Source organism: Spinacia oleracea, chromosome 6 (assembly GCF_020520425.1).
Source record: "Spinacia oleracea cultivar Varoflay chromosome 6, BTI_SOV_V1, whole genome shotgun sequence".
Classification (NCBI taxonomy): Eukaryota; Viridiplantae; Streptophyta; class Magnoliopsida; order Caryophyllales; family Amaranthaceae; genus Spinacia; species Spinacia oleracea.
The window spans coordinates 46,387,126-46,459,214 of NC_079492.1; the positions used below are offsets into that span (position 1 = coordinate 46,387,126).

The 72,089-nt window shown below is 37.6% G+C and overlaps 1 protein-coding gene, 1 long non-coding RNA gene and 1 pseudogene across 2 annotated transcripts; all 3 read right to left on the reverse strand.

Annotated features, from left to right (window-relative positions):
• Window positions 1-3,120: 3,120 nt before the first annotated feature.
• On the reverse strand, window positions 3,121-3,477 carry LOC130463117 (uncharacterized). Its single transcript, XM_056832160.1, has one exon. It carries the CDS (start codon window positions 3,475-3,477, stop codon window positions 3,121-3,123), a length of 357 nt encoding a protein of 118 aa, XP_056688138.1.
• An 8,523-nt stretch (window positions 3,478-12,000) lies between these two features.
• LOC130463916 (uncharacterized) lies at window positions 12,001-13,892 on the reverse strand. Its single transcript, XR_008924129.1, has 2 exons — window positions 13,414-13,892; window positions 12,001-12,245 (listed from the first exon to the last, which is right to left on the reverse strand). It is a non-coding gene; the product is annotated as an uncharacterized lncRNA (long non-coding RNA).
• Window positions 13,893-32,708: 18,816 nt separating this feature from the next.
• On the reverse strand, window positions 32,709-42,903 carry LOC110786569 (probable CoA ligase CCL7; annotated as a pseudogene).
• Between the last annotated feature and the right edge of the window lie 29,186 nt (window positions 42,904-72,089).

Consider the following 72,089-nt stretch of genomic DNA (forward strand, 5'->3'; position numbering starts at 1 on the left):
TTGTGGTGTAGTTCATTCAAGTTCTAAAATCACATCCGAGTGGTTAGCTGAGAAATATTTGGAGGATTGGAGGTCAGAACCATATTGGAAGCTTGTGAAGTTTAGGGAAAGGGTTTACAAGGAAACGGGGTTGCATATTAGATACTACAAGTCATGGTTTGCTAGGGCTAGAGCCAAGTTGGTTCTGTATGGTGATGCTGCAGATGAGTATGCTGCTGTTTATGACTATGGTTATGCAATTCTTCAGTACAACCCCGGTTCTTCAACCTATGTTATATGCCAGATCAGGGACAACCCAACCCTTTTTTTTTCAAAGGATGTATGTTTGTTTAGAAGCTCTGAAAGTGGGGTTTAAGAATGGATGTAGGCCCCTAATTGGAGTTGATGGTTGTCACCTTAAAGGGGCTCATCCTGGGATGATTTTGGTGGCTGTGAGCAAGGACGGGAATAACAATATTTTCCCCGTAGCCTGGGCAGTGGTGGAAGTGGAAAATAGTGACAGTTGGGCATGGTTTCTTAATTTGATGATGAGTGACATAGGACACCGTGATGGAGAAGGCTTGACACTAATGTCTGATAGGCAAAAGGTAAACATGCTCCCATTTTGTTTCTGGTGCTTTATATTCTGTATTTTTACTAACCTGATGTATGTTTCTGTTTGATGTTTCAATACAGGGACTTCTTGATGCTATTTCTGCTGTGAGTTCAAAAGCTGAGGTCAGATTTTGTGCTAGACACATATGGGCTAACTTCAAGAATAAATTCAGTGGCACGGCTTATAAGGATCTGTTTTGGGCATCTGCTAGATCAACAACTAAGGTTTGATGTTTCTACTTGTCTTCGATTTGTTGCGGTTAGGGTTTCATGTTATGAATTGACTCGTATTATTCGATTTGTTGCATTTAAGGTTTCATGTTCAGAATTCACTGTGATGTTTATCATTTGTTGCACTTAGGGTGTCATGTTAGGAATTATTCACATTTTTGGCATTCATGTTGGTTGTAAAGAAAAGCATACTTGAACACGTACCCAAGTCGGGACTTGGACACATACCCGAGTCGGATTAACATAGGTTATTCCATTGCAATTATTTGTTATTGTTTGTTGATGTCATACTTGTTTTTGTTTGTTAAATGTGTATAGCATTGGCATGATTCTTACATGGCTGAAATCAAAGAGCTAAATGAGGATGCGTACAACTACTTGAATGGCATACCTTTTGTGCATTGGTGTAGGTATGCATTTGGATCACATTCTAGGTCTAATATGTTGCTTAACAACCTTTGTGAGACATTCAATGCTGTCATAAGGGAAGCTAGGGATAAGCCAATAATTACATGCCTAGATTGGATTAGGAGGTACGTAATGAGGAGGAATGCTGAGAAGTGGGAGGGTATTCAGAATTATGAGGGTAGGTTTATGCCGTTTGTGGAGAAGGTTTTAGCCTGGGTTTCTGATGCAACTTTGAATTGTATTGTGTACCCTTCTAGATTGGATGAATAGGAGGTAGAAACTGCTTTCGATAGGCATGTGGTAGATTTGAAGGCGTTGACATGCACATGCTTTAGGTGGGAGTTAACGGGAATACCATGTCCACATGCTTATGCATGTATTGTGAAGAAGAGGTGGAGGCCTGAAGATTTTGTTCATGAGTGTTACTCAAAGGCCAAATACTTAGCAACTTACTCGCCACATATCAAGCCAATGCCCGGGATGAAGCAGTGGAAGAAAACTGATCTGCCACGACCTTTCCCACCACTGTTAAGGAAAATGCCAGGAAGGCCTAAGTCACACAAGAGAAAGAAAGAAGCAGGTGAGGATGCTGAGGAGAGGTTTGTCAAGCGAGGGAAAAAACCGAATAATTGCTCAAACTGTAAGCAACCAGGGCATAACAAGAGAAAGTGCAAGGATGCAGCTGATGTTATTCAACCCAAGGAACCAGGGAAGGATTACTCCAAGAATCCATGGGTGGTTGCTGACAGAAACAAGAGGGCTGCAAGAGTTTTAAGGGTGAGTTTTTGTCTTCTTTTTACACTTTAATGTTTGATTCAGAGCTTCAATGTTTAAAATGTGTATTTGTTGTGTGTATGCAGAGGTATCAAGCTGAAGGTGTATCAGACAGAGGCAGTCAAGAACAGCAATACACATTTACTGCTCCACTTGAATCCAGTCGGACAGGAAGTTATCAACCTCCTCAATCCAGTCAGGCAGCAAGTCAGCAGCCACCTCAATCTAGTCAGACAAGAACCCATCAGCCAGCTCAATCCAGTCAGACAAGAAGCCAACAGCCTCAACCATCACTCCCTCCTACTTTCAGACCCAAAATGCAGACAACCAAGAAGCCAGTTTGGAAGATTTAAGTAGTTTGGTTGGTTGTACAGCCATGTAATTCCTTTGAACATTTAGTTGTAGTTGCAACAATTAGTTGTAAGGTTTATATGTTGTCAATGACACTTAAAATTAGTTGCAACAATGTGTATGGATTCATTTGCTTGTTAATTATATTTGAAGTTCAAGCTCGGCTCACGCATGATGTTAAGTGTAGGTTTTATAAGTTGTTGTTGTTGTCAGTTACTTGATTTGTTGTTAAGATTGTGTGTTTAAATAAGCTGGTGCATGTTCAGATGTTGTGTCTGTAAATAAGTTGGTGTTCAAGTGGTGTGTTTAAGTAAGTGGACCAAAGTTGACTCCCGTTGACTTCGTGGACTTTTAGAGTAGGCTAATGTTAACCAAAATTTTAGGATTTTCCTCTAATTTAAACGAGCAAACATTATAAGGAGCTAAAGTTAAACGAGCAAACATTATAAGGAGCTAATAACCGAACACAAATTAAACGAAGCTAATAATCCAACACAATTTAAACAGAGCTAATAACCGAACACAAATTAAACGGAGATAATAATTGAACACAAAATAATAAAAAGAGCTAGTGCTAGCATTACCATTACTAAATAATTAGAGTACAACTAATGTCAACAACATTACATTACATTCCATCCAATTTCCCGTTCCAATGTCGCGTTTACACTAGAGGAACTTCATTACAAACTTCAACACACAACAAACAACTAATCCTACAACAAACCAGAATACAGAATGGGCAATTTATTGGCCCTTATCCTATGTCCCCTTCATTCCAGCCACTCCACCATTGCATATCCTTTCAAGCCTCTCATTGGCAGCAACAAGAAGGGCTTTGTCATCCTCCAACTTCTGCAATTCTGTCATCATGATCCTCAACTCTGTTTTCAGCAATCTCTTCTCCACCACCAATTCATTCGTCACGACTCTTTGCCACTCCACAACATCAGGATCAACCCAATAAAACCAACCACATCCTTTCCTACCAGTGTGAACATCAGAGAACTTACAAGTCAGGAATTTTCTCCCCGGGTTATCAGTTGTCCACGATGTCAACATCTTGGATGGAATGCCACAATAACATTTTTTTGAAGCACAAGGAGACCCACTAGACATCCTGCAATAGTTAAAAAAACTAATTATTAGTATTTGATTTCTCAATCAAAAACCCCCAAATTGCAAATAACGATCACAATTGAAATTTCAAACCACGAATACCCACATTTTTAGTCAATTCAAGAACCCAATTTCGCAATCTAGTTTTTTTTACATGTCAATTCAAAGGTTTCAAACCCTTAATTTAGCAAAGTTGATTCGAATTTAATAAAATTCAACAAGAACAAAAACCCTAAATTGAAAAATTAAACCCATATATTGAAGAACAAGAACGAAATTAATGCACTCACCTTTTGGTTACTCGATTCCACCACCAAATTGCGAATCTTGCTTTGTCAAAAAATTTTACCTAGAATTCAGGATTTTTTTCGAAAAAATGGTTGAATGTGTTTGATAAGGGTTTTACAGGAAGTTTAAATAAGGGGGAAGAGGAGTTAAAGCAGTTGAATATAGCCGTTGGAGGTGGGGCCCACAAACGGAGGAAATTGACGGAAACTGTTACAAGGTAGTGTTACTCAAACTAAACAAACTTATAAGGTAGCAAAATTTAAAAACTTTTTTATAAGATGGTAATTCACAAAACGTCCAAACTTTAAGGTAGTTTTGCACAAAATTTTCTTAACATTATCCATCTGAAAAATTAACAAAGCAAAGGGATTTAAGAAACTGAACTTCAAAGATTTACGGAGAAGAAGAAGAAGAAGAAAATATGAAGTAGCACTGTAGCAGTGATGCACAATAAGTTTAATTAAATAAAGTTGGAAAAAAAACTTTCAAACCCATTCATTATTTATCCGTTGGGAACTTTGAATGAAATTGTTGGGACCATGCAAACATTAAGTGATAAATGGTTGAAGGTAGGAAAGTGTGTTGCACGCCCCAATCACATAGCTTTCTTCCGTTGTTGTATATCACGCAAGGACAAAATGGGTCCACTCATTTTTCCAGCTTTTTGTCAAGCAAATTAGCTTGTTTAAGCTGATTTGCTTGGCCAAGCTAATTTGTCATCTTAACTCCAATGGTTAAGCTAGTAGCTTGGAATTTTTGCAAATTGCAAGCAAGTCCCTAGCTACAACCATTGGAGACGCTCTTACTTGACTTGATGCAAGCTTAAATATGCAACTAATTCTGTCATGGAGCCACTCAATTTCTAGACTTTGAATTCGTCTGTACGATGTAAATACTACATACACTTTTTTTGGAATGCATTTGATTTACGTACACTCCCCAACTTTTTTATGCAGGTTTCACTTTTGTGGATGAAGAAGGTAAATAAGATTACTTTTCTCAGATATAATTGGGTATATATGAATATGTAAATGTGTTTTTCTTGTAATATATTTAGATTGCATCCTTTGTCAATATAAACATCAAAATTACCATATGGTTAGACTGTAGCTTTGTAAATTTCATCATCATCGATTATAAAATATATTCCCCCGTATTTTTTAGGAGTAACATTCTTACATATACATTTCCGACCGTATTTAATTAGTTACATTCTTGTTTTTGTTAAGTTTTCTACCCCACTCTCAAATTATTTAATACTCATATTTTACTTTCTTATAGGTACCGTTACTTCAAATAAACGCCCTCTTATTTGATTAAAATTATTTTCCCTCTATTTGTTTTCTATTTGTTTATTACTCCTTCCTCCACTTATTGGAGTAATATATTTCATTCAACTTTCTTTTCTTAATACTTGTATCGGTTAATATATAACTCCTTAAAATTCGAAGGAAGTACACATTAATTATGTATGATACGTGCAACGCACGTACCAATTGGCTAGTCATCTTAAAAAACTGGACACCCATAAAGACATAATCCTAACACACAATTTTTACCCATTGCGATAAGCTATGTGTTACTCATCTATCCTTTAATGTTTGTCTCATTACCTTTTTTTTGCATAACTCATAAATTCTAATTAAACAAAAAGAACTAATATACTTATATGGGGTCTTGTTAGATTCGATTAAATTTTATATTTTTAGAATATCAACTTTATAAAATTTACGCGTGTTGAGTTGAAAAAAATTATATTTTAAGTCGCGTCTTAAAAATCCATAAAAGAAAATGAGGCAAACAAAAGGGAACAGAGGAATTGAAGTATTTGTTTGCCTATTAGTGACAACAATTACTACCGGCCTCCGTCTTCCTAAGTTCTGCCAACTTTACTATTTAACGGTCAAACTTAAAAAATTTGACCACGTCATTTTACTTTTGTATGAGAAAAAAACATCATGAAATTTCTTATTGAATTTGTTTCATTATATATATTCAAAATACTAACTTTCTATAATTAGTACTAATATATATATTTAGAGAAATGAATGATCAAAGTAGTGCGTTGAATACCGAGCAAAATAAAGGGAGTAAAACTTAGAAAAACGGAGTATTACAAATTAAGAAAATCTAAAGTGCCTAGGAAAGTACTTCCTCCGTTTCACAATAGACTCATCATTTTGACTTTTCATCCTATTCATTTACTAACTTTGACCATATTTGTTACTAGGGAAGTGATAAATCCAATGAAGGATTTCACTCCTTCCAAGGAAATCAACTATAAAAAAAATGTGGATTTCCTTGGCAGAAGTAAAATTTTCCTTAGATTTATCAATTCCCTTGTTACTAATACGTTAAGACAAATTTGTGTTTTTTAATTTTTATTGGGTTAATCTCAATATAAATTTTCAAAATATCTAATTTTATAATTATTATATTAATATGTAATTATTATTATGTAATTATTATTATTTTGTAATTAAAGATATTGATGGTCCAAATTAATATATAAATAGTATAAAAAGTCAAAATTATGCATCTATTGTGAAACAGAGGATCGAAGTAGAAATAATCATTCATCTATCATGGAATAATTTACAAAGGAGACAAGTACCAAGCAAGAGTTGTATGTTTAGCCGCTAACAAAATTAAAATTACATTCTATAATCCCCCGTAAATTTAAAAATTTTATTAATATATTTTAGCGTATAGTTATTTATATTTAAATAAAATTTATGAATTCTATTTATATATATATTGTTGTGAAATAAAGAGAAGGAGAGGAGAAATTGAGAGAGAACGTCTGTGTATCTTATTCCATGAACAATGGGGTATATATACATACAATAGAATAAGGTTCGCTTGGGGAACAATAAACCCTAAGATCTAGAATATTCCGGAAATAGACTAGGGGTATAATGGACATCCACACAATATTTCATAACACTCCCCATTGGATGTCCATTATTGAAGACTATGCCTCGTTAAAACCTTACTAGGAAAACCCTGTGCGATAAAAATCTAGCTAGTGAAGGAAAAAGAGTACGTCATTCTTCATAACGCTTGAGATGTTGCCTCGTTAAAAATCTTACCAGGAAAACCCAGTGGGACAAAACCTTGGTTAAGGGAAAAAGAGTGCAACGCGTATTTCTCCCCCTGATGAATACAATATTTGAGATCTTTAAGTGCAATCAATCCAATATTGTTGAGTAGCTTTTCAAATGCAGCATCATGGAGTTCCTTGAAACTCGATTCTCCATAGTTTAACTTGAATTTTCAATTCTCTACTTGAACAGATGAAGTGAATATCTTTATCACCAAAGCTTTGAAAACAATACCTGCAAGATCTTGTGTTTTTCTCTATCTCATTTGATACGTTTGTTTTCGAGTTTCCCGATGCATAATATAATACTACTTTAGCTTCACCTGAGATAAATACATTTTCTTATACATGATATTGCAAAACTTATCCATACATATTGAACATATATACCTTCTTCTGGAGGTCATAAATGGTAGTTTTCGATCAATAATGATTAAACTTTATTTGATCATATACTTTTATGGCAATACATGATAAATAACAATATCATTGTTCAACTTGGAGGTGTAATATATCTAATAATCTTATTTATGATTCTTCAGAACCATAAAATAATATCAATTGGAAGGATATTACATACCTTTATCTTAAATTTTAAGATGATTCATAGTTGTACATTAATTCTTTCATGAATAAATTAATATGTATATTTCATAATTTTCAAGTACTCAAACTACTGGTTGAGACGACATTTCAAAACACTCTTTTAGAGTTTTGATAATATTTTATCAATGTTGTATATCATGTGCAAAACTAAAAGGGCTAGATGTTTAAGAATATCATGTATAGTTCTTCAGGAACTCTTCTTATTTGCATGATTCATAACATGCTATTAAATAAAAATTATAAATATACTTCTTTGCCAATGGAGGACGAGTCTCCACTTATAATTTTTTTTTCCATAAAGCTGCAAATCCGTCTTACCATTCTTTGGGTGCATATTCATATACGACATAATAATAGTTTTGAAACATGTAATATGAAATTATAACTGGATAAATAAAAATCATACCACGATAAAACTTAAAACAAACTAAATGTATGATAAATGATGCATTTACCTATTAAATACATATGTACATGAATGCAAGGCTCAAAATGCAAAACACTGTACATCGTGGATATTTCAAATCCATAACTTGTTGGACTTCGGGTCCATGAGCTCATTTGATCATTATAATGATGTCTACATCGAAATAGACATAGATTTAGGATCCCTTATTCAAAATTCATTATTTATCGCATATGCATTATATTTCGGTTCCATCATCTACCGGTATCATCAATATTGTTCAACATATACTTTGCATGCTATTCATCAATGATATCTGAATTCTTATTCAATAGGTAGCATTCATCTTTTCTCACAGGCCATCTATTATAGTTCAGATATCTATACCACTTCAAGGGTATTTCATACACTGTATATTAGTGTTTTCTTTCTTTTCAATAATATCATCAACTGCATTATCTTGCCCTTTTCATATACATAAATCTATATTTCATCACTACTTGGAACCGTATATATAATCTACACTTCAGGTGTAGATATTTAAATAAATATTATATTGGCAAGATATATATATTTCTCAACAGTTACTATATGTAACATCGAGCACTATGACTATCATACACCTTTATGCCTTTGAACATGTAACAATTTAACACAATCAAGTCATAGAATTTATGTCCAAACATACTTTGAGGACATAAAGTTGGCATTTACACTTACTCATATGGGGATCAATTTATTATCTTTCAATTTTGCCAACTTATTCTTGCTCGTCTCCCCCTAAGTTGGGAAAACATTTTCAATATGTTATGGGGCATAAAAAACTTCACCAACTAAATAATACACTTTTCAGCCTGTATTTTGATAAATATTACATACTTTTGTTCTCTTCTGGAGATCAACATTGATTATGGGGAGTAGATATAATATGCAGTTGTTTTCTTCATATTTTCTCTTTTCGTGCTGACGTATGATTGCCCTGTTCAAGAGATTTATGATGCTTATTTATGATACTTAAATCAATCACAAAATACTTGTAAACTTATTGGTGATCTTCAAGTCACCTACTATCATTCTGGTGAACTTCAGGTCACTTACTATCATGGTGAACTTCAAATCACCTATCATTATGCAATTTTTCAAAATCATTAATATCTCTTGTATTTATTTTCTCAATCGATTCATTATAACTATTCGATTGAAATATAACTCAACCTCATCATTTTGTCCTGCCTTTGAATATATACAACATATGAGGGAGTGTCAGCACATAAAATTTTATTTGATAAGAATTTTCAAATTCTCATGACGGATGTTCTTAAACCCGGATGGCCTGGATTATCACATCATGCGTATATAATATCGTTTAAAATATTTCATTCGATAACAGCTGGTTATCTTCTCAAAGTGATCATTGTAATTATAGAATACTATAATTTGAACATATTGGGATGTAATATAACGACACAAACAGGTGTCTCAATTATAACGGCAAGACAATCTAAACAAAACTTATGGAAGATAGCTTGTACTCTTCAAGAGTATCCATTACAACTTTGGTACATATCAAAAAAATATACATCTGCAGAATGTAGTATAGTACTCATGCTCATAGAGCGAGTCAATAAGACATGATCAAATATTTGTACCAAGTTTAACATATTGTATTATAATCCTGATCATATACACTACTAATTTTATTTTGTTGAGAGCTATCTCCTCCTAATCCTTGCATGTATTCATATATAAATTTGGTTCGGAGAGCGTGCTACAATCATTGTCTAATAGACAAATTCTTTCATGATCTTCATACATCATGTTTATCTATAATTTATTCACTTTTGATGAGTACTAATTAAACTCAATAAAATGTTCTGGTGTAATAGGCCTAACATTTTTTTTTCGCAACCAACCAAATAAAATTTGAGTTTTCTCATCATTAACTTTTACATGCTTTTCATCATTTACAATCTCACTTCTGGTGTGTATTTATGTATTTCGAAAAAAATTTACTCGTGACATTATCTTCACTATTTCTGGTCTTACAATTTCTTATTCACTTCTGGGAATGATTTACCTAGTTGAATGTGATCATAATATTTTTCTTCAGGATTTCATTATTTTGTCCATCGACCAAAAAGACAATACATGGACTTTAAAAATTTCTTAAATCTTTCTCAAACTTATCGTGTCTGCAAGACCAAATTAGTTTCATGAAAGATATATAGGGTATATACCTTGACAACAAGATTTAACAACTATTATAGTTTTATAGGTCATATTTTCTTGTACTTCTCCAAAAGGTATGCGGGCCTTTAATGGTCAAATGTCCAGACTTAAGTCGTGAACCTATTTCAACTTGTAAACAACAATCAAGGGTGTATATACATTTCAACCTATAACACCCTTGATAAATAATTTTCTTTAGGTAAGAGCAAGACCACATATTTAAGTTCTTCAATATTATCTAGTAAATTCTATTATAAATTCTACTTGTTTTAGTAGACCAATGGCATTTTTCTCCGTGGCGGTAATATACATTGGTCATATATCATTTTTATCTTTTTCTTGTTTGTTACCATCTTTGTCCCACTTCTGGTGGGGATATGAGTTATTAAAAGAACCACCTCGGCCTCGAACTCGACCATATTCGTATCCACGCCCACATCCATGACCACGTCTTCGACCACTTTTTTTGTGTGGTATTTTCTTTCCCATTATGGGATGTCACATCGCTTCAGGAAATGGAGCAAGACCAATTGGACGTGATTATTAATTTTTCATCAATAGCTCGTAAATTTTTTCAGCCACAAGAAGACAAGATATAAGTTCAAAATATTTCTTAAATTCCTTTTCACGGTATTGTGTCTGCAGGACAACATTATTTGAGTGAAAGGTAGGATAGGTTTTCTCCATCATTTTTGCATCAATGATTTTCTCGCCACATAAATTCAACTGTGAAGTAATTCTGAACATAACTAGTTATATTCAGTTACAGACTTAAAATCTTGTAGTCTTAAATTTAATTAGTCATATCGAACTATAGGTAATGTTACAGTTTTCTGGTGGTCATACCTCTCCTTTAGATTGTTACAAAGGACTTGTGGATATTTTACAATCAAATACTCAATTTTAAGACCCTCGTGTCTTTTGCATCTAGGTGAATTTTATCATCTAACACTCAAGATAAATATCAAGGGCCGCAAATACAAGTTTTCTAAGATTCGACATAATTCATTGTACAAAATATTGCAAATTAGTACTTAGAAATTAAAGGTAAAAAGTATATGCATGGACAAACTCAAGCATATTATATACTTAAGCTCGATATTCATGCCATATTTGATAAAACACTCAAGTAATACTCCGTATGAAACTAAACCAAACGAATCTTGCTGCAAGATTATTACTTCTATTTGCTTTCTTTGTCTATTATAAGTGGCTATGACGTAATTATGAAAATTTGGTTTTGCGCAACTTTCAATGAGTAAATCTGTACTCTTATACACTGTGGTAGCCATTAGGAAGCAAATCAAGCAATTAACCACTCTCCATATGTCATTATAAATTCATGAATGAAAACTTAACAATTAAATACTCATGCACGCACTACCTGAACCATCTATAGCAATAAATTAATTGGGGAAAAGCTTGTATTTAACCAAGGAATGCAATACTCCATACAATACTTCACCGGTTAAACAAAACAATTGCGTATAATGCAAACACAATACTTGCGGCACAAAACAATTTCGGCAATAAGATCCCAGATTAAATGGAATTATCGAATAATAAACAGATGCGGCACATAATTTAACCGATTAATCTCAAGCTTCACAAACAATAAAGCATGTGTCGATCCATTATATGATTCAGTCCATAACATAAGTATATCATGAAGATCAAATTTAAATAATATGATGGGTAAAATATACTTACCTCAATGACGGTAATTTTTTTTTTCTTCTCGTTTGTTCAGTCGGCTAGGGTTTGGTGCTGATAACGTGTTGTGAAATAAAGAGAAGGAGAGGAGAAATTGAGAGAGAACGTCTGTGTATCTTATTCCATGAACAATGGGGTATATATATGTAACACCCCCGATTTACTAACTAGAAAGAAATAAGAATATAAAAGACTTTATAATAAATTTGCGGAAACTTACACCTAAATCGGAGGTATCACCGCCACACTTGATCACATTGTCAAGTGCTAAGGCTTACAATACTCAAACTATTACAACTCGATTACTAGGTGGTCTATTTAAACTAGAAGTATTAAACGGTCATACACGACAAAACGATAATATTGAGCTCTTTCAACTTGTAATTGCATCTTTCACGATCCATCTGCTCCAGTCAATCTTGACTGCTCACCATAGTGGACAAATTCCAAAAGGATCGTCGCAGGGCCACCATAAGAAAAAGACATGGCCGCAAACACACATAACAAATAAACACACACGTCAGCAAAAGCTGAGTAATCAACGCTTATTGAATAAGCAGACATATAATAATAATAATAATAATAATAATAATAATAATAAATAATAATAATAATAATAATAATAATAATAATAATAATAATAATAATAATTTAACAAACACATAAGTACAAATTGATAAACAATTCTTATAAAACTAGTACATATAACCATAAGTAACAAGGGTTTATTTTTAATTTCTTATAAGTTCACCATTTGAGTATTGTGGATCGAGTCCACCACCCAATAGTATATATTGAACTATTGGATGTAACCACCAGAGAGATGTGGATCGCGTCCACCACCCATTAGTATATATTAAACTATTGGATGTAACCACCAGAAAAATGTGAATCTAGTCCACCACCCAATAGTATTGGACTATTGGATGTAACCACCAGAAAAATGTGAATCTAGTCCACCACCCAATAGTATTGGACTATTGGATGTAACCACCAAACAGGTCTTAGTCTTTAAGTGTGCACACCCCCCAGTGAGTGTTTTTAACTCAAAGGAGTAGAATAAGCCTAGGTCGTGCTAGTTAGCTCCGACTAAAATATTAAGACACGATGTGTCATACCACCAATATGTTCATCACCTTAGGGGATCCTGCCTAAGATGTCTTACCGACCAAGTGTATTACATTTTAAGTACTTATATTTTAATAGAGAGTGTGTATGATTGTACATGCATAACCAGTTATTATTTTGCACTTTTACGCAAGGTCATTTCGAAAATCAAGGCAACTTACTACCACCTACATCAAATTGTTAACATATAAAAATATTAAAGGGGTTTTCTAACACTTCTAATCTCACTGCATACCCATATATATATATATATAAGTTACATTAATAAGCTAGGCACATATCTGACTATCGTATGTCACGGTTCAACCATTCCGACTAATAAAATATGTATAGTATAATTCGATAAGTCACATGCCGTAATAATCTTTAACATAAAATACCAAGCAAACAACATATCACACGTATTCACGTAAAAACCATATTTCTTTATAGGGTTTACAAAGTGGTGAACATAGTAGCTTACCTTAACTGCTTATATAGTTTCAAAGATCGCGTACACGCACACTAATAGGGATCTTCCCGCTCTACGGATTCTACAACCAAGTATAACATAACCAGTGTCAAATACCATAGTGGTCGTAACCTATGTAATATATATAGTAGACATATTTTACGATACATATATATGTGTGTGTGTACGATGCGGGTGTGAAAGGCCTTGTTATAATCTCTGTTAGATTAGTGGGTGGATAAAATATTTAAATCCAAAATATGATAACCTTATTACTATAATAAGTCAAAATTATAAGGAAAGCTAAATCAACCTAGCATCTAAATACGTAGCAGTGTTAGAATCGATTTCATAAAAAAAAGAATTTGTTTATTTATAAATATAGTACCAAAGTTTAATGAAAACAGAGGTTAATAATGAAATCCTTTCTCTTATGTGACTCAAGAGAAAAGGATGAACCCTCAAGAAAAGAGTTAACTTTACGTAACCAAGACACCTAAAAAAAATGCAAAAGAATAGTCGAGCAACCAAGCCAATTTCGGAAAGGAACACTACCTTCGTTACCGGTCGGATTTCTAAAATGTAAAGCCAAGTGTGTAGGGGATGATGCAGACTACAAGGTAGTGTTTTTCACGGTAGTATTCGGTGTAATTTAGTGGTGTTTCGGTGCAGCCGAAAGTAGGTAGAAACCAACTTCCGCGATCGAGGTTTATCTTTAGTTTTCTTGAGTGGTTCTTCTGGAGAGGATGTGAGGGAGTAATATGTTTTTGCAAAACCCTAGGAATGATGACAAAGTCAGTATTTATAGGAAATCCTAAAAGTGTGAAGTTAAGGGTTAAAATACTAATTAACCGGGATAAGATGATGATAAGCATTGCTAAAACATAAGTAGCTAGTTTGTTAGTTTCGGGAAGTTTGTTAGAGATGGATGGAATAAGATCACGGTGGATTGGGTTATGATCCTAAGTTTGTTGGACAATTCAAATCATAATAAGATTGAGATGAGTTAAATCTTGAGGCCTGATCACGTATGCGAGATACTAGGGGTTACTTGGTGATGGAGGTTAATGAGTCATACGGTTTCTTTGGTGTAGGTGCCTCCCACTAATTGTCTAGGTAAAACAAAAACAATTTATAATAAGTCAATTTTATAATAAGTAGATCATGATAATTATTAGAATAATAAAGTACTACTTTTAGATTTAAGATAATAGCTAATATTTATAAAATTTAATAAAACAATTATGTTTATTGATAAAATAGTATTTTATTTTACTACAATAATTAGCATTGTTAGAGATAAAATAAGGGTTATTACAATCTATCCCCCTTAAAAGAAGTTTCGTCCCGAAACTTAAAGTTAGAAAAATATAGGTATTAAAATCTACCCTCCTTAAAAGAAGATTTGTTCGGAAACTTTTAGTTATAAAAATATAGGGTATTAAAATCTACCCTCTTTAAAAGAAGTTTCGTCCTGAAACTTAAAGTTTGGAAAATTTAATACTTTGAAACTCTTTCTAAAATAAAATCAATAAAATTTTGCAACATTTTGAACCATAAAATATTAAGGATATTACATTCTATCCCCCTTAAAAAAAAGGAGTTCGTCCCCGAACTCTAATTACACTAGTCACATAATCATGTAAGGAGAATCACATACTAACAAGTAAAAAGAGATAGTCTCTTCAATTAAACGGCTTGTCCTATAACTTTTAACTTCACTCTTAATTAGTCATTTTAATCCTAGACAACTCAAACGCTGAGATGTGAAGATCTCTGCGTCAATCCCAACGAGCGATTAGGCTCTGATACCATTTTGTAACACCCCCGATTTACTAACTAGAAAGAAATAAGAATATAAAAGACTTTATAATAAATTTGCGGAAACTTACACCTAAATCGGAGGTATCACCGCCACACTTGATCACATTGTCAAGTGCTAAGGCTTACAATACTCAAACTATTACAACTCGATTACTAGGTGGTCTATTTAAACTAGAAGTATTAAACGGTCATACACGACAAAACGATAATATTGAGCTCTTTCAACTTGTAATTGCATCTTTCACGATCCATCTGCTTCAGTCAATCTTGACTGCTCACCATAGTGGACAAATTCCAAAAGGATCGTCGCAGGGCCACCATAAGAAAAAGACATGGCCGCAAACACACATAACAAATAAACACACACGTCAGCAAAAGCTGAGTAATCAACGCTTATTGAATAAGCAGACATATAATAATAATAATAATAATAATAAATAATAATAATAATAATAATAATAATAATAATAATTTAACAAACACATAAGTACAAATTGATAAACAATTCTTATAAAACTAGTACATATAACCATAAGTAACAAGGGTTTATTTTTAATTTCTTATAAGTTCACCATTTGAGTATTGTGGATCGAGTCCACCACCCAATAGTATATATTGAACTATTGGATGTAACCACCAGAGAGATGTGGATCGCGTCCACCACCCATTAGTATATATTAAACTATTGGATGTAACCACCAGAAAAATGTGAATCTAGTCCACCACCCAATAGTATTGGACTATTGGATGTAACCACCAGAAAAATGTGAATCTAGTCCACCACCCAATAGTATTGGACTATTGGATGTAACCACCAAACAGGTCTTAGTCTTTAAGTGTGCACACCCCCCAGTGAGTGTTTTTAACTCAAAGGAGTAGAATAAGCCTAGGTCGTGCTAGTTAGCTCCGACTAAAATATTAAGACACGATGTGTCATACCACCAATATGTTCATCACCTTAGGGGATCCTGCCTAAGATGTCTTACCGACCAAGTGTATTACATTTTAAGTACTTATATTTTAATAGAGAGTGTGTATGATTGTACATGCATAACCAGTTATCAACAAGCAATTATTTTGCACTTTTACGCAAGGTCATTTCGAAAATCAAGGCAACTTACTACCACCTACATCAAATTGTTAACATATAAAAATATTAAAGGGGTTTTCTAACACTTCTAATCTCACTGCATACCCATATATATATATATATATAAGTTACATTAATAAGCTAGGCACATATCTGACTATCGTATGTCACGGTTCAACCATTCCGACTAATAAAATATGTATAGTATAATTCGATAAGTCACATGCCGTAATAATCTTTAACATAAAATACCAAGCAAACAACATATCACACGTATTCACGTAAAAACCATATTTCTTTATAGGGTTTACAAAGTGGTGAACATAGTAGCTTACCTTAACTGCTTATATAGTTTCAAAGATCGCGTACACGCACACTAATAGGGATCTTCCCGCTCTACGGATTCTACAACCAAGTATAACATAACCAGTGTCAAATACCATAGTGGTCGTAACCTATGTAATATATATAGTAGACATATTTTACGATACATATATATGTGTGTGTGTACGATGCGGGTGTGAAAGGCCTTGTTATAATCTCTGTTAGAATAGTGGGTGGATAAAATATTTAAATCCAAAATATGATAACCTTATTACTATAATAAGTCAAAATTATAAGGAAAGCTAAATCAACCTAGCATCTAAATACGTAGCAGTGTTAGAATCGATTTCATAAAAAAAAGAATTTGTTTATTTATAAATATAGTACCAAAGTTTAATGAAAACAGAGGTTAATAATGAAATCCTTTCTCTTATGTGACTCAAGAGAAAAGGATGAACCCTCAAGAAAAGAGTTAACTTTACGTAACCAAGACACCTAAAAAAAATGCAAAAGAATAGTCGAGCAACCAAGCCAATTTCGGAAAGGAACACTACCTTCGTTACCGGTCGGGTTTCTAAAATGTAAAGCCAAGTGTGTAGGGGATGATGCAGACTACAAGGTAGTGTTTTTCACGGTAGTATTCGGTGTAATTTAGTGGTGTTTCGGTGCAGCCGAAAGTAGGTAGAAACAAACTTCCGCGATCGAGGTTTATCTTTAGTTTTCTTGAGTGGTTCTTCTGGAGAGGATGTGAGGGAGTAATATGTTTTTGCAAAACCCTAGGAATGATGACAAAGTCAGTATTTATAGGAAATCCTAAAAGTGTGAAGTTAAGGGTTAAAATACTAATTAACCGGGATAAGATGATGATAAGCATTGCTAAAACATAAGTAGCTAGTTTGTTAGTTTCGGGAAGTTTGTTAGAGATGGATGGAATAAGATCACGGTGGATTGGGTTATGATCCTAAGTTTGTTGGACAATTCAAATCATAATAAGATTGAGATGAGTTAAATCTTGAGGCCTGATCACGTATGCGAGATACTAGGGGTTACTTGGTGATGGAGGTTAATGAGTCATACGGTTTCTTTGGTGTAGGTGCCTCCCACTAATTGTCTAGGTAAAACAAAAACAATTTATAATAAGTCAATTTTATAATAAGTAGATCATGATAATTATTAGAATAATAAAGTACTACTTTTAGATTTAAGATAATAGCTAATATTTATAAAATTTAATAAAACAATTATGTTTATTGATAAAATAGTATTTTATTTTACTACAATAATTAGCATTGTTAGAGATAAAATAAGGGTTATTACAATATACATACAATAGAATAGAGTTCGCTTGGGGAACAATAAACCCTAAGATCTAGAATATTCCGGAAATAGACTAGGGGTATAATGGGCATCCACACAATATTTCATAACATATATATATATATATATATATATATATATATATATATATATATATATATATATATATATATAATATGTATATTATTTTAAATCTCCAAGGCAATCCATGTAATGTCGCCATGTGTTGCAATGACTTGGCACGTCGCGCCATGTCATATGCGCACATAATTGTTTATTATGTCCTCGCCAAAAAATGTTGCTACCCATCCTTGATCCCATGACCTCTCATATGTCAATGCAAAGTTTTATCCATCACTCCAACAATACAACTTATAAATCTAAAACAATTAAAAAAAAGAAAAGTCTATCATTTGAATGTAGAAAAATTTAATGCGCAAATTTATCTGTTTGAGTAACAATTCATGATAACAAATTTTTTCTTAGTTTATATTCATTTAGTAATCAAATCATATATCTTTTTTAGAAATTTATTTAGATCAAACATAAAACCATGAAATTGACAGAGAAAATAATAGGAATTTTTTTTATTGCGCTTTCTTTTAGATAATCAAATTTGTTTTTTTCCCTCTAAAATGTATGTTAACTTTGTAGCTCAATATACAATTGTAACTTAACAAATTTCTAAACTAGTACAAAAAATAAAGTTTTTCACAAATAAAGAAAATTACTAAAATATTTAATACACCAATTGTTGGTCAACCAACTTTATTTTTGAATTGCATATGAAATTCATATTATTTTCAAGCTACATATATAAAGAAATTTAAAAGTAAATTTAAAAGAAAAGAAAATAAAACTATATGCAACACTCCGGGGCATCGCCTGTGCCACTAACTCGTTGGTAATAATAACCCAACCTATTTATAAAATCAGACAAAATATATTTATAGAAATTCACATCTTAGATATATTATATGAAAAGTACTACAATTTCAAGAAAATATTTATTTCATAAAAATCAACTAACATCCATAAAATTATACAACATTGCTATTGTAATCATTCTTATAAGGGTACTTCAAACTAGCTAAATACAGTAAATCAAATATAAATATATATATATATATATATATATATATATATATATATATATATATATATATATAAAATATTTCAGCGTGTATTAAATTTTATTTAAATATATTCTAAGTATTTTAATGATTTTTGCAAATCAAATAATTATTAGAATTATGCTTTGAAAAGGATTTGAAAAATAGAAATCCTGTTGGATTTGAAAAATACTTCTAAATGGGTTTGAACTCAAACACTCTCAAATTGGAAAATGAATTATAATCCTAGCCCAATTATATTCCCTAAGCCCATAAAATACAAAAACCCCCTAAACCCCAAAATTTACCACAAAATGATTTTCTCTCTCCTCTCTCACTCAAAACTCACGATAGTTTTTTCTTCTCTTTTTCTCCTTCACGTTTTTCTCCTTCTCTTTTCTTTCTTCTTTTCTTTTCCTCTTTCTTTTTCCTTTCTCTCTCTCGCAGCCACCGCTGCCCGCCGCCCTCCACCACCGTGACCGGCCACCGGCATGCTGCACCCTCTGTGCGCAACCACCGCCGACTGTCCAGCCAGCGCCCCTCTTCCCTCCTCTTTTAGTTATTTATTCAACCTTAAAATATTTAATGTTTTAATTATGTTTTAGTAATTTAATTTATGTTTTCTTGATTTAAATTTATACTTTTTATGATTTAAATATAGAATTCAGATTTTATAGTTGCATAATAAATTTATTAATTTCCAGATTAATTGATTTTATTAAATAAGGGGTTTAAATTATTAAAGCATGAATTTTTAGGGTTTTAATAGTTATAAAATCATAGTAGGATGATTACATATTATGAAAGTTATTGTTTTTATGATTTTAAGCATGTTGATTATGTCTTGAGGAAGTTTGAAATTATTATATTGCTGAAAATTTTAAAAGGAGTGTTTTATTGGAGTTTATGATGATTTTTTTTATCATTAGGGTAGTAAGTATTATGCTAGGAACTCTAGTAATTAATTTTTAATGTTGGGGAAGGTTCTAAACATGGTTAGGAAGGGTCTCAAGTACTCAAATGTTGCTGCAAATTCATGGAGGATTGATATGAATTTATATTGGTTGTTTTTAGGTGGAGAATTCTCTGTAGGCGACTTTTGAAATTGTTAAAGTGGCCTCTCAATTTGTTTACACAAGGTACGTACATATCTATGTGTTGATGGATGTGGTACTGTGAATATAAACCATGTTGAATTTGTGTATGAGCTTGATTATGTTGGAATTTGCATGTTTGACGTCGTTGTATAAACATGTTGAGCATGAGAATTATATTATGAGATTTATGTTATGTTGGCATGATTGATTAATGCAAGCATGTTGGTTAGAACTTTATATTATTTATATTATTGGCATGGATCATGATTGATTGTTGTTCCCTTTTTAGTATTTCACTACTTTATGAGGACAATGGACCTTGTTTAGTAAGTTGATATTTTACACCTATGAAAGGTAGTTGATCATTGGTTAAGGAAGGATTGAATTAAAGATGGATTTAATCCTGGATTGTAAGTTGTGTGATCACTTATTAAATTCCAAGATAAAAAGAAGTTGTAATTAATTGTTGGTTGTGGTATGTATGTTGTTGATGAGTCATAACAGTATTAATTGATAAATCATGTAAAGTGAAACCGGATAGCAATAGATTTAGACTGTGCACGTCTGAAGTGACGGACAATTAGGAGTTGGAGTTCATGGTGGTAGCCCATGGCTTTTTTCTGGGACCGGATTGATCACCGTGTTCTATTTTAATTAAAAGGTTCCTCGATATCGTAGGTCATAGGAATACGGAGTCGCGCCCGTATTCTATCTTCCAAAAGGAAGGCTATTTCAGTTACACAACTTAGTCCATTGACTAATCCAATAAAATGAATTGTTATTCAAAGTTAGTCTAGTAAGAGTTATCTGTGAGTCTTTATGTTGTTACTTATTATTGTTTATTATTTATTAGTATCATGTTAGAATTGTTCATTTATTAGTATCTGTGAGGGGGTCGAAAAAGCACGAGGCTAATGCGTGACCTCGTCCCTCGTGGGTGTGACGATTCTTTTTATTCAATCAAGTGTAATTGGATTTCCTGTGAGTTTACACCCAATTGACTAGTAATATAGGAGTCGCCATTCAGTTTTTAACGACAATGAGAAAAACTGACAAAACCCGGTTATCGTGACATAAAGGGAGTGCAATTATGTTTGACCACGACGGCCGTAGGTTCCCTTGTGATCCCTGGTGTGGGGATCTCTCAACATACACCCGCAAGGTAGAGATTGAGGATTCGGGGGACTGTAACTACCGAGAGGAGTACTTCGCTCGTCGATAACTCCAGAGGCAGGATATCCTTACTAGCTCAGCATAAATAATTGAAGGGACATGCGTTAACTATTAAACTAATCTGAGTTGATTTTAGCAATATGCAACATATAATACTAATTCGATCGTGATTATCTGATTTAAATAGCATTAAGGGACATAGCATGATAATCCGATTTCCAAAAAATATTATATTTGTTAGGCGTGATAGAACAATCAGATTTAGTTAGTTTAACAGTTCATAAAAAGGGCGAGGAAAGCAGTTAAATCATCGAAAAGGGACACATTACGACGCACCCTTGAGAGGTGCGTCACGGTTCTCAGAAAACTAACCACTTTGACTTTGCTATTTCTCCTTTTTATTTAATGAATCTCAATTATGCGACAGGATACGTTCTGTTCGATTTATGGATCGATTGCGACAGAACGCGTGAACAATTTCGCAGCGTGAGGCTTAGGCTAAGGGTTGGAGTCAATACTCAGAATATGAATTGTGTGTGTGTTCTTTTCACGTCGAATTTAGGGGTCTATTTATAGGGAAGAGTTCGTGGAAAGATAGAATTGCAGAGTTCTAATCCACAAAGAATTAGGAAAAAACACGCACCCAGGTATTTTCAGCGCCCAGGCCTGGGCGCCGAAGATTTCGGCGCCCAGAGCCAGGCGTTGAAAATAGGGTCTGGGCTGTTTTCTTTAGTCAGATTCGGATTCCTGAAATCCGTAGAGTTTGAGACTTAATCGAGTCTTTTAGCGCGTATCAATTTTATGACGGAATGCGTCTGGGCCCGTTACGAACTCTAGGCTCGTTAGGATTTTAATTAATACGTAACTCTTATTTCCGAATCATATTAGGAACAGGATTCTCGCAGTTTTCTATCTCATTTAGGATTTATGTTGGAATGCAACACCTAATTCTGACAGGTTTCTATCCTTTATGATTTGCCACTTTTAGAAGCTACCTTTTACGGCAGTTACTATTTTTAGCAGGTTTCCATAAATAGCAGGTTTCGGGTGAAATGAAAAGGGGAATTGAGATTCGTTTATTTTATAGGAGATGCGTTGTCAAGTGGAGATTTATGCTTTCATCATCGAACATTTCCCTTTCGGGAATGGGGACAAAAGTAGGTGTCTACAGTTAGCCCCCACTTTGACTGAGTCTTGGAGTAAGACGATAGTCAAAGTATTAGACAGAGTGCGTCACACAAGCCGTGGTGTATGTGACCTGTTTTGCGAGGGTCTCACGAGCCCCCGAGTGATAACATTTGACTTAAGGGTCATCACTTGAAGTGTCGACATATCCCTCACGTGTCGTTGGGATTTGTCAACTGATAGTATATAAACTTCCTCACTTTGTCATTGGAAGGATCTAAAGGTGCGTAGAAACTCCCTCACTTTGTCATTGGGAGTAGCTACAGATGTTTTCGAAATCAAAGCTATAAAGTGCAATTGGGCCTGGCCAAGCCCAATCACGAGGTAAAAGTGTTTTTAAAGATTCTCATTTTCAGGGCTAGCTAAACGAGAAAACCCCCTTTTTTTTATGGGACGTAAAACGAAGGAAAATCCAGCACATCGCTTTTTTTTTTGGAAAAAACGGAAAACCAATCCTTTTAATTTTTGGAAAAGGGAAAACCAGAAAAAGTTATCGCTGCAGCGACTAAGGACCTGCACGGTTAGTGATGCAGACCCCGCCGGCTAAAGATGGCGAGCCTGTCCGCTAAGGGTGGACACCCAGTCCGATAGAAGTGGACGAATCTGTTTTTTGAATTTTGAAAATAAGGACCTACGCGGTTTGTGACGTAGATCCCGCCGGCTGAAGATGGCGAACCTGTCCGCTAAGGGTGGACACCCCGTCCGATAAAAGTGGACGAATCTATTTTGAAATTTGTTTTGATTTTTTGAAAATAAGGACCTACGTGGTTTGTGACGTAGACCCCGCCGGCTGAAGATGGCGAGCCTGTCTTAATTTTGAAGACTTTATTTTTTCGAAAACTGAGGACCTGCGCGGCTAGTGACGCAGACCCCGCCCGCTGAGGGTGGGTGAGCCCTGTCTGCTGAGGGTGGACGTCCCTGAATTCGTTTTTTTTTATTTGGGAACTCGCGCGGTTTGTGACGCGATCTTGCCGACTAAAGATGGGCAAGTTCCTATTTCTTTGGTTCTTTGTGATTTCTTTCGAGAATTTCTTTTTATTCATTCTTGCAAGAGCGAATTCTTTCGAGGGATGCTCGAATTTAGTTGTAACCTGAACGTGGGCTGACAACGTGTTTAGACGGACCTTTGTCTTGCCATCGTCTACTTTCGTGTCAATGACGACCTTTCGATGAGGTCGAACGTGTTGTTTTTTTTTGAGATATCCAAACATGATATGGTGTATGGCGCAGTTCGGGAATATGATTTTGATCGTGCGCTCCTTGTTGGAGTCTATTTTTCGCGACCCCCCAAGCACTGGGGCTCGTCGGTCGTTTTTCGCATCTTGTAATCATGTTTGGGGTCATGCTCGTATGTGCGAGTGACCTTTTATAGTAGTGTGCTACTTTAGCGAAGCCGTGGAGTGCGACTTTAGTTTTCAGGCGACATCCGGTTTTAGCTTGGCCCGGATTAATCCTTTGACTGACAAACATTTTTTATTTGGAAAACCAACGACTTAACGATACACATTTTTGGTGTTTCGAAGAATGACCACGATATTTTTCTTGTTTTTTGAAAAGTGTACATAAGCATTTTATGAGACGAGTCTAGGTTTCGACCAAGTTTTTAATGTTTATTTTTTTTGCTTATTTGTGAGCTAAAGGTGCTTTGGGCTTCATCCTACTTGCAATAGGGCCTCGTGTTTAGCAACACGGTCTTAAGTCCTTTCCTGTTCCGTGTTTTGTGAAATCTGGGCCTTGGGCTGCATTTTCAGCGCCCAAGGCCAGGCGTTAAACATTTCGGCGCCCAGCCGTGGGCGCTGAAAGTCTTTTCCTGGTGATATTTGACTTTCGGATTTCCTAACACGTTTCCGAATGGGATCAGGATGTCATTGGGTGCGTTCAGCTATATATAGGGGCTAGAAACGTCCCTATTTTCCACCACTCTCAAATTCTTTCTCTCCTTTTTGCTGTGCTTTAATTATTCATTGCTTTTGCCATGTCGATCCCTACTTTCTCACTCCAACGGACTGTTAGGCGTTGGCTACGGGCTCTTACTCCCACAGAAAAAGCTTTGTTAAAAGAATACCACTTAGAGACACTTTTAGGCTTACAACAAATTAATATTGATTATAACTTTCTGCATGCTGCCCTAAGCTTTTGGGACTCCGATCATCATGTTTTTGCCTTTCGGGGCAACGAAATATGTCCTTTGCCCGATGAATTTGCTGCGATCCTTGGTTATCCTACTAATGCTACTCCTGTTACCCCTGGCACTATTGAAGAGGGTAAAACAACAATAAAGGCTTTCCTAGGACTAGATGATAACATGTTTGCTGAAATTGTTGTAGATGATAAGTTTAACTTGGCAAAACTCGTAAAACATCACTTTAGGCCTAGTAAGAATATGACCGAACAGAAATTGAATATTCGAGCCCTTGTATTTTGCTTGTTGAATCATTATTTGCTATCGAATAACAATGGTGAGTTCGGTGACATAAGGTTGATCCCCTTGATTAGCCAGATGGAAAGTTGCTATTCTATCATGCCGTTGGTTGTTGCCGAGACTTTGCTGAGTGCGGATGAGCTGAAGAAGGATGCCAAATCCGAACATTCTAAGAGAAGCCCCCTATTACTGCAGGTGATCGATTTTTCCTGGCGCACGTATACGTCCCTTTTGCATATATATTTTTTGCCTGGGGCTGAGTTTCAGCGCCCAGGGCTGGGCGCTGGAGTTTTCGGCGCCTGGTCCTGGGCGTTGAAACTGCGCCCCAGGGACCATTTTTTTTTCATTCTTTTGATTCGATCGTACCTGTTTTTGCAGATTTGGCTTGCGGAACGGCTTAGACTTTTGGAAGCTCCTTCCGATCCTAAACATTATCGCCCTATAGCCTTGGGTAACCGAAAATACTTGCACCAAGGCCAGGACGAGGCCGAATGGACCTCCTTTTTTAGTTATGGCATTTGTTCTATTAAGTGGGTGGTACCATGGTGGGGTTTGACTACTATGACAGGTGGTTCTGATGTATCGGTTTATGTTTCTTTGTTGGGGCTATCTCGTCCCATTTATATTTTCCCTTACCGAGTCATGCGTCCATATGGTTTAAGGCAAACTATCCCCTTTTCTGATACGGTACCACCTAAGGTAGCGGCCTTTTCACAAACACGGGTCCTAGCGTGGGCCAAGTATTATGATGGTCTCCCGCGTTGGGCCGTAGCTACAAATGGCTTTGTGGGTCTTTCTGAAAACTATAAGTTGTGGATGAGCTCCGATGATAAAGATGTGAGGACTGAGGCTCGTAATGGGGAGCCGGCTGAGCTTTTGATACCCCGTATTCGTGTTAAGTATGAGGGTCCTGATTCTGCCAGACCTCGTACCTATAGTATTAAGACTGTGAAAGCTCGTCCTGATCGAAAGCAAAAGGAAGTTCCTCCCTGTTCCAGTTTTAGGCCTAAAAATATGCCTAACATGAAGGGGCCTGCTGTTGTTAAAAGAAATGCAAGCTTTCGCGGAGATCGTCGCCGTAACAATGTATGGGTTAGGAAGGCTCAGCCGCCTGTAGAAACAGTGGCTAGTCTAGTTGATGATAATAATCCTTCTCCCACCATTGCCTGTGCCCTCGAGGTTGAGCGGGCTATAATTGAGAATGTTTCTGAAGCCTTGGCATCTTTGGAAGTTAGTGTCCAGGAGCCGGTTCTTATGGAGATTGACATTGGGGCAGCGCAGAAGACTGTGGGGGTGGATCCTGCGAATATTGCCCTCTACAAGACTTTATTTGATGATCCAGAAGAACTAGAGTAGTGTAGTTCTTGCTAGGGTGTAGGTGCCCTCCATTTATTTCAGTTGTGTTTGTTTTTATTTTTAGCACTATGTTTTCCTTCTTATTATTTTTTAATAAAGGCGTATTTTTATTTTTCATTTTCATTTATTTTTGTTTCTCCTCTTTTTTATGTATTTTATATGTCTAACACTTTTTGCACAAAGAATGTTTGTTTTTTTTATTGGACCGAATCCTTGGTAAGGATTGCCTACGTATCTTGTCAGAATCAGGTCGCGCGTAGTTCTAGCTTTATAATAAGTTCTAGTATGCCGGATTTCGGTAGATATGCCCTGAGGTGGAAACATATTACTTAATCGGTCAAATGAGTGAAGTATTATCATTATTTTCATCTGCCGTTTTTTTTTTGCCATAAGTTGCGTAAAATATGAAACTCGAAATTCGACTAATTTGTATGGCTATATTCTTGGTTGGTAAGCCTATTTGGATACGTACTGTACCCCCCAAGTGTTCGTTATTTTTCCGTTGTGTGCGGATAAAATGACGAGCACTTCTGAAAAGAAATTTTTTTTTGTCAGGCTGAGAGTTTCAACGCCCAGGCTGGGGCGTCAGAAATTTCGGCGCCCAGCCCTGGGCGCTGAAAATGACTTGGGCGGTCAATTTTTGACGCTTTGCTTCACATGTTCTTGCATTTCTTTTTTTTGTGCCTTGATATTTTGCTCGTATTTAAAGGCCAATTTTGAGGCTACTTTGGAGGCTTTTTTTACTGTTAGCGTGAAATGCATTTTTGTCCGAATCAATTTTTTCTATTCGTGACTCGAAACAGTTTTGAAAATGGGGGTAGGGTTCGGAAGTTATGAAGATCTTTGTGTAGGTTTTTGAGGTGTCGTTAGTGAAGGGTATGATGGAATCTATGTTTTATGAATCTGTTTTTTTTTTTGGTAACATTTGCATTGTTTTGGATTTTGATTTCCTTTGATTCTGGGTTGCATGGATTGACTCTTATGATGACACTGGTTTGGCTTTTTAGGTTTTGGGGATATGAATGGGATAGTGTGGTTTATTTTGTGGGTTTCGGGAATTGGTTCCATGGCACTATTTCAAAACCGAGTGGGCTTTGTTTGTTGGGTCTGGAGTGGGCCGCCTCTTTTTTTTTTGTATTTTGCAAGTACATTTGGTGTTTATTTAGTGTTAGAATAAAATTTTAGGAGAAATATTACGCCTTTATTGATTCGGAAAGTAAGGAAAACACACTGAAATAAAACTGACCCATATTCTAAGGGGCCTTAGGACCATCTAAAGTCTCTATTATTTTTTTTTCTATCAATCTAAAGAACTACTAGGCGCTTTTTACTAATGGTGCTCTATGTGGCTCAAGCCTGGGGTTTAGTCTCATAAAACTTCGGTCCTTCACCGGTACTCATCTTGAATTCCATTCCTTTTGCATTGATCCACTGATATGTCTTCACCCATCCGTTCTCGACCTCTTCTAGTGTTGATGCAGGAGAGATTAACCGGGTTGGATCGAAACCTTCATCTTGTAAAGCTAGGGTAGTCATCACAGTCTCGTTCTCCATAGGCCTCGATTCATTAAACAATGTCCATAGAGCCTGGTTGTCCAATATTTCAGTTGTTTTAGTCTTGGTGAGGTGGGGTGCCTCATCCAAGGTGTGGCAGTCATGGAAAATTTCAAATCCGGGTTTTAGCAAGCCATCCTGAACGAAGGGTTCAGGGAAATCACAGCATGGGTGTTCTTCTCCTTCCCGAACGAATATCCCGTTAAGGGTCCTTTGATGTGGGGGAAGGAGGGTGGTTTGTTTGGCTTTGTTAAGGCGTAGCCTAGACAGGTGGTCAGCAATATCCTCCTCCGTTGGTTCATAACCTAAGCCAAAGGGAGTAGATTTATGGGGAAAAGGATGGAATGTGCATTCCTTCTTCCTTATGCCCAATGGGGTTCCTGGGAAATAACCTTGAGCTAACAGCATTCTAGGGATGACTCGGGATGCATGCGGGTCTAGGAATGCTTGGTCATAATCTTTGATGAACTGGATTGTTTCTTCCATTTGAAACCCGTAAAGGTCGTCTGCAGTTTCGGCCGTCCCAACCATAGTGCAACTGACGTCGAGAGGAGGGGCGCGGATTTCTAGTATTACCCCGTTATGGTTAAGTTTAACCATTTGGTGCAAGGTAGAAGCCACACCTCCTAAGTCATGGAGCCAAGGTCGCCCCAAGAGGAGGTTGAAAGTGGGCTTGATATCGATTATTTGAAACTCCGTGGTGCGTGCCACAGGCCCGGTTTGTATGGTAAGGTTGATTTTTCCCAATACAGGCCTTCGGGAGTTATCATAAGCTCGTACCCCTTGCGTGGAGGTTTGGAAGTCATCGTTTCCTAGCCCCAAGCAATGGGCGGTTCGCAATGGGCAGACATTAACCACCGAGCCATTATCTATAAGCGCTATGGGGATGTTTTGTCCTTTGCATCCAACCACTAGGTAAAGGGCTTTATTGTGAGCACCCCCCTCTTTGGGTAAGTCTTTATCAGTGAAAACTATGGCCTTTTCTCCGGCATCTCTCGTGACATGGCTAACCAATGAGTCAGGTGTGATATCTGTAGGTACTGAGATGAGGTCAAGTGAGCGAATAAGCTTTTCGCGATGTTCCTTTGAAGTACACATAAGATCCCAGATGGTAATCTCGGCCTTGGTTCTTTTTAGTTGTTTCAGGAGAGGATTTTCAATGACTTCTGCGACGGTGGCGTGCCGTCCATTCTCAGGAGTTTGCCTAACCGGGATGTCGTCCATAGGAGGTGGGTGAATATCCGGTTGGTATATTCTTCCGGATCGGGTGAGGTTGTCGACCTCGGGCTCCTGAGGGGTGGTGTCAATGAGAGCATACCCGGGCCAAGTTTCAGTGAAGAGGTCCTGGCCCGACACTTGACATAGGTAAATATCTTCAGCATCATCATTCCACACACCGCACACTTCCCTCTCGATTCGATCCATAGGGACCACAGCGAGTGGTTCACCTTGAGGTGTAATATACACCGTGGGGTCGAAATTCTCTGGTTGGTCGAGAGAGATGTGACAAGAGCCGAGTGGGCTCTTGTTGTTGTTGGGTTTGCCAACGTTAGGGAGAGGTATCACTTCATCCTCTATCATGTCCTGGATCGTATGTTTTAGATTCCAGCAGTTTTCAGTGTCATGCCCATTTCCTTGATGGAATTTGCAGTAAGTACCTTCGACCCAATATTTTCTTTTGACAGGAGGGTCACGGGTGGGGCCTATAGGTCTCAACTTTCCTTGATTGATTAGTCTTTCAAAGGCTTGTACCAAAGTCGACCCGAGTGGGGAAAACTTTCGGTCTCGGACCCATCTTCCAGGGCTTCTTCGGGCGGGAGTCTCTTCTACAGCATGGACTTCCTAGGCTTGGGATGTGTTACCCCGATTATAGGTGTTGTTCTTATATGTGGGTTTGTTTTGTATGGTTTTGGCGAGGTCGTCCTCGATCTTTATTCCCACATCATAAACTCTTTTGAAAGTGTCAAGTCCCAGGTACCTAAGGTGTTGTCTGTAAGCCGGGTCCAGGTTGTCAATGAATTTTTGGACCAATTCTGTTTCGGGAGGCCTATTGATTAGCTGGGCCGCCTGGTCCCTCCATCTAGCAAAGTAGGTCGTGAAACCCTCATTTTTCTTTTGGAAGAGAACTTCCAGCTCGCGCATGGTGACTTGGAAATCCATGTTCGACGAGTATTGCTTGATGAAGACATTGACAAAGTCTTCCCAAGTGGGGAAGAGCTTAGGGTCCTGGTGATAGTACCATTTGAGCGGCACAGGTTCCAAGGACAAAGGAAAGGCAGGTAAGTACATGGACTTGTCCACGCCTTTCAAGTTCATGGCATTCACAAAGCTCAGTAGATGATTACGGGGGTTGTCCATGGCCTTGAACTTTGGTAAGTCAGATGAACTGAACTTTTCTGGTAGTTTGCCAGGAAAAGGTTCAGGATCGAGGGAGAAGTATTTGCTCCCCATGGTTTGCTGTAGGACCATTTTTTCAATCCTCTTCTCGTTATCGAGGTCATTTTTGGCTTGCGCAGCCGCACTAGTGGAAAAAATACCTGTTGAGGGGGGCATTTTGGGCTTATTGAGGCGAACAAGGCCCGCTTCGACAGACGTGGCTTCAACAGCTCACATAGCTGTTGAGGCGGGCTTTGTACGCCTCAACAGGTGGTCTGTTGAGGCGGGCTTTGTACGCCTCAAAAGCCCGCCTCAACATCCCAAAACCAAAGCGAAAAATAAGGACCTGTTGTGGGGGGCTTTACAAAAGCCCGCCTCAACAGCCACCTCTGTTGAGACTCACTTCTTAAATCCCCCCTCAACAGACCTGTATTTTTGCGCCAATACCTGTACATTGGCGCCATAAATTCATATGTTGTCGAGGCGTATATTAATAGCCCCCTTCAACAACAATATTTTTTTTTCCAAATTCTTTTAAAATACAAAATAGGTGGCAATAACAAAATCTATATATATACACCATTGAGTATTGAAACCTGTACACGCACCAATCAACACCAGAATAACAAAGGTATGAATCTGCTTATTTTTTATTAATAAATCATTAAATTAACTTCATTTATATTAACCCAATAGAGAAAAGCGTATAGTACGTACGTTTACAATTTTTAAACACCTAGCTAGCTAGTCTAACAAATTAAAACTAATATTAACAAATAAAGACAAAAGACTAGAGAGCTAGTCTAACAAATTTCTCTAATCCGGCCACTTAGCTCCCTTTAGATCATGCATTACAAACCTTAATTAAGGTCGTGTTGCAATCGACTCGATCCCTGCAAGATGGAAGGAAAATATATAAGCTATAGAGTACCAAAGTTCACACTCACGATATTATCTTTACATTCCATTGAAGCATAAAAAGATATAGTTGCAGACTATAGAGATAATTAAGTTGTTAAAAATATGACCTATAACGACTCAATGAGCCTTAAATATGCATAAATAGATTTGAATGAGTTTTAAAAAGTTAAAACTATGTATATTAGTCATGTAATAAGAATCAAATGAGTCCTTAGGTTCTTTAGTTCAAAGTTGGGAGCGGAAATGTTATTTTAGCTCTAAATATGACCTATAACGACCCAATGAGCCTTAAATGTGCATACGTAGATTGGAATGAGTTTTAGAAAGTTAAAACTATGCATATTAATCATGTAATAAGAATCAAATGAGTCCTTAGGTTCTTTAGTTCAAAGTTGGGAGCAGAAATGTCATTTTAGCTTTAAACATGACCTATAACGACCTAATGAGCCTTAAATGTGCATACGTAAATTGGAATGAGTTTTAGAACGTTAAAACTATGCAAATTAATCATGTAATAAGAATCAAATGAGTCCTTAGGTTCTTTAGTTCAAAGTTGGGAGCGGAAATGTCATTTTAGCTCTAAATATGACCTATAACGACCCAATGAGCCTTAAATGTGCATACGTAGATTGGAATGAGTTTTAGAAAGTTAAAACTATGCAAATTAATCATGTAATAAGAATCAAATGAGTCCTTAGGTTCTTTAGTTCAAAGTTGGGAGCGGAAATGTCATTTTAGCTCTAAATATGACCTATAACGACCCAATGAGCCTTAAATGTGCATACGTAGATTGGAATGAGTTTTAGAAAGTTAAAACTATGCATATTAATCATGTAATAAGAATCAAGTGACTCATTGGGTTCTTTAGTTCAACGTTGGGAGCGCAAATGTCATTTTAGCTCTAAACATGACCTATAACGACCTAATGAGCCTTAAATGTGCATACGTAGATTCGAATGAGTTTTAGAAAGTTAAAACTATGTATATTAGTCATGTAATAAGAATCAAATGAGTCCTTGGGTTCTTTAGTTCAAAGTTGGGAGTGGAAATGTCATTTTAGCTCTAAATATGACCTATAACGACCCAATGAGCCTTAAATGTACATACGTAGATTGGAATGAGTTTTAGAAAGTTAAAACTATGCATATTAATCATGTAATAAGAATCAAATGAGTCCTTAGGTTCTTTAGTTCAAAGTTGGGAGCGGAAATGTCATTTTATCTTTAAATATGACCTATAACGACTCAATGAGCCTTAAAATGTGCATACGTAGATTGGAATGAGTTTTAGAAAGATAAAACTATGCATATTAGTCATGTAATAAGAATCAAATGAGTCCTTAGGTTCTTTAGTTTAAAGTTGGAAGCGGAAATGTCATTTTAGCCTATATATGACCTAAAACGATCATATGAGCCTTAAATGTGCAGTTACAACTTATCACATAGGTTGAGTTCAAAATGCTTCCATTGAGTATCAATTTTCTAGAGTGAATGCTTCCATTACCAGTTTCTTTGAAGAACTAGAGGTAATTAGAGGATTGAATTCAAAATGTCTTTTTATAAGCTAATAATCAAACAATAGTTTTCTGAATCATCATACCATTGTTTGTTGAGCTTAAATGTGATCCTAGTTTCACCCATGCTGAATCCAAGACAATCATTCAAGTACTCACAGATTGTATAGGTGTAGAAACCAGATGAACCGCGCAACATTATAAACCTGAACACAATTTAATCATTTATCATGAATCAGTTGGGATTTGGGAAACATCAGACATCAGTGTTGCAGCAATGACCTATGACGACCTAATGAGCCTTAAATGTGCATAAATAGATTCCAATAAGTTTTAGGAAGTTAAAACTATGTATATTAGTCATGTAAAAAGAATCAAATGAGTCCTTAAGTTCTTTAGTTCAAAGTTGGGATCGGAAATGTTATTTTAGCTCTAAATATGACCTATAACGACTCAATGAGCCTTAGAATGTGCATACGTAGATTGGAATGAGTTTTATAAAGTTAAATATATGCATATTAGTCATGTAATAAGAATCAAATGAGTCCTTAGGTTCTTTAGTTCAAAGTTGGGAGCGGATATATCATTTTAGCTCTAAACATGACCTATAACGACCTAATGAGCCTTAAATGTGCATAAATAGAATGAGTTTTAGAAAGTTAAAACTATGTATATTAGTCATGTAATAAGAATCAAATGAGTCCTTAGGTTCTTTAGTTTAAAGTTGGGAGCGGAAATGTCATTTTAGCTCTAAATATGACTTATAACGACCCAATGAGCCTTAAATGTGCATACGTAGATTGGAATGAGTTTTAGAAAGTTAAAACTATGCATATTAGTCATGTAATAAGAATCAAATGAGTCCTTAGGTTCTTTAGTTCAAAGTTGGGAGCGGAAATGTCATTTTATCTCTAAATATGACCTATAACGACTCAATGAGCCTTAAAATGTGCATACGTAGATTGGAATGAGTTTTAGAAAGTTAAAAATATGCATATTAATCATGTAATAAGAGTCAAATGAGTCCTTAGGTTTTTTAGTTAAAAGTTGAGAGCGGAAATGTTATTTTTACTCTAAATATGACCTATAACGACTCAATGAGCCTTAGAATGTGCATGCGTAGATTGGAATGAGTTTTATAAAGTTAAAAATATGCATATTAATCATGTAATAAGAATCAAATGAGTCCTTAGGTTCTTTAGTTCAAAGTTGGGAGCGGAAATGTCATTTTAGCTCTAAACATGACCTATAACGACCTAATGAGCCTTAAATGTGCATAATAGATTCGAATGAGTTTTAGAAAGTTAGCTAATCCAGCAGACTTGTAATTATGGAAAAATTAAAGAACTTTACCAAATCCATGAAGATATAAACGCTTCCATCTTTGTGTCTAAACAACCTAAGTAAATAAATACTCGGTTGTAAAAAACTTAGTCCATTGCTCACGAACCACATCTATTTCCTCATCGGTATAAGGCGCATTTCTTGGAGTGTAAGCCTGAAATAAGTAACATGATAAGTAATGCTACTTGTAAAATAAGAATTCTACTACTTACAAGTACTAGTATTAGTAGTTCAACTAACATATGGTAAAAGAACGAACATTATCTAACCGCTCATCAGAGTTATGGTGTAACGTGACTATTTCATGCATGAACTTCATAATGTAATAGCCACACTCGCGGGCGAGACTTGTTGAGCACACTGATTTGGAAACAAGTCATAAATTATATATCCAAGTAGTTACCCAAAAAAAGTAAAGCATAGCATAGCAATGAAATAAATTGCATTGATTGTTAGTAAAGTATACAGGTAGCCTAAAGTATACAGGACAGCAGTTGCTTAGTTACAGACGCTTACGGGATAACAGCAGCATCTAGTATTTCAGGATGTGAATTAAGAACTGCTTCAAGTTCTGCTGGGGCAACCTAATTTAAACCCAACAACAAAAACATACGAGTAAGTTATTTCAGCGTCATTCTGCATAACAAGCTCAAACTTCTGATGCATCAAAAAAATTAAGTATAATTTGAAGCTTCTCGTTAGGCCAAAAATGTCCTTAAGATAATCAAATACATAAACAAACAACCTTGGGGGTAAATACGAGCAATGACCATCTCTGCTCTTTTATTTTAGTTTTTTTTGGCCTACAAACAGAATGTTTCATGACTAATATCCATTTTTTACATGCCAAAATTTGCTGGATGTTGTTGGAAAATCAATAGATCTTGCGTGCACCCGGTTTACAATAATATTAGCATGCTAAGGAAAATAAATTATCTACTCGTTCTGCATAGGTATATACTGGGACCTTCATATGATAATGTCAACTAAGTTAACAGGACTCTCCAGAGAAGAGATATGCTAAGTATAGAATGGAAATGAATGGATATAACTTTTAACATACACTGAAGCGTTGTCGAAATAATTAGGTGTTTTTCCATGGAATATCATACACAATACTTACATGGTAGGCAACCCAAATTCAGAATGTTATGAGGCTTCAGCTCAAACTTCCCCTTGTTATTCGAGGTCAAGAACAAAGGGATGTGTATCTTTGGGTAATATTAAAAAAATGAGGGAAGTGAAGCAGGTTGTGTTCTTTCCTAAACTTGAAACCCTTGACAAAATTTTGTAGTAGGTAATTAATTTCACCCAAGTAGGTTGTCAAACCACCAATTTTGGCCAGTCCAGGAAAAAGACACAACGCGTATGCGATGAAAGTAGCGACCATGACAATAATACAATTCTGGTAATGCATAGCATTCTATTTACCATTTCATGTTCTAGGAACCGAACCACAGAAATCAGAAATAAAAACAGGATGATAATTGTGCTATTATTCAAAATATGCTCATGCAAGAACAAACACCTGAAAACCCTTGTATTTGATGAGCTCTTTCAGCCTATCAACCACATAAAGCTGCCCTTCATCATCGAAGTACCCAAGATCTCTTGTATGTACCCAGCCTTGATTATCAATAGTCGACTTGGTGGCTTGTGGATTATTAAAGTAACCTGCAAATGACACAATAATGAGTACTACGTTGGGAAATTATAACCAAAACAGAAAACAGAACAACATTGTGCTTCACCTTATCTCATCGCAACAATTATCTAAGGCCATTAATATTAATGCATTTGGAAATAAATGCTATTAAACTTGTAAAACTATTATTTGTCCACAACTTTACTTTTTCTTCTGTGTAAACGCTGGTTCTATCCATCTCAAAGCTTCATTTTTTGACCTTAAGTATACACTACTGTATAACCAAATATTAGTTGCATGTACAGCTTTCCAAGAACAAGAGCAAGAATGTAAACATATTATTTTTCGGAAACTGCCCAGCTTCAGAAACATAGTTTTATTTATAGCTTCCCGGCATAAATCACACAATTCTGTAAACCTACCATTTAAGGTTTCAGATCATAAACATGATAGTAACTTTCCTAGGATCAAAGCAGCTCAGAGTAAAATGCTTACTGATAATCTTCAGTCTACGCAAAGGAATATGATAAGGAAAATGTGTATAAAGTCCTTTTTCAATGGGAAAAACAGTAAAACTAATCATTACCTTTCATCATATTACACGGACCCATATTTCACCCAGTTGCTTAGGATGTATCTACTTTAATTATCTGAGCTCAATACCTGCAACCAACATTCCAGTTGAGCCAGAATGTCGACCACCTAGTCTTGGGTGTTCTATAGAGATGACTCCACATGTTTATGTCATACCGTACCCCTGAAAGGCACAATGTAAGTCGTATCAGAGAACAGTTTACCAAATAAACCCGCAAGCGCTAACCAAGACGCGAAATTACATCCGTAAAGTAATACTAGTCAGTTCCATTAATAAGTAACAAGCTGCGGTAGATACTCTACTTCCAATTATCAAATCTTAAGAGTATTATCATCCACGAATTCATGATCATTCACCGTCATAAAAAGCCTGGACGTCTATACTTTCAATATTTCATCAACAGGACAACGTCAGGTGCTAAGTTGCTAACTGCGAAAGTTATACGGGGATTAAGTCAAATATCTATTCTAGAAGGGAACACTTGACCTGTTAAAAAAATAAAAAAACAAGGGAACACTTGACTACTTGAGATCCCTTGTGAAATTGAAAAAGATAATGTCTAAACAAAAATATTGAATCTTTTTATTTATCAAAGCAATCACATACTTCGTTGACCTTTGTTTTATAGAATTACACTATTCATGAAGAATATTGACGTGTGCAACTAGTATACATAGATTCAGAGTTGTTAATATTCTTGTAGGAAAAAGAATCATAAAATATGAACAAAATCAAGTGAAGTCAAAGAATAACAAGAATTACTCTACTAAATAAACAATAAATAATGTATCATGGGAATATTCAAAGGAAATATCCTCTTTTTCAGGCCATTAAAAGATAGAGAATTGTTAGAAACCATGTCATACTCATTAAGCATGTGACAGAAAACATCATAAACAATTCTTTAAACATGATGAAAGATAAATGTAGTTCAATATACCTGAACTATCATAGCCTGAGGCATAGTTTTAGAACACTTCTGCATCATCTCCTTCCCCAAAGGCGCAGCCCCAGAACCAATCTGCTTCAAAGATGAAATATCATATTTCTTGACAGCATCATGCTTAGCCAATGCAAGCATAACTGGAGGAACAACCCACAATCTAGTAATCTTATACTTCTCAATAGCTTTTAACATCAACTGAAAATCAAACTTAGCCATACTAACAACTGTATATCCTTTCTGCAATTGAGCATACAAAATCACAGCCAGTCCAAACACATGAAACATAGGAACCACACACAAGAACACATCATCGGTTTCGCCCTTGAATTCTTGATCACTTGTCATCATCAATGACGCATCAATGAAATTCTCATGAGTTAGTATAACACCTTTACTGACACCAGTTGTACCAGATGAATAGAACAATGCAGCAGTATCACTTTGTTTTATCAAAACCTTTTGAAATTCCACAGTAGACCCATTAACCAAATCATTGAAATATACAACTTTAGAACTCGAATTTAAAACCCCTTTTCCCTTAGACCCTAGAATCAAAGAAGACATATTAAGACCCTTAACTTGTCCCAAAGTTCAGGAACTGTGACAATTAATTTGAGCTTACAATCATCAACTTGTTTCTTAATCTCTGAAACTGTATAAATTGGATTCACAGTAGTTGCAATTGCACCAATTGCAATAACACCCAGAAAAATTACAGGGTATTGGATAGAATTTGGGGCAAATAATACTAATTATTCACTCAGTTAGAAAATACATAACTTCTAATCAAGTTGAACCCTACAAAAATTTAACTGAACTAGAAAAACCACAATAATTTAACCTAACTTCTATTTTGGAACTGTACTAGAAAAACCACAAATATCAAACACTAATTTGTAAATTCATCCAATATTGGAACATTAGCCTAAATTCTCTGCATAATCAACTCATTATGCTCAACTAATTGAAGAGAAACTGAATTTTAAGACCAAGCAAAACAAGAATCAATTATAAACTAACCTTGACAGATATATTGCGTCACTGTGTGAAACAGAGTCAACCGAGATAGCTAGAAAGACGACGGTCGGCGGCGACTGTTATGGAAGAGGAGGAGAGGAAGGTGGTGGTGGTGGTGGTGGTGGTGGAGCCGCGCGGTGAGGGGCCGGCAGAAGCGTTGGAAGGTTCTTGCAATTGATTTGTTCGAATAGAGATTTGAAGAGATTTGTATGTGTTATCGGTGAGAGTAACTTAATTGTTTTAAATTTTGTTTTGTGAATATCTATTGAAGTGAACAAAACGAAGCCCCCTTCAACAGGATGCTACCTATTGAGGCGGGCAACATAAAGCCCCCTTCAACAGGATCTATAGAAGCGAACATAACAAAAGCCCGCCCCAACCTGTTAATTAAACTTTTGACCCGCGTTGACTAAGTGGTTATTGAGGCTCACTTATATATGCCCCCCTCAACAAGGGGGCTACAACAGGGTTTTTTTCCACTAGTGCGATGAAGCTTCATTTTCCATTTTTAGTTGGCCCATGAGTCGGGTCATTTGAGCCATCTGCTCTTGCAAATCTTCGATGGACATGTTTGAAGGTGCGAATCGAGGTTGGGGAAGCGGAGATCCTTGAAATGAGGGATGATGGACGGAGCTTGGAGTCACTAAACCTGATGTTGGCGATGTATCTTCGAGACGCACTAACCGTTGATTCCCTGATCGGCACCAAGTGGCAGGACCGGTCCTAGGCATAAGATAAGCTAAAGTTTAGGTTCCCAAAGTTTCAAGCATTACTTAGTCTAGACTTCGACTCTCTAAATTGGTTTTTCACTCTTTCTTTTGTCGGTACACTTTTTGGTTTTTTTTATTTTGGTCATTCTTTGGATTTTCGAAACACTTGCCCGTGTGACATTCATAGTTATTAGCACGTTCGGTTTTGGTGCCGAGCATTGTCGTCGTAGGAGGCCTAACAACGACACAAAGAGTTATTAATTTTTTCACGAGTCGCTTTTGAAATCGAGTGCTGTAGCAATTCTTTTTACGAACATTTTTTGTGCTACGTATTTTCCTTTCGCGCGGGTACCGAGGCTGCTGCGCTTGACCAGAAGGCCAAGCAGCAACTTCAGCGCCCAGCGAGGGGCGTGAGAAATTCTGGCGCCTAGCCAGGGGCGTTGAAAATGCGTCCCTGGCTGGTTCTCGTTTTCTGTCTTCTGTTTATGCGACTTCGATTTGCGTGCTTGCCTAATAATGTCCTTTACGCGTAACAGCGTTTGTGGGATTCGTTACAGGTTATCCTGAGCGCCGCTTATTTTTGTGGCGATCATTCGGGTTTGCGGAACACGTGTTTCGGTATAACTCTTTGGCAAATTAGTCTATGAATATTTGGGCAATTTTTAAGGTCGTTGGTTTTCCGGGATAGTTTGTCACACACAATCACATATTTCTCTACACATAACTACATTACAAACATGGATTTGAAAGTTAAACATGTCACATAGTTTATGATAGGCTTCTATGGGTAGTTTATTTGCGCCTGGCTTGGTACCGCTTCTATCGTAGATCCAACACATGCCCCGGTCGAGGTAGTGTCTTCAACAGACGAATTTCGCCCAAGAGGCCAACCCGCAAGTGCAAGCTAAGGGGGCATGCAGGCGAGAGGGACCTAATGAGCGAGAGATTGGGTTCGGGATAGGTGTACTACCTGCACAAGTACCGAGTGGGCAACATGCGCGGCGTATGCACCCCCCTATTGGCGGAAAAAGGTATCCTTAGTCCCAACTCCCGAGGGAGCCGAGATTCATTATGCGGTTCTGCCCGTTCACATTAATATGCTGATTTTCAGGTCGTCCCAACTTGATGGGGAAATAAACGCGGGGTAGGATCGTTTCACCCTTCGGGTATTTTGATTACCTACAAGCACGAGTATTTCCTTCACTATCCCCAGTGGAGTCGCCACTGTGAGGGGGTCGAAAAAGCACGAGGCTAATGCGTGACCTCGTCCCTCGTGGGTGTGACGATTCTTTTTATTCAATCAAGTGAAATTGGATTTCCTGTGAGTTTACACCCAATTGACTAGTAATATAGGAGTCGCCATTCAGTTTTTAACGACAATGAGAAAAACTGACAAAACCCGGTTATCGTGACATAAAGGGAGTGCAATTATGTTTGACCACGACGGCCGTAGGTTCCCTTGTGATCCCTGGTGTGGAGATCTCTCAACATACACCGCAAGGTAGAGATTGAGGGTTCGGGGGACTGTAACTACCGAGAGGAGTACTTCGCTCGTCGATAACTCCATAGGCAGGATATCCTTACTAGCTCAGCATAAATAATTGAAGGGACATGCGTTAACTATTAAACTAATCTGAGTTGATTTTAGCAATATGCAACATATAATACTAATTCGATCGTGATTATCTGATTTAAATAGCATTAAGGGACTTAGCATGATAATCCGATTTCCCAAAAATATTATATTTGTTAGGCGTGATAGAACAATCAGATTTAGTTAGTTTAACAGTTTATAAAAAGGGTGAGGAAAGCAGTTAAATCATCGAAAAGGGACACATTACGACGCACCCTTGAGAGGTGCGTCACGGTTCTCAGAAAACTAACCACTTTGACTTTGCTATTTCTCCTTTTTATTTAACGAATCTCAATATTATGGGACAGGATATGTTCTGTTCGATTTATGGATCGATTGCGACAGAACGCGTGAACAATTTCGCAGCGTGAGGCTTAGGCTAAGGGTTGGAGTCAATACTCAGAATATGAATTGTGTGTGTGTTCTTTTCACGTCGAATTTAGGGGTCTATTTATAGGGAAGAGTTCGTGAAAAGATAGAATTGCAGAGTTCTAATCCACAAAGAATTAGGAAAAAACACGTACCCAGGTATTTTCAGCGCCCAGGCCTGGGCGCCGAAGATTTCGGCGCCCAGAGCCAGGCGTTGAAAATAGGGTCTGGGCTGTTTTCTTTAGTCAGATTCGGATTCCTGAAATCCATAGAGTTTGAGTCTTAATCGAGTCTTTTAGCGCGTATCAATTTTATGACGGAATGCGTCTGGGCCCGTTACGAACTCTAGGCTCGTTAGGATTTTAATTTATACGTAACTCTTATTTCCGAATCATATTAGGAATAGGATTCTCGCAGTTTTCTATCTCATTTAGGATTTATGTTGGAATGCAACACCTAATTCTGACAGGTTTCTATCCTTTATGATTTGCCACTTTTAGAAGCTACCTTTTACGGCAGTTACTATTTTTAGCAGGTTTCCATAAATAGCAGGTTTCGGGTGAAATGAAAAGGGGAATTGATATTCGTTTATTTTATAGGAGATGCGTTGTCAAGTGGAGATTTATGCTTTCATCATCGAACCTTTCCCTTTCGGGAATGGGGACAAAAGTAGGTGTCTACAGTATCATGTTAGGATTGTTTATTTATTTAGTACGTAGTACACAGCTTTGCTGATTACGTGCTTTTGTTTGTGTATATTGATCATGGATATTCCTTATTGATCATTTGATGACCCATTTTGCGGAGCAGTCTCTAGGGATCTATAAGCATTATCCATTTACAGGTTTGAAGATGATGCATCATTGGGTTCGAGAATGGAGAGCTTGTGTAGTTTATTTACTAAATATTAAGTTGGCTTTGGTTTTGATTTATTTAAGTTGACCTTGGTTTGTTTTAAGTTGACCTTGGTTTGTTTTAAGCTGACCTAATTGGTTTGTGTAATACCCTGAATTTTTAAAACACGATTTTACTATGGTTAATAATTCTATTTAATTTAATTTTTATTATTTGTTGAAAATCGTTTTAAATCTTAATTTCAGACTCTAATTTTATTTAGCAATAATCGTATTTAACTCGAAAATTTTAAATATTTCAGTCGTAAAAATAAAATAATATAATACTTCGAGTTTTTTTTTTAATTCAATTAGTTTTCTTGTTTTTCTTCGATTTAAATTATAATTATTTTCGAATTATCCTTTGAAGCTTAATTAGGGAGTAAAAATTCTGAAAATTTCTCTAACAATTCACAATTTCCAAGATATCCTTATTCTCCTAAATAAGCCAAAGTTAGTTTGTCTCCTTCCTTCCTTCTTCTTCTGCTTCACGCACCTTTTGCCCATTGAAGTCAAACTTCCCTTTACACTTGTCTCACACATTCTTACAATTGATCCACGTATCTTTTCCTAACTCCCTTAGTCACCAGAATTGCAGGTTTCTCTTCACATTTGTCATTCCAACCAATCTCAACTGAGTCAATGAACACCAATTCACACTAGAAATAGCTCTCACAATAGGCAGAAAAGGAGAAAATCAAACTCAAAATCGTGAGTAACAATCAATTTCAAACTCTCTGAATTCCAACAAAAACTAAACGCAATTCAATTTCAATTTCCTGGTTTCTTTCGGTAATTTAAACCACAAAGGACCACCATCTGCCTACCACCAACCACCCGGGTTCAACCACCCAGCACCACTGCAACCACCACATATTCCCCCTGCTGCCTCGCCCACCAACCACCACCGCATGCACCATCCACGCCTCCCCTGCCCTCCTCTCCTTCTTCGCCCACCGTGCCATCAACGCCACTCGGCACCACCGACGCAACGCCCCACCACCGTCCAGCATAACCCCCACTGGCGCAACCCTTACGCGCCGCCCAGCCAGCCACCAACGGCCCTTTCTCCTCCCCAAAACTCATCGAAAAACCCACTCCCAAACTCCCCTGTGTTCTTGTAGGGGAATACAGTTAAACATAATAACATGTGCGGAACAATCCCCAAAGCCAGGAAACATGTATAAAGCACAGATTAAGAAAACTTACATTCGAAGCGTGTTTTCCACAATAATATGTCAACGAACACGAACAAAGAACTCCACTTTTCGTTCCTCTACTTGGTTCACCGACACGATCAGATCCGTCTTGATAATCGTAGCTTAGACAATTGATCAAGATACTTTGCTTTTGGGAAGAACTCACTTTGGAGGCACAGAGAGAATTAGGGTTCTCTGTGTCTCTAGGGTTTTAGTGTATGAATTGTGTTGTGTGTTGGAAACTAGGTTGTAAGGTTATATCATTAACCTTACTAACCGACCAAGCAAGAAGCAAGGCCGGCTAGCAAGCCGTGCGAGCCAAGCAACGGACACACGCCCGCGCCCAGCGACACACTGCAGGCCGAAGCCCACAGCGCGCGCGCCGAGTAGCTGGGCCGTGGGCCTTGCTCGCTCGTCGCTGCTGCTGCGCTATTGCTTGCTGCTGCGTGCTCGCGCCCAATGGGCTTGCCTTTCGTATTCGCGATTTAATATATTTCCGATATATTATTTATCGTTTCGTATACGACGAATCACCGTCGTACGATACGATTTATTCGTGTCGCCCAGCTTACGAATATTCGCGATACGATATACGATTCCAACAAAGGTCGTATGGTATAATACGTTTCCAACTAATTCCCGAAAAGCTATTAAATGAATTTCCGATTCATTTAATCCGGTGATCTGTTACGTGTCATTGGTGTGACCTTGTAGGTTCAGTCAAGAGTAAGTTGTGAGTTCAATATCCATTAGAACTCACTGATCAGAAGCATTGCTCCAGCTAGCTGTTCCGATCACTTGATATCACTGAATTAATTGTTCGCAATTAATCTGAACCTTGGTATTAGACTTAATGCACCTTGGGTGAAGGACATATTTCCTTCAATCTCCCACTTGTCATTCAGACAAGTGTGCATCCACATTCCTTTGTCACTTAGTGTTACTTACTGAACATAGGGTAAGATCCAAGCCATCCTTATTAGGTCCAGAAGTGTTTCTCGGATTACAGAGTTCAACTGTCAAACTTTTGCAGAAGGTTAAGCCTAACCATTCTGAGCACGGCCATGCATTTTACAGTATCTAACTCTCCGAGAGGCCTTGTTACACAACAACACCATATCCTATCAAAGATAGGAGGATAATCCATTCTTGCAATCTATGAACACTCACTTTGATTCATAGTACGCCCAATAACAGCTTTTATAGCCTCCTTTTACGGTGCGACGTTTAGCTAGTATCAAAGCAAACTAATTCTCAAACGAGCAGACATAATCGCTCATGTTCTGAGGAACGGTTTCTAATCACCATTAATGAGAACTACCTATGACATGACTTTAGTCTCTTAAAGCGTTCTCATGGTCAATCCGATACAAGATCCAATAAGTATCTATGCAAAAGATTCTGACATCCAGTCACTCTAGTTCAAGAAACAGAACTAAGTAATCTACTTGCAATCTAATCTTCATTAGTCATTGGTCGTCCACCTTTCAATGACCTGGATTAGGGATCCTTTGTGACTTCAATATTCAAGTTCACTTATGGGTGTTTCTTTGTCGAAGAATCCATCTTGACATCCCATTTGAATGATTTGAATCACATGGACTTATCATTTAATTCTAAACCACAATAAATGAATATGAAATAAATAAATTTCATAAATATGAAATGGTTAAACCAATTGTTTTAAACATAGATCTAACAGATGTTCTAAAACAATACTTAGAAAATCAAAGCCATTCTCCAACATGCTTGATTCCCATGGTTGCTACATGTCGTTGTGTTTCACTTGTGGCAACGGTTTAGTCAATGGATCCACGACGTTGTCGTCAGTTCCAACCTTGCAAATCTTGATTTCCTTTCTTTCAACGATCTCTCGAAGTATATGAAATCGCCGCAGTACGTGCTTGGACTTCTGGTGGCTCCTAGGCTCCTTTGCCTGGGCAACGGCTCCCCTATTGTCGCAATACAAAGCCACTGGTCCTTTAATGGAGGGGACAACACCAAGTTCTTCGATGAACTTCCGAATCCAAACAGCTTCCTTTGCTGCTTCTGAGGCAGCAATGTACTCGGCTTCAGTTGTAGAATCCGCAATAGTGCTTTGCTTAGCACTTTTCCAGCTTACTGCTCCGCCGTTGAGGCAGAACACAAACCCAGACTGTGATCTGAAATCATCTCTGTCGGTTTGAAAGCTTGCGTCCGTATAGCCCTTAACAATCAACTCATCTGTACCACCATAAACCAGAAACTGATCCTTTGTCCTTTTCAGGTACTTTAGGATGTTCTTGGCAGCAGTCCAATGCGCCTCACCTGGTTCTGACTGGTACCTGCTCGTTGCACTGAGTGCGAACGAAACATCCGGCCTTGTACAAATCATAGCATATATGATAGATCCAATAGCCGAAGTGTATGGAATTCCACTCATCTTTCTTCGCTCATCAGATGTTTTGGGACACTGATTCTTGCTTAGATATATGCCATGTGACATGGGTAGATGGCCTCTCTTGGCTTCCATCATATTGAACCTAGCTAGCACTTTGTCAATGTAAGTGCTTTGGCTTAGTCCAATCATCCTCTTAGATCTATCCCTATAGTTCTTGGTGCCCAATATGTACTGTGCCTCTCCTAAGTCCTTCATTGAGAAACACTTCCCGAGCCAAGTCTTTACAGACTCCAACATAGGAATGTCGTTTCCAATAAGCAGTATGTCGTTAACATACAAGACTAGGAATGCAATTTTACTCCCACTTACCTTCTTGTATACACAAGATTCGTCCTGATTCTTGATGAAGCCAAACTTATTGACTGCTTCATCAAATCGTTTATTCCAACTCCTTGATGCCTGCTTTAGTCCGTAGATGGACTTCTTAAGCTTTCATACCTTTCCTTGGTTCTTTTGATCGACAAAACCCTTCGGCTGTGTCATGAACACAGTCTCTTCAAGAACACCATTCAAGAAGGCAGTTTTGACATGCATTTGCCATATTTCATAGTCATGAAAAGCGGCAATCGCAAGGATTATTCGAATAGACTTAAGCATCGCGACTGGAGAAAAGGTTTCATCGTAGTCAACGCCGTGAACTTGCCTGTAACCTTTTGCTACCAATCTAGCCTTGTATATGTATACAATTCCATCTTTGTCTTTCTTCAACTTGAAGACCCATTTGCATCCGATAGGTGTGAACCCATCCGGCAAATCAACCAAATCCCAGACTTGATTTTCAGACATGGAGTCTATTTCAGATTGCATGGCCTCTAACCATTTAATGGAGCTTGGGCTCGTCATTGTTAGGTTATGATTCATATGACAAAACATAAATCATGCGGAAAAACCATAAAGACAGGAAAGCATATTATTTACACATAATCATTTAGCATAGTTTAGACGCATACACTTTGTTGCGTGCCCTCCCTAGCTGCGCCCGAACCGAACGCAAAATTAGTTTTTCGAACGCAAAATTTCGTAAATTTAAGATGTTAAATTAAATATTTGCGATTCTTGTTGATAAATCTTGAATTTTTGATTGACCTACTGTATATGTTTAACAAGTTTGAATGCCTAGCCTTGTTAATTATGCAATCTAATTTGTAATTATGATTAATTTGTTGAAAATTGGAATAATTTAGAATTAATTTGATTTTCATAATTAGTTAATAATTTAATTAGATACCTATGATTAAAAATCACCATAAAAATTGTAAATTTGTGTTAAATTTTAAATTTTTATGACCTAGACTTGAATCCATGTTAATCGGAAATCAATTAATTAATAAATTTTCGATTTTTCGCCCTAAAATTATGAAATTAATATGATTTATTAATTTGTCATTAATTTTGAAAATAAAATTTTTAATTTTTATTCGATTCGCTCATATAACTTGCACGCACAAAGCAATGGACGCTACGTGTTACCCTTAAGGGGTGTTGTATAGTGCGGGCATGCGACGACGAGCAAGGGAGTTCGTCGCCCATGCGGTACGAATGCAATGACCAAGGCTATGGTGCACCAGCACCAGGCAGCAGCCCTGCCTTGTGTCGTGTGCTGTGTGCGACGAGCGAGTAGGCAAGGGCGAGAGCAAGGCAGCGACAGTCGCGTGTGGGCAGCAGGCGAGCTGCGCCACGACGCAACTGCCGCGCGTAACGTGCGAAGCCTCGCGCGCAGCGAGCGCTGGCTCGCGTGCGACGAGCGCTACGCCCAGAATTGAACGATAGCGCGCAGCGAGCGGTGGCTCGCGTGCATCGAGCGCTGGCGCGCGCAGCGAGCGATGGCTCGCGTGCATCGAGCGCTGGCGCGCGCAGCGAGCGATGGCTCGCGTGCATCGAGCGCTGGCGCGCGTAGCGAGCAGTTGCCTCGTGTGCTTCGATGGTACCTTGCGATGGTGTGCAGTGACGAATGCGACGCAGCACATAGGCTGCGCGCACATGGCCAGCGATGGCTGCGTGCGTGTGACCTATGGATGTGCCTTGCGTGATGATGTTGCGCACCTCATGTTACGATTAGATCGTTTTAAAATTTTAATTTGAAATTTTCAGTTTACGTAATTTTAATTAATTTTAAAATTAATAATTTAAATTATTTTCTTGGATTTTAATTTTGAATATTATAATTATAATAACTTTCATTTATTCTAATTATTTTACTAAAATTAAAATCATGAATTAATTTAAATACGACGGAAAATAAATTAAATTTGTGGATTCAATTATAAATTTATATTAAATTTTAATTAAATTTGTATGTTTCCGGTTAGAATAGAAATACATTTTTATGTTTAAAATTAGTAAAGCATATGAATTTATTGGTTTAAGTGGGAGCCCTTTTAGTCATAAACTCTTGACTAGGTCTACAAATCCTTAAGGTTAAAACAACTTGATTAGAATTAATAAGGACTGAATAATTGGTAGATTATTGGTGCCCTTGATTAATTGCTGCAAATATTTATGTGGTGCATAACATGTTTTACTAACCAGCTATGTGGGCCATTCATGATAATGAATGGGTGAATGGTATATATTGTATATGTACTTTTTTGCAGGTTATGAAGTGACTAGTATGACCCAAATAGGATAGAAAATATGGTCTGGGTACCATTAATTTGAATGTAATTGGTCTAAAGTACCAAAATTGTTTTTCAATTCAAATATGGTCTGCGTACCATCAAATAGTTGTAATTAGTTTAATTATAGCTTATCCTATTTGAAGAAAATGGTGCCTCCAGATGAAGTCGGGCCATACTAGATCACATTTATCTTATGCATGCTTTAAGTTATTTATTGCTTTAAATATGTCTTAATTATGCATGAGATTGTGGCTTGATTATGTTGCATGATTAAGGATTTTAGTTCACTTAAAATCTAACCAACATAGTAAGAGCCTTAAGTTCCAAACTTAAAAATTGAGTTAAAAGGTGCCATTCCAAAACATACACTTGCTTGGATATCCTTTACATCAATCTAGTAATAGTTTTCGCTCAGCGAGGTGTTACTTATTGGTCCTAAAGGGGCAAGGTACACAAATAATTGTGAGTACATGTTAGTTTTGGTGAAACTCAACGATATAAGTAAGGAGTCCTTTTATGTCGTGGCAAAATCGATAGGTTTACCTAATAAGTTCTTAGAAGTGCCTATCAACCAAGAATAGTTTCTAGACTATTAGCAAAAGGTTTTTACTTACCTAAGATGTTTTAGGATTGAGTCGACAAACTGTGCTTAATTCTTCAATGGATTTTAGGATCTTGGAATCATTTTATTCACACCTGCCGGAACACATAACTTGAATAAAATGCTTAATGAACATTGAATTATGCATGTATGCTAGAATTTAAGTTTATTAAGAGAAACTGTGAATGGTTATTTATTTGTTTATTCTTTTCAATTGTAGTTTTAATTATGGCAAACAACAATTCATTCAACATTCGATCAATTCTCGAAAAGGAGAAGTGGAGCGGGAAAAACTTCCTTGACTGGCAAAGGAACTTGCAAATAGTTCTTATGCAGGAAGAAAAGGAGTTTGTCCTGGAAGAGGCGATGCCCGAAGCCGCAGACGACGGGGTCACACAGGCAGCCCTCAATCGTTGGATTGATGCCAACAAGGATGTGAAATGTCTAATGCTCGCCACCATGAATGCAGATCTGCAGAAAACGTTCATCAACTCAGATGCTTTCACGATCATCAGTGAGTTAAAGAACATGTTCCAAGATCTGGCTCGAGTCGAAAGATTCGAGACTCATAGGCAAATTCTTGAGACCAAGCTTAAGAAAGGCGAGCCCGTAAGTCCACATGTTCTCAAAATGATTGGACTCATTGAGAATATGAGTCGGCTGGATCAGCAATTCTCTCAGGAAATGGTTGTAGACACCATCCTCCATTCTCTTCATAACGGGTATGATCAGTTCAAACTGAACTACAGTATGAATAGTCTGGACAAAACGCTCACTGAGCTTCACGGTATGCTGAAAACCGCTTAAAAGACGCTCAAAAGTGATAAGCAAGATGTGCTTATGGTGCGTGGGGGCAAGTTCAAGAAATCTGGAAAGAAGAGGAATGCTAAGAAAAGTGGAAACAAGGCCAGCCCAACTAAGCAAACTGGCGCCAAGTCTGAAAAGAGAAAGGTCAGTCAACCCACTTCTGAATCCGAATGCTTCTACTGCAAGAAGAAGGGGCATTGGAAGAGAGATTGCTTGAAGCTAAAGGAAGATCAGAAGAACGGAACAGTCGTTCCATCTTCAGGTATTTTCGTTATAGACTGTATACTTGCTAATTCAACTTCTTGGGTATTAGATACAGGTTGTGGCTCACACTTATGTTCCAATCCATAGGGACTAAGAAGAAGTAGAAAGTTAAGCAAGGGTGAAGTCGACCTACGAGTGGGAAATGGAGCACGGATTGCTGCATTAGCTGTAGGAACTTATTATTTGTCGTTGCCCTCTGGGCTAGTTTTGGAACTGGAAGAATGTTTCCATGTTCCAAGTCTTACTAAAAACATCATTTCAGTTTCTTGCTTAGATGCTAAGGGATTTTCCTTTTTAATAAAAGACAATAGTTGTTCGTTTTATTTTAAAGAGATGTTTTATGGATCTGCTAGATTAGTCAATGGACTTTATTTATTAGATCACGACAAACAAGTTTATAACATAAATACCAAAAAGGCCAAAAAGGATGATTCAGATCTCACCTATCTGTGGCATTGTCGATTAGGCCATATAAACTTGAAACGCTTAGAAAGACTTCAAAAGGAAGGAATTCTAGAACCATTTGACTTAGAGGATTATGGTAAATGCGAATCATGTTTACTTGGCAAAATGACAAAGCAACCTTTCTCTAAAGTTGGAGAAAGAGCAACTGAACTATTAGGTTTAATCCATACAGATGTATGTGGACCAATGAGTACAAATGCTAGAGGTGGTTTCAGCTACTTTATCACTTTCACTGATGACTTCAGTAGATATGGTTATGTCTACCTAATGAAGCATAAGTCTGAATCCTTTGACAAATTCAAGGAATTTCATAGTGAAGTAGAGAATCAATTAGGCAAGAAGATTAAGGCACTGCGGTCTGATAGAGGCGTTGAATATCTGAGCTATGAATTTGATGACCATCTGAAAGAATGTGGAATTCCGTCAGAATTGACTCCTCCTGGAACACCACAATGGAATGGTGTGTCGGAACGGAGGAACAGAACCTTGCTAGACATGGTCAGGTCAATGATGGGTCAGGCCGAACTTCCAATAGAATTTGGGGGATATGCACTAAATACAGCTGCACTCACTATAAATAGAGCTCCGTCTAAAGCTGTCGAAAAGACTCCATATGAGTTATGGTTTGGAAAGCCTCCAAATGTGTCTTTTCTTAAGATTTGGGGATGTGAAGTATACGTCAAACGATTAATTTCAGACAAACTTCATCCGAAATTTGACAAATGTATCCTTGTGGGCTATCCAAAGGAAACAAAGGGGTATTACTTCTACAATACATCTGAGAACAAGGTGTTTGTTGCTCGAGATGGTGTCTTTTTGGAGATAGATCACATTTCCAAAATGACAAGTGGGAGAAAAGTAGACCTCGAAGAAATTCGAGTCGAACAACAAACTCTAGAGAATACTCAAAATGACATTCAGGATGAAACTCAGAGATCTTTAGAAGAATCTGGTGAGAATCATGGTCAATCTAGAAATGTTACCCCGCATAGATCGCAAAGATATAGATCTCAACCGGAAAGGTACTTAGGTATTTTGACGAACGAGAGCTATGACGTTCTATTACTTGAAAGTGATGAACCTGCAACTTACAAACAAGCTATGACGAGCCTTAGCTCCAAGCAATGGCAAGAAGCCATGCAATCTGAATTAGACTCCATGTCTGAAAACCAAGTATGGGATTTGGTCGATTTGCCAGATGGCTACCAAGCCATTGGAAGCAAATGGGTTTTCAAACTGAAAAAGGACAAGGATGGGAAACTTGAAGTTTTCAAAGCTAGATTGGTTGAAAAGGTTACAGGCAAGTCCACGGTGTGGATTACGATGAAACCTTTTCACCAGTTGCAATGCTAAAGTCTATTCGGATAATGTTAGCGATCGCTGCATATTACGATTACGAAATATGACAGATGGATGTCAAAACCGCTTTCTTAAACGGCGTTTTAACAGAAACTGTGTTCATGACACAGCCTGAAGGTTTTGAGGATCCAAAGAATGCTAAAAAGGTATGCAAGCTAAAGAAATCAATCTACGGATTGAAGCAGGCATCCAGGAGCTGGAATATACGTTTTGATGAAGCAGTCAGTGACTTTGGTTTCATCAAGAACGCAGACGAATCTTGTGTATACAAGAAGGTCAGTGGGAGCAAAATTTCTTTCCTAGTATTATATGTCGACGACATATTACTTATCGGAAATGATATTCCTATGTTGAACTCTGTCAAGATTTGGCTTTGGAAATGTTTTTCAATGAAGGATCTAGGAGAAGCACAGTACATATTGGGCATCAAGATTTACAGACATAGATCTAAAAAGGATGATTGGACTTAGTCAAAGCACTTATATCAATAAGGTGCTTGATAGGTTCAAGATGGCAGACTCCAAGCGAGGCTACCTACCCATGTCTCATGGAATAACTCTAAGCAAGACTCAGTGCCCAAAAACACTTGATGAGCGTAGACGAATGAATGGGATTCCATATGCATCATTGATTGGTTCAATAATGTATGCTATGATATGTACACGCCCGGATGTTGCGTACGCACTCAGTGCTACGAGTAGATACCAGTCAGACCCAGGAGAGGCACATTGGACTGCTGCCAAGAATATTCTGAAGTACCTGAAAAAGGCACAAAGATGACTTCCTAGTCTATGGTGGAGATGATGAATTAATTGTTAAAGGCTATACGGACGCAAGTTTCCAAACCGACAAAGATGATTTCAGATCACAGTCTGGGTTTGTCTTCTGCCTCAACGGAGGTGCAATAAGCTGGAAAAGTGCTAAGCAAAGCACCATTGCGGATTCTACAACTGAAGCGGAGTACATTGATGCACATGAAGCAGCAAAAGAAGCTATATGGCTAAGGAAGTTCATAAGTGAACTAGGTGTAGTCCCCTCCATTAAAGGACCAATAGCCCTGTATTGTGATAATAACGGAGCTATTGCACAAGCAAAGGAGCCTAGACACCACCAAAGAGTCAAGCATGTACTTCGTAGATTTCACCTTCTACGAGTGTTCGTTGAAAGAAAAGAAATCGAGATAAGCAAGATTGGGACTGATGCCAACATATCAGATCCATTGACTAAACCTCTGCCACAGGCGAAGCACAACTCGCACACTACAGCCATGGGAATCAAGCATATTGGAGAATGGCTTTGATATCCTTATTTAATGTTTTAAAGTTTTAGAGTTTAATTCTTTGTAAAACATTATTGGTTAATCATTCACAATAAATGAATAGAATTCATTTTTCCATTTAATTTGTGGTTTATTAAATGATGAGTCCCTTCAATTTGACGATATATTCAAGATAGATTGTCAGGACCAGTCCTGTGACTAAGAAATGTCTATCAAGTGAACTTGAATGTCAAAGGTTGAAAATGGTCCCTGGTCGGAGTTTTCTATAAAATTGGACTCATAGAAAACGTTAGACGACTAGAATGCAAGATGACTAGTAGTTCTGTTTCTTGAACTATGTGGACATGGCAATGTCATAATCATTTGCATAGATACTTACTTTGGGAAGACTAGTATCGGACAGACCTATGAAACTTTACTGTAAGAGATGAAAAATCTGTCATAAGTAAATTTCATTAAAATTATTAGACACTGAATCCTCAATACCTGAGTGATTTGAGATTACTTGTTTGAGAACTGGTTGCTTTGACGTTGACCAACCGTCGCACCGTAAAAGGAGGCTATAAAGGCAACGCTCAGGTAATCACCTATCAAACGAAGTCTAATCTCTAGATCGCAAGATTGGGATTGTCCTCCCATAAATCGGGATGAGATGCTTAAAAGTTGTACAAGGCCACTCGGAGAGCTAGAAACTGTGAAATGCATGGCCGTGCTCAGATGAATCATAGGCTATGATTATCTTCTTATTTGATCAGTTGAACTCTGAAACCGAGAAACACCTCTGGACATAATAAGGATGACAACTCTTACCTTATGTTCAAGAGCAAGCATCGAGCGACAAAGGAATTAGGAAATGCACACTTGTCCCTAAGGACAAGTGGGAGACTGAAGGAAATAATGCCCTTGGTCCAAGTATGCATTCAATGTTAAGTCTGATAAATGCGGTTCAGTATTAATTAACAAGTTAATAATTCAGTGAGATCAAGTGAGCTGAATGCCTAGCTAGAGGCCGCTTCAGTTCAAGTGGAATTAATGATATTAATCCACAGCTTACTCTTGACTGAGCCCGTAGGGTCACACAAATAGTACGTAAACGGATCAAGTATTTAATGGCATTAAATACTCTATCTATGGATATTCGGAATCGACGGATCTTGGTTTCAGTGGGAGATGAGATCGTCACAAGCAAGAAATGAATACTCCGGAAACAATGATATTGCCGGAAACGGAAATATGGATCGTATCGGAAATATAAATATTATCCAAGTGGTAGATGTTGCCGGAAACGGAAACATGGTACGTATCGGAAAATATTATCGGAAATGGAAATATTTCCGGAATCGGAAATATTACCGGAAACGGAAATATTGTCAGAATCGGAAATATTATCGGAATCGGAAAATAGTTCCGGAAACGGAAATATTAAATATTTGTTCGAAACGGAAATTAATTCCGTAATCGGAAATATTAAATATTGTTCGTATCGGAAATGAATTCCGGAACCGGGAATTTAATCGGAAGCGTATCGTACGAATAAGCATCGGACGAGGCCTGCCGGACGAAGGCCCAGCACGAAGCCAGGCCATCGCCCAGCAAGCAAAGACGCGCGCCAACGCCCAGTCCAAGGCAGCGCCAGGCCCACCGCAAGGCAGGCCCAGCGCGCCAAGGCAAGGCAGCCCAGCGTGGGCTGCGTGGGCCGAGCGCACGCGTGCGGGCGCCCTCGTGGCTCCGTGCGTGTGTGTTTGTGTCCATGCACAATTCCTAAATCTATTAGGATTTAGTGTGTGATTAAATTCCTATTCCTATTAGGATTATTTAATTAATTAGAGTCCGTGTAGGATTCTAAGTTTAATTAAATCGTATCCTACTAGGATTCCAATTCTCTTTCCAAACCTCTATAAATAAGGGCCTAGGGTCATAATTTATAAATATGATTGAAGTATTCAAAAGGGTAAGTTTTGAAAGAAAATTCAGCCACACTCTTGCACAATAATAGCCGAAAATTCCTAAGCACCTTAAGGGCGATTCTAGTTGGTCAATCTTGAGGCTGATCCGGACATACTGTGGACTATCTACGGAGGGACGACACTTGGAGTCCTAAAGACTTGTTCTTGTTCGGTTCGGGCGCAGCTAGGGAAGGCACGCTACAAAGTGTATGCATCTATACTATGCTAAATGATTATGTGTAAATAATATGCTTTCCTGGCTTTATGGTTTTTCCGCATGATTTATGTATTGTCATATGTATCATAACCTAACAGCTACAAGCCCACGCGAGCTGCAGCAATGCTCGCAGCCCACTACTCGCAGCTGCGCGCGTTGCCACGGCCTGCTGGGCCTGGCCTTGCGCTGGGCCTGGCGTGGCCTTGGCTGCTCGTGTGGCGCGCATGGCCATCAGGGCGATGGCCCGGCTTCGTGCTGGGCCTTCGTCTGGCAGGCCTCGTCCGATGCTAATTCGTATGATACGCTTTCGATTAAATTCCCGATTCCGGAATTTATTTCCGATACGAACAATATTTAATATTTTCGATTCCGGAATTAATTTCCGTTTCGAACAAATATTTAATATTTCCGTTTCCGGAATTATTTTCCGATTCCGATAATATTTCTGATTCTGACAATATTTCCGTTTCCGACAATATTTCCGATTCCGGCAATATTTCCATTTCCGATAATATTTTCCGATACGTACCATGTTTCCGTTTCCGGCAACATCTACGACTTGGATAATATTTATATTTCCGATACGATCCATATTTCCGTTTCCGGCAATATCATCGTTTTCGGAGTATTCATTTCTTGCCTGTGACGATCTCTGCTCCCACTGAAACCAAGATCCGTCGATTTCGAATATCCATAGATGGAGTATTTAATACCATTAAATACTTGATCCGTTTACGTACTATTTGTGTGACCCTACGGGTTCAGTCAAGAGTAAGTTGTGGATTAATATAATTAATTCCACTAGAACTGAAGCGGCCTCTAGTCAGGCATTCAGCTCACTTGATCTCACTGAATTATTAACTTTTTAATTAATATTGAACCGCATTTATTAGACTTAATATTATATGCATACTTGGACCAAGGGCACTATTTCCTTCAGTCATAGCTTGCTTGTAAGTCAAAGGTTCATCACTATCCAATATGAGAACGTCTAAGTTTTCAGTCAAGAGGACGCCTGTCCATCTGTCCGGCTGAAAAATAGTTCTATTTGACCTACGAGGGGCAACAACGTTTTGAGGAACTACTCCCACTGGCTCTTCTAAAGGCCTTGGAGGTTCATCAACTTGAACTGTTTCTAAAGAGTTCTGAGTTCGTTGTTCGTCTCGAATCTCTTCGAGGTCTATTATTCTCCCACTTGTCAATTTGGAAATATGATTTCTTTCCAAAAAGACACCATCACGAGCAACGAATACCTTGTTGTCTGACTTGTTGTAGAAATAATACCCCATAGTTTCTTTTGGATACCCAACGAAGAAACATTTGTCAGATTTAGGTTGTAGCTTGTCCGAAATTAATCGCTTGACATATGCTTCGCAACCCCAAATCTTCAGAAAAGACAACTTTGGAAGTTTCCCAGTCCATAATTCGTATGGAGTCTTTTCAACAGCTTTTGATGGAGCACGATTCAGTGTGAGTGCTGCAGTTTGCAACGCATGTCCCCAGAACTGTAAAGGAAGTTTGGCATGACCCATCATTGACCTGACCATATCGAGTAAGGTCCTGTTGCTCCGTTCCGACACTCCATTCCATTGAGGTGTCCCCGGAGCAGTCAATTCAGAAAGAATACCGCATTCTTTTAGATGGTCATCAAACTCGTGGATAAGATATTCACCTCCTCGATCCGATCTTAGAGCTTTGATTTTCTTGCCATGTTGATTCTCTACTTCATTTTGAAATTCTCTGAATTTCTCAAACGATTCAGACTTGTGCTTCATTAAGTAAATATAGCCATATCTACTGAAGTCGTCCGTAAACGTTATAAAATAGCTGAACTCACCTCTAACTTTGGTACTCATAGGCCCACATACGTCCGTATGTATTAGCCCTAGTAGTTCGCTTGCTCTTTCTCCCACCTTTGAGAAAGGTTACTTTGTTATTTTGCCAAGTAAACAAGATTCGCATTGATCAATCTTCTCTAAGTCAAATGATTCTAGAATTCCTTTCCGTTGAAGTAATTCCATGCGCTTTATGTTTATATGGCCTAATCGACAATGCCACAGAAATGTGAGATCCAATCACCAGTTTTAGCATTTTTGGTATTTATGTTAAATGTGTTTGCTCGTATCTAACACATAAAGACCGTTTTCTTGTTGTGCTGAACCATAAAACATTCCATTCAAAGAAAAAGAACAACTATTGTCTTTAAATTGAAAACTAAAACCTTTAGAATCCAAACTTGAAACGGAAATGATGTTTCTGGTGATACTAGGAACATAGTAACAGTTTTCTAGTTCCAAAACAAACCCACTAGGCAAAGAAATAAAAGATCATACGGCTAATGCAGCAATCCGTGCTCCATTTCCCACGCGTAGATCCATCTCGCCTTTATAAAGCTTTCTACTTCTCCTTAGTCCCTGTGAATTGGAACATAAGTATGAGCCACAACCAGTATCTAATACCCAAGAAGTAGAATTAGCAAGATTACAATGTATAACATACATATCTGAAGGAGAAGCAACGTTTCCGTCCTTCTTCTCTTCCTTTAGTTTGGGGCAATCTCGCTTGTAATGACCAATTTCATTACAATTGAAGCATTGCGATGTAGATGGAGAACTATCCTTCTTCATCTTCTTCTTGGATGGCGCCACTTGCCTTCCTGAAGTAGATGGAGATGCACCCTTGCGTTGGATCTTCTCCGGAACCTTTTTCTTGATTTTCTTACTCTTTACTTTTAGCGATGCTTGCTTATCACTTACAAAGTCCAATTCGTACTGATGAAGCAAGTAAATTAGTTCACTAAGAGTATTCTCCCTTTTCTTGGAGAAATAGAGTAGTTTGAATTTCTTATAACCAGGGTGAAGAGAATTCAAAAGTATTCCCGCAGCTGCAGAATCTGGGAATGGATCACCAAGTAACTCAAGCCGGTTGAGAAGCCCAACCATTTTCTTTGTATGAGTTCTAATTGGCGTCCGTTCTGTCATTTCAAGATCAATGACCCTTTCCCTTGCTTTTTGTCTTTCGACGTCAAAGCAACAACCCAGTGGAGCGTTAAGCTTTAGATCCTCAAATGAATTTACCAATTCAAAAACATTTTGGTCGACATGTTGACCACCATGTTGGAATCTACCACGACATATATCCCTAAGATGCCTTAGGAGTGCCCATGGCTCGTATGCAACGAACCTTGCACTCCAATCATTGGGGATAGAGCCAAGAATAAGATTCATCACTAGCGATACGTGGCTTGCCCACGTACAGTGCTTTTCTGGAGTCATATCCTTTGAGTAATAGCTGGGGATGGGATGGTCAACTACATATTCAATGTTGTTCCACCTGAGGACTTGCCGAAGCTTCCTCTCCCAATCAAGAAAGTTTGATAGGTTCAATTTTACATCCAGAATTTCAGTTACTTTGAGTTTTGTTTTGATCGCGGCCATATTGATTACTACAATCGAAAAGAATTTGCAATAAATAACTATTCATACAATTCAATAACTTTGAAATAAAAGCAAAAACATGCAATCATTAAAGCTATTAAAACATTTCATTCATGCAAAAGTAAAAACATGGTCCAAAATGAATGAAACGATTCCAAGACCCCAAAAGTCCTAAATCCTTAAGCAGCTTTAGCATGTCTTAAGTAGTTTAAGATTTTAGGTAAGCAAAACCTATTGCTAGTAATCTCCAAATTACTCTTGGTTAATAAATTAATGCCATAATTTATCCCATTGCCACAACTTAATGCCATTGTTGTTTGAGTTGTAACCACAATCAACGTGCTCCTTTAGGACGCCTTACCACCTAAGTCAACTAAAATAGCACCTCGCTTTAGCGTAAACCTACTATCTTAGATCCCTAGATTTTTGTAAGTGTTGATTTGGAAGGCAATTTTTAAACTCAATATTACTTGGACCTAGTTGTTTCTATGTTGGTTCGATTATTTAGTGAACTTAAAACTAATCGATTCATAGGAAACAACCTGTTCATGCAAAGCATACATACATTCATACATTCACGCATAATATATATATATATTAAATTGCATAAATAATTGGTGATCTAGTATGGCCCAAAACTTCTTGTCTTGAAGCATCCAATCTTCATCACCTCCTTGTTAGCTTGGCATCGTCTTGAATCTTCGTTCAAATGCTAACTTAAAGTTCTAAACTTAGAAATACTTGAAATAATAAAATTACATCAAAATTTCCATGGTACGCAGACCATATTTAAAACTTTACATTCAAAGATAGAACGGTGCGCAGACCGTATTTAACTATCCTAAATTGGCCATAGTAGTCACTTGGAGTACCTGCATTGCATAAAATATATATTCTACGCATTCACCCATTCGTATGCTAAAACGAATGGCCCATGTTAATATGCAAGTATTTACGTGAATTAATTAAAATTCACGTTCACATAAACTCGTCCTAAAAGATTAATCAATTTCCAAATTATTAATCCTTAGACTTTAATCTAATTAAATTGAATTTAATTAAAATAATGCGACCTACGAAATAATTAAAATAATTATTTCATTTTAATTTCATTTAATGGCTCCCACTCAAACCAATAATTATTCCGGATAATTAATTATGAAATATTAAATTAAAACTCGCGGCCCGGCCCAAGCAAATAAAATATTAAATTAAATATCCTGTTAGCCCAAATTAATGCAAATATACGAAGCCCAACGAATTAAACGATTTTTTTAACAAAAAAGTCCAATTGCTAAATCGGGCTAGCCTTGCGCCCAGCGCCGCCTTGCGTGAGGCCCAAGAGCACACGAGCAGAGCTCGCGCACCCCCAGCCCCATCGCTCGCGCGCGCGCGTCCCCGCAGCGATGCTGCCCTGCGCTGCGTGTTGTGCATCGTGAGCGCTCGACGTCGCAAAGCTTGCGCCTCGCTTCGTCGCAGCCCCGCAAGCTACCTCGCCTGCCCTTCCCTCGCCCAGCGCGCACGAGGCACGCAGCATCGCTGCTGCTGCCCGTGTCGCATGGCTCGGTCGAGCACAATGGCCTCGTATGGCTCGACGAGCCATACTTCCATCGTGCCCATGTTCGTGTTTTTGGTTCGTAAAACGGACCAACTTAATTAAAATTAAATTTAATTCACGAACTTGCATTAATTTTATTTTTCAAAAAAAAAAGTTACGATTTAATTTTCGAAAAACAACGATTGTTAACGATTTAATAAACTTTAACGATAATCCAATTTCGTAAAATTAATAAATCAAGGGCTAACAATATTCAAACTTTCAAGAACGATCGAATCAACTTTAAAGTTTGAACTTTTAATTAATAAAATCCGAAACTTTATATCGTTCATAAACAATTAAATTTCAGATTATTAATAATTTGGTTTAAGTGCGATTAAAATTAACGAAACCATTCAAAATTTTAATCCAATAATTTTTAAAATTAGCCACTGACCCATGAAATTATACCCCTTCCCCAATTAACCGAATTATTAAACCAAAATTAATTAAAATTCAATTAGGGTTGCAAATTTTACGAATTGGGGAAAAGCAAAATTAGGGTTTATACTTATCGGAAAAAGCTGAAATTTTTACCATAGATCAAGCATGTACCCAGCAACATTTTGTCAAAATTTCAAGCAATTTTTGTGTAGTTTAGGTCGACCTATTAATTGAATTACTGTCCGACACTTTTAATTTTTAATGAAAAATTAACAAAAACGCCCAAAAAACGATACTTCGAGGCCTGTTTTCCCAATTCTATTCCCATGAGTTGATCTTAGAAAACCATTTTCCATCAGATTAGGGTTTTTAAAATCGAAAAAGCGAATATTTTTGATTTCGGAACTGCCAATTGCAATTAATCCCATAATTCGAAAAAAATTCCGAAAAATCAACAAAAATTCCAAAAATTTCGACAATGCAAAAACAATAATAATCATGCTAATTAATGCTTTGAATACATAAGGCTCATGATACCACTGTAGGGGAATACAGTTAAACATAATAACATTTGCGGAACAATCCCCAAAGCCAGGAAACATGTATAAAGCACAAATTAAGCACACTTACATTCGAAGCGTGTTTTCCACAATAATATGTCAACGAACACGAAGAAAGAACTCCACTTGTCGTTCCTCTACTTGGTTCACCGACACGATCAGATCCGTCTTGATAATCGTAGCTTAGACAATTGATCAAGATACTTCGCTTTTGGGAAGAACTCACTTTGGAGGCACAGAGAGAATTAGGGTTCTCTGTGTCTCTAGGGTTTGAGTGTATGAATTGTGTTGTGTGTTGGAAACTAGGTTGTAAGGTTATATCATTAACCTTACTAACCGACCAAGCAAGAAGCAAGGCCGGCTAGCAAGCCGTGCGAGCCAAGCAACGGACACACGCCCGCGCCCAGCGACACACTGCAGGCCGAAGCCCAAAGCGCGCGCGCCGAGTAGCTGGGCCGTGGGCCTTGCTCGCTCGTCGCTGCTGCTGCGCTATTGCTTGCTGCTGCGTGCTCGCGCCCAATGGGCTTGCCTTGATTGTTCGCGAGCTTGCTGGCTCGTTGGGCCTTGCACGCTTACGTGCTTGGCTCAACGGGCCGGCAACTCCGATGCCCTTCGTATTCGCGATTTAATATATTTGCGATATATTATTTATCGTTTCGTATACGAAGAATCACCGTCGTACGATACGATTTATTCGTGTCGCCCAGCTTACGAATATTCGCGATACGATATACGATTCCGACAAAGGTCGTATCGTATAATACGTTTCCAACTAATTCCCGAAAAGCTATTAAATGAATTTCCGATTCATTTAATCCGGTGATCTGTTACGTGTCATTGGTGTGACCTTGTAGGTTCAGTCAAGAGTAAGTTGTGAGTTCAATATCCATTAGAACTCACTGATCGGAAGCATTGCTCCAGCTAGCTGTTCCGATCACTTGATCTCACTGAATTAATTGTTCGCAATTAATCTGAACCTTGGTATTAGTCTTAATGCACCTTGGGTGAAGGACATATTTCCTTCATTTCTCGCCTCCTTCACACTCCCTCCTCCTTCTCTTGCCTGTACCACCGCCGCACAAACCACCACCACCTTCGCCTTCACCGTCAACACCCGTCGCCACCGAACCCAGCCCAATCGCCTCCCTCTTCTTCGTGCCCTACTTCTCGTGCCTCCTCCCTTTCTCCTTCTCGCGTCTCCTTTTAAATTCAGTTTTAATTTTTAAACTTATATTTATTTTCCCAAACCCATAATCTGTTGGCCCAGCTCTAATTTTTTTGGGCCTTGGTAAGTCATACTAAGTTTTCAGAATTTCTATAGTATTTATAAATTACTTTTGTGATATAATTATTTACTAATAAAATTTTATATTGTTTTTTTAGATTTTATTATCAATTTTATGAGAATAAGATTTTAGTTTTATTTATCAAAATGGAATTTAAATATTAGTTACATGAAAATCGATTTATAAAATGTATATGTATTTCGATTGAAAATTCGATTAATAATAATATTTACTTTAAACTTCGAAATTATATTTTATTAAAATTCGTTATTTATAAATTCGTTACTTATAAAATTTATGATCTTATAAAATATTAAATTTTTATAATTATTTATCGATCTAGTACTAATTCAGTAATTTATTATTTTGAAAGAAATTGGACTCAGAGCTCAGGACAAACGAACCAACGAAAATCCTTAGCAAAATCGTGGAAGTGAGGTAACGGCTATTGCTAGTACCCGCAATCCCCTTATAAATGTATTATGAAATTATGACGTTATGATTGGATTTATGAATTAAATATTTTGTCATGTTTTATGGATTGTGGGAATGAAATATGATTTGTTTGAATTATTCTTTATAATATGATTTGATTGAGTTTTCTCATAAAATGATGTTTATATGATGCGTTGAATGAAATGATGTTTTATGGATCCCAGGATCTAAATGATGTTTTATGATATTAAATGAGTTATGTTATTTCAACTGAAATACAAGCCAAAGCTTGGTAAAATTACATACAACATGATAAATGAAAGTGAAAGACCTGGTTTGTCTGGCGGTATATAAACTACCATCTTCCTATCTACCGGTCATGCATGCACCACAGACACCTGTCCACCCATGGATTACGAGCCCAGACTCCCATGGTTATGAGCCCAGGCTCAGGGCCCAGGCTCGGGGCCCAGGCCCAATGTTACAGTTCGATGATGAGCCCAGGCTCTTATGGGCCCAGGCCCAGTGGAAAATTCCTTCACGGTTCGTACTTGCCGACAACTAGCATGTTAAATTGCAAAGTTTATGAACGAATTATACATGATGTTTTATTAAATGTTTTACCCATTCTATTCTCCATGTGTTATTAAATAAAATGAATTGAAATGAATTTACGCTGCTAGAATAGTTCGTTACTAAGTTTTCGGCTCACCGTTTTGTTTTCTGTTTTAGGTACTGATGGGGACGATGGACACGAGTAGTGGCGAGGAATTTCACTTTAATAATATTCACCTAGTTTATGCTTAAAGTTTTAATAGTTTTAAATAAAGACTTTTAGAAGTTATGTACTTTTATTTTGGTAATATAAAGGATTATTATATACATTTTTGGAGTAATTATAGCTTATGATTGATGTTTGCCTTGTAATTTCCAAAAGGAAGTTACGGCAGGTAATGTCCCGACCGAATTAGGTTAATTCCGCTGCTAATTATGCTTTAATAATTGAATTAGAGGTCGGGACGTTACAGTTTGGTATCAAGAGCAAAGGTTCTGGACCATAAGTTCTAAACCTTACGGGTTTTCGCACGAATAGAATTCATTAGGCGTTAAGTAAAGAATTTTAAGGAATGAGTTAAAAAGAATGTTCTAAAATCTTGCTAAGTTAATATGAATATGAGTGTGAGTGTAGGAACGATATCAAAGGGTTTATTTTATATTATTATTTCGCTTCAATCTGATAAGATATGTTATGCAGAATGTCGACCATTGATGCTATCAACGATGTTACCAACGGAGCTCGCAACGAGCATCATGTTCACGATGATAACGACATTACTCACGAGGAGTATGTCCATGTTAATGGCCATGAGGAAAGGATGGAACGATTGGAAAATGTGAGTGCAATGTTGGCCGAATTAGTCCATGATTCTCGGAAAAAGAAAGATGTTAGTGGGAACGAGAGCGCAACGATGTTCAAGAACTTTTCGTCACTGAACCCACCATCCTATGATGGCAAGCCTGATCCAGTTGAGTTCGAGGATTGGATAAGTCGCATTGATCAGTTGTTTGAAACCCTGCAATGCCCTGAGAAATGGAGAGTTGATTTCGCAGTGTTTTACTTGACGGGTCAAGCAGGATTATGGTGGAAAGTTAACAAGGAATGAAAGAATGGGCGTGGATTTGGTTGGAACGAACTACAGAAGTTTATGAGAGACAAGTTTTATCCGCCATCCTTGAGGAAGCAAAAAGAAGATGAATTTCTACACTTGCAACAAGGAACAATGAGCGTGTTGGAATACGCAAATAAGTTCATGGAGTTGTCAAGGTTTGCACCAGACTTGTTGTCGACAGAGCAGTCCAAGATGAACCGTTTCGAGTGAGGTCTGCACCTTAAGTACCATGATAGGTTGTCCACTCAGAGGTTTACTTCATACCAGGACATGGTTGATATTGCAGCTAACGTAGAGCGAGTGGTACTGCTTCGAGAAGCGAAGAATGTTGGGTATAAAAGGAGAAATGAAAACCAAAGTCAAGGAGAAGCAAAGAAGCCTAACCAAGGCTATCAGGGAAATCAAAGGAGGAACGATGTTGGAAAAAAAGGACAAGGTTATCGTGGAAACCAGAATAATAGGGCACAAGAATGTGCCAAGTGTGGGAGAAGAGGCCACATCGAGAGTGAATGTCGTGTAGGATCGAACACTTGTTTTCGATGTGGGAGCCATGATCATTACGTGAGAGATTTTCCGAAGCAGGTAACCCCAAACATGAGAGGACCAGTTTCAACTAACAACGATCGTGGTCGGAATAACAACGCAGGAGGTTCAAGCCGCAACCCACCCCGACCACCGCCAGCTGGAAGAGTTTTTGTGATGAGACAGGATGAGGCAGATGAGAATGATAATGTTATCACCGGTACCTTCTCTATCCATTCTTTAGCAGCCCATGTTCTTTTTGATTCTGGAGCTTCACATTCCTTTATTTCTCCATTGTTTGCAAAATATTTAAATTTGAAACCATGCTGTGACTTTCATGCTATGAGTGTTTCCCTTCCTAGTGGAGAAATTGTGAAATGTAGAACCATGTATAAGGATTGCCCTATTGTAATAGAGAAAGTTGAGTTTCGAGCGGACCTAATAGCTTTTAACCTATCCGAATTTGATGTAATCTTGGGAATGAATTGGTTAACTAAGTATGAAGCTAACCTTTATTGTTCGAGGCAAAGTGTGACCCTTAGAACGCCAGATGGAGAAAGAGTTTCATTCCATAAGTTAGTAAGAAAACCAACGATTCAAATTGTCCATGCTTTGAGAGCACGTAAAATGATTGAGAGGGGTTTATCTGGTTATCTGTGTAGTGTTATTGACCTAAACACCTCTGGACCTTCCATTACCGACATAATTGTTGTTTGTGAGTACCCACATGTTTTTACAGAAGAAATACCTAGTATGCCCCCACCAAGAGAATTAGATTTCAGCATTGAATTAATTCCAGGATCCACCCCTATTTCTAAGGCACCATATAGAATGGCACCAGCTGAGTTACAAGAATTAAAGAAACAATTAGATGAGTTACTTGAAAAATGATATATTCGACCTAGTGTTTCACCTTGGGGAGCCCCTTTCTTGTTTGTGAAGAAAAAGGACGAAACTATGAGGTTATGCATAGATTATCGAGAGTTAAACAAGATTACCATTAAGAATAAGTATCCTTTACCCGTATTGATGATTTGTTTGACCAACTTCGAGGTGCAAAAGTGTTTTCTAAGATTGACTTGAGGTCTGGTTACCATAAACTTCGAATTAAACCTGAGGATATTCCAAAGACATCCTTTAGAACTAGATATGGTCACTATGAGTTTGTTGTGATGCCTTTTGGGTTAACCAATGCGCCAGCTGTATTTATGGATTTGATGAACCGTATTTTTAAACCATACCTTGATAAGTTTGTAGTTGTTTTCATTGATGATATTTTGGTATATTCTAAGAGTAATGAGGAACACGAGGAGCATCTGAGAAAAGTGTTAGATATGTTGATTCAAAACCAGTTGTATGCTAAGTTGTCGAAATGTGAATTCTGGCTTAAGGAAATATCATTTTAGGTCACATTATCTCTGAGAAAGGTATATCTGTTGATCCTGAGAAAATAAAAGCAATTGTGGAATGGCCTAGACCAGCTAATGTACCCGAAGTACGGAGTTTTATGGGTTTAGCTGGATATTATCGAAGATTTGTTCAAGACTTTTCTAAGGTTTCCTTACCCATAACCCGATTAGTTAGAAAGAGTACCAAATTTGTGTGGAATGACGATTGTGAATGTGCATTTCAAGAACTTAAGAAACGTCTCACCACTGCCCCTATTCTTACCCTTCCATCTGGAACTGAGGGATTTGTTATTTATAGTGATGCTTCTAAAAATGGGTTAGGATGTGTCTTAATGCAAAACGGAAAGGTTATAGCTTATGCTTCACGCCAACTCAAAGTCCATGAACAAAATTACCCTACCCATGACCTCGAACTTGCAGCTGTTGTTTTCGCCCTCAAAATTTGGAGACATTATTTGTATGGAGTTTCATGTCAAATTTTCACCGACCATAAGAGTCTTAAATATATTTTCACCCAAAAAGAACTCAACATGAGACAACATAGGTGGTTAGAACTTCTTAAAGATTATGACCTTGATATTCAATACCATCCCGGAAAGGCTAACGTTGTTGCAGATGGATTATGTCGGAAGTCTCACCTAAATTCTATCCTAACTTTCTCCCGAGTCAACCAAGATGATCTACAAAAGATGGAAATTAAGTTTATCAAAGGAGATGCTTGCTTGAATGTGTTGGTAATGAAGACAACTTTGATTGATGAGATTAAGGAAGCGCAATGTAAGGACTCACAATTAGAAAGAATAAGGAGTAAAGTGGAAAATGGGAAGTCACATGGTTTTGTCATTCAAGAGGATGGCACGTTAAGGTTTCAGGGAAGATTATGTGTGCCTAATGATGAGAAGTTGAAAAAGAGAATTTTAGAAGAAGCTCATAGTTCACCATACTCGATTCACCCTGGAGGAAATAAGATGTATAAGGATTTGAGGCAAGTGTATTGGTGGAGCAACATGAAACAAAAAGTGGCAGAATATGTGGCTAAATGTTTGACGTGTCAGAGAATTAAGATAGAACACCAAATACCAGCAGGTTTGTTGCAACCTCTAGATGTGCCAGAATGGAAATGGGATTCAGTTTCAATGGATTTTATCATAGGTTTACCAAGATCGACCAAGGGAATGAATGCTATTTGGGTCATTGTTGATCGATTAACAAAGTCAGCGCATTTCTTAGCCATGAAGAGCAATTCGAGTTTAGATCAACTTGCTGAACTATATGTGAACACCATTGTGCGATTGCATGGAGTGCCTAGTTCGATTGTTTCCGATGGTGATACGAGGTATCCATCAACCTATTGGAAAGAATTGCAGAAAGCTCTTGGGATGAAACTTAACTTCAGTACCGCATTTCACCCAACGACTGATGGACAAACAGAACGCACTAACCAAATTGTTGAGGATATGTTGAGAGCATGTGTTTTGGATTTTCAAGGAACGTGGGAAAAGTTTCTACCTATGGTTGAATTTTCGTACAACAACAGTTATCAGGCCACCATTGGTATGGCACCTTACGAAGCACTTTATGGAAGGAAATGCCGAACACCATTATGTTGGAGTGATATCGATGAGGCAAGTGTTATAGGACCAGAATTGATTCAAGAAACTACTCACAAGATTCGTTTAATCCAATCAAGAATGATGGCAGCGCAAAGTAGGCAAAAGAGTTATGCAGACCAACGAAGTAGACCACTAGAGTTTGAGTTTGGAGATCACGTGTTCTTGAAAATTTCGCCAACGAAAGGAATAATGAGATTTGGTCAAACAGGAAAGTTGAGCCCAAGATATATCGGGCCATATGAGATATTAGAAAGAGTAGGTGCAGTAGCATATCGACTAGCTTTACCAACCGACTTGGAAAAGGTGCATAATGTGTTCCACGTGTCGATGTTAAGAAAATATGTTCCTGATCCTAGCCATGTGATTACGCATGAACCCTTGATGTTGCGAAACGACTTGACTTACGAGGAGAAACCAATTGAAATTCTAGAACGAAGAGAGAAACGACTTAGAAGCAAAGTAATTCCAATGGTTAAAGTCTTGTGGGCTAACCACTTGACATCTGAAGCTACATGGGAAGTCGAAGCGCAAATGAGAGCGAAATATCCTCAGTTATTCGTTTAGAAACGATAAGATGTATGAATTTTAATATATTATTTGAATGATTATGTTATAATGTTATTCCGCCATGTTTGTATAACGAATAGGACGATTAAGTATGACATGTATGATTTATAAGAATGGCAAGTTCAACTGAGCTCCAGTTTCGAGGACGAAACTTTTTCTAAGGGGGTGAGGATGTAATACCCTAAATTTTTAAAACACGATTTTACTATGTTTAATAATTTTATTTTATTTAATTTTTATTATTTGTTGAAAATCGTTTTAAATGTTAATTTCAGACTCTAATTTTAATTAGCAATAATCGTATTTAACTCAAAAATTTTAAATATTTCAGTCGTAAAAATAAAATAAAATAATACTTCGAGTTTTTTTTTTAATTCAATTAGTTTTCTTGTTTTTCTTCGATTTAAATTATAATTATTTTCGAATTATCTTTTGAAGCTTAATTAGGGAGTAAAAATTCTGAAAATTTCTCTAACAATTCACAATTTCCAAGATATCCTTATTATCCTAAATAAGCCAAAGTTAGTTTGTCTCCTTCCTTCCTTCTTCTTCTGCTTCACGCAGCTTTTGCCCATGGAAGTCAAACTTCCCTTTACACTTGTCTCACACATTTTTACAATTGATCCACGTATCTTTGCCTAACTCCCTTAGTCACCAGAATTGCAGGTTTCTCTTCACATTTGTCATTCCAACCAATCTCAACTGAGTCAATGAACACCAATTCACAATAGAAATAGCTCTCACAATAGGCAGAAAAGGAGAAAATCAAACTCAAAATCGTGAGTAACAATCAATTTCAAACTCTCTGAATTCCAACAAAAACGAAACACAATTCAATTTCACTTTCCTGGTTTCTTTCGGTAATTTAAACCACCAACGACCACCATCTGCCTACCACCAACCACCCGGGTTCAACCACCCAGCACCACTGCAACCACCACATATTCCCCATGCTGCCTCGCCCACCAACCACCACCGCACGCACCATCCACCCCTCCCCTGCCCTCCTCTGCTTCTTCACCCACCGTGCCATCAACGCCACTCAGCACCACCGACGCAACGCCCCACCACCGTCCAGCATAACCCCCAATGGCGCAACCCTTACGCGCCGCCCAGCCAGCCACCAACGGCCCTTTCTCCTCCCCAGAACTCATCGAAAAGCCCACTCCCAAACTCCCCTGTTTTCTCGCCTCCTTCGCACTCCCTCCTCCGTCTCTCGCCTGTCCCACCGCCGCACAAACCACCACCACCTTCGCCTTCACCGTCAACACCCGTCGCCACAGAACCCAGCTGTGAGGGGGTCGAAAAAGCACGAGGCTAATGCGTGACCTTGTCCCTCGTGGGTGTGACGTTTCTTTTTTGTCAAATCAAGTGTAATTGGATTTCCTGTGAGTTTACACCCACTTGACTAGTAATATAGGAGTGGCCATTCAGTTTTTAACGACAATGAGAAAAACTGACAAAACCCGGTTATCGTTGTAGGGGAATACAGTTAAACATAATAACATGTGCGGAACAATCCCCAAAGCCAGGAAACATGTATAAAGCACAGATTAAGCAAACTTACATTCGAAGCGTGTTTTCCACAATAATCTATCAATGAACACGAACAAAGAACTCCATTTGTCGTTCCTCTACTTGGTTCACCGACAAGATCAGATCCGTCTTGATAATCGTAGCTTAGACAATCATTCAAGAGTTTGTGCTTTTGGGAAGAACACATCCATGGAGGCTGAGAGAGAATTAGGGTTTCTCTCTCATCCTTAGGGTTTGATGTGTAATCTGAATTGTTGCATTAGGTTGTTGGAAAACGTGTGTTGGAATAATATTATAACCCTTAGGTTATAATATCAACCGGCCAAGGCACACAGGCCATGCGCCAGCCAGCCCCGTCCATGCAAGCCCACACGCGCACAGCCTCACAGGCGCTGGGCCTTGGGTCGCGCTGTGTACGCTGCTGTTGCTGTTCCTCGTGTGTGCGCGCGCACCCAGCCAAGGCTTGGGCCTTGTGCGTTGGCTCGCTGCTACGCCCAGTGGGCCTTGCGCGCTTGCGGGCCTTGACTCGTTGGGCTGGCAGCGTTGCCCCTTTCCGTATCCGCGATTAATATATTTCCGATATATTATTTATCGTTTCGTATACGACGAATCACCATCGTACGATATGATTTATTCGTTTCGCCTAGCTTACGAATATTCGCGATACGATATACGATTCCGATGCAAGGTCGTATCGTATAATACGTTTTCCAACTAATTCCCGAAAAGCTATTAAATGAATTTCCGATTCATTTAATCCGGTGAACTGTTACGTGTCATTGGTGTGACCTTGTAGGTTCAGTCAAGAGTAAGTTGTGAGTTCAATATCCATTAGAACTCACTGATCGGAAGCATTGCTCCAGCTAGCTGTTCCGATCACTTGATCTCACTGAATTAATTGTTCGCAGTTAATCTGAACCTTGGTATTAGACTTAATGCACCTTGGGTGAAGGACATATTTCCTTCAATCTCCCACTTGTCATTCAGACAAGTGTGCATCCACATTCCTTTGTCACTTAGTGTTACTTACTGAACATAAGGTAAGATCCAAGCCATCCTTATTAGATCCAGAAGTGTTTCTCGGATTACAGAGTTCAACTGTTAAACTTTTGCAGAAGGTTAAGCCTAACCATTCTGAGCACGGCCATGCATTTTACAGTATCTAACTCTCCGAGAGGCCTTGTTACACAACAACACCATATCCTATCAAAGATAGGAGGACAATCCATTTTTGCTATCTATGAACACTCACTTTGATTCATAGTACGCCCAATAACTTCTTTTATAGCCTCCTTTTATGGTGCGACGTTTAGCTAGTATCAAAGCGAACTAATTCTCAAACGAGCAGACATAATCGCTCATGTTCTGAGGAACGGGTTCTAATCACCATTAATGAGAACTACCTATGACATGACTTTAATCTCTTAAAGTGTTCTCATGGTCAATCAGATACAAGATCCAATAAGTATCTATGCAAAAGATTCTGACATCCAGTCACACTAGTTCAAGAAACAGAACTAAGCAATCTACTTGCAATCTAATCTTCATTAGTCATTGGTCGTCCACCTTTCAATGACCTGGATTAGGGATCCTTTGTGACTTCAATATTCAAGTTCACTTATGGGTGTTTCTTTGTCGAAGAATCCTTCTTGACATCCCATTTGAATGATTTGAATCACATGGACTTATCATTTAATACTAAACCAAGATTAAATGAACTATGAAATATAATTTCATAAATGATAAATGTTTAAACCAAATGCTTACCAATTTGTGGGCCTCTAACCCAAAATCAAGCATTTAATGTTTTACAGATATAGGCCTTTCATCCAATACTTAAAACATTCATGGAACTCAAACTTGATTCCATATCTGCATATGAAGTTGTGTATCATTCAATGCAGAGGTTTAGTTAATCATACTTGGCTATCCTTAGCATCTTTTCAATCGAAAGCCTTTCGATGTAAGATGAAAAGATCTTTGAATATGTTTCTAGAATTATCTAGTCTTTCGTTGCTGTTTAGAATGATAATCATATCTAAAATAGAAAATCATCCAGGT

Bases quoted from the DNA above. Each gene is read 5' to 3' on its own strand.
- LOC130463117 (XM_056832160.1), bottom strand. From the start codon at position 3,477: ATGTCTAGTGGGTCTCCTTGTGCTTCAAAAAAATGTTATTGTGGCATT.